Source organism: Oryza glaberrima, chromosome 9 (assembly GCF_000147395.1).
Source record: "Oryza glaberrima chromosome 9, OglaRS2, whole genome shotgun sequence".
Taxonomy (NCBI): domain Eukaryota; kingdom Viridiplantae; phylum Streptophyta; class Magnoliopsida; order Poales; family Poaceae; genus Oryza; species Oryza glaberrima.
In genome coordinates, this window is record NC_068334.1 from 8,158,347 (window position 1) to 8,230,435 (window position 72,089).

Sequence of the window (72,089 nt, forward strand, 5' to 3'; positions counted from 1 at the left end):
CAGCCGGTTCGTTTCGCGACTCGGCGAGCGGGGGATGCCCTTCTTCAAGCTATTGAAGAAAACAGACAATTTCCAGTGGGGACCCGAAGCCCAAAAAGCCTTTGAAAACTTCAAAAAACTCCTCACTACTCCACCAGTCCTAGCTTCACCGCATCCGCAAGAGCCGCTGTTGTTATATGTATCGGCAACTTCTCAGGTCGTAAGCACAGTCCTAGTCGTTGAGCGTGAGGAAGAAGGCTATGTTCAAAAAGTCCAACGACCAATCTACTTCGTTAGTGAGGTTTTGGCCGACTCCAAGACAAGATATCCTCAGGTTCAAAAGCTATTGTATGGCATCTTAATTACCGTTAGGAAGCTATCTCACTACTTCCAAGGTCACTTGGTTACGGTGGTCACGTCGTTCCCACTCAGCGATATACTTCATAATCGCGAAGCAAATGGGCGGATCGCAAAATGGGCCTTAGAATTGATGTCCTTGGATATATCGTTCAAGCCACGAACTTCGATCAAGTCCCAAGCCTTAGCTGACTTTGTCGCTGAGTGGACCGAGTGCCAAGAAGATATGCCCGAGGAGAAGATGGAGTATTGGACCATGCACTTTAACGGGTCGAAGAGACTTTCGGGCACTGGGGCTGGGGTTGTTTTAATTTCCCCGACTGGAGAAAGACTGAGCTACGCGTTGTGGATACATTTTTCTGCATCTCACAACGTGGCGGAATATGAGGTGCTTCTTCACGGACTAAGGATTGCAATCTCTTTGGGAATTAGGCGTCTGATAGTTTGTGGAGATTCTCAGTTGGTCGTTAATCAAGTTATGAAAGAGTGGTCTTGCCTTGATGATAACATGACCGCTTATCGACAAGAGGTACACTAGTTGGAGGATAAGTTCGATGGACTCGAACTCACCCATGTTCTTCGACACAATAACGAAGCAGCCGACAGACTAGCTAATTTTGGTTCAAAACACGAAGCAGCTCCTTCCGACGTGTTTGTTGAACATCTTTACGAACCAACCGTACCAAGGAAAGAAATAATCGAGGCCACGGACGCTTAAGACATAGCTATGATTGAAGCCGACTGGAGAGAGCCCCTTATAAGATTTCTGACCAAACAAGAACTCCCCCAAGATAAATATGAAGCCGAGCGGATCCCCAGGCACAGCAGGCTCTATATTATTCATGAGACCGAGTTGTACAAAAAAAAGTCCATCAGGAATCCTGCAACGCTGTGTGTCTTTGGAGGAGGGGAGACAGTTGTTAAAGGATATACATTCTCGCATCTGCGGCAATCATGCTGCCGCACAGACCATCGTTGGCAAGGCTTACCGATAAGGTTTTTTCTGGCCCACAGCTGCGTCCGATGCTGACAAGATTGTGCGGACATGTGAAGGTTGTCAATTTTTCGCCAGACAAACTCATCTACCAGCTCAAGAGTTACAGACTATCCCGTTGTCTTGGCCATTTGCGGTTTGGGGGCCTGACATGGTCGGCCCGTTTAAAAAGGCAGTCGGCGGTTATACTCACCTCTTTGTGGCTGTTGAGAAATTCTCCATGTGGATTGAAGCTAAACCGGTCATCACAATCACGGCAGACAAAACTAGAGATATTTTCATCAACATTGTGCACCGGTTTGGGGTACCCAATCGGATCATCACTGATAATGGCACTCAATTCACTGGCGGAGTATTTAAAGACTTTTGTGAAGACTTTGGCATTAAAATCTGTTATGCCTCCGTAGCGCACCCTATGAGCAATGGACAAGTCGAACGAGCCAATGGTATGGTGCTCCAAGGAATAAAGGCACGAGTTTTCGAGCGACTAAATCCCTGTGCCGGCAAGTGGGTAGAACAGCTGTCGTTTGTACTTTGGTCCTTGCGCACCACTCCCAGTCGGGCCACAGGCCAGTCGCCGTTCTTCCTAGTTTATGGAGCAGAAGCAATGTTGCCTAGTGAGGTGGAATTTGAATCTTTACGTTTTCACAACTTTCGCGAGGAGCGCTACGGAGAAGACCGAGTAGATGATCTGAACCGACTGGAAGAGGCCCACGAAGCAGCCTTAATTCAGTCGGCTCGATATTTGTAAGGGTTGCACCGTTATCATAATCGCAACGTTCGATCACGAGCCTTCTTAGTCGGCGACCTGGTTCTGAGAAAAATTCAAACTACACGAGATCGGCACAAGTTATCCCCCTTATGGGAAGGGCCATTCATAATCTCGGCCAAGTTCCTACCGACTCAAGCGTGAAGACGGTACTCCTATCGACAACTCCTGGAATATCGAACATCTTCATCGTTTTTATGCTTAAGCATTACTTTTGTATTTCCCTATTTTTACTGCTAACATCAAGCTTTCCCTTGAGTTATCAGTCGGGGGCTACTATAATAATAATGGAGTGTGATTTTTATCAATTCAATTTGCTTACTTGATTTATCATTGCCTTGCTTGATTTTTTGGCTTAGTCAATGAGGACTGAAAGTTTTTTAATAGCTTTTGCGGGTTTTAGGCTCAATAAGGTTTGACAAAAGCTTTTAAGAAATCAGAAGCTAAGTTTGAAATATTAAGCACAGCATAAATTCATCAGTATTGTACAAATTGTGCCTCCATCATCATCATCATCATCATTATCATCAGAATCATTGTTATGATATAACATCAATCGGTATCAGTTTTTTCATCATCGAAGTTATCAGATCCAGTCGGCCGAAGGTCATTGTCCTGGAATCTCTCAACTACATAACCTGCTATCTTATCGGCGGCTTTCTACGCATCGTTGATAAGGTCAAGAGCAGCTTCTTCGCTCGTCCCGTCTGCAAAGCCATCAATGGCGTCAATATCGATCTTCGGGTACAAAGACTTGGTCATTGCCAACGCCAGGCTTGCCCCAATACTTCCAGCCTCTTTGATATTCTTAAAATATGTATCCGGAGCAACTCTCAGCTTGTCGAAGATTTCAGAAGCATCGAATGTACTCGGACCATTGTTATTGAAGAACATGGCTTGGACGAGTGGGGTAGCAGCGTTGGCGACTTCATCCCTGGCCCCGTCAAGCCTCTTGATTTTGTTGACTAAGACATCGAATTGAGCCTGCGACTTGATTTTGCGGTCTGCATCAACAGATTCACATCAATGAGTAAGCATAAAGAAGATAATGGCTTTTGAAGTATTGATTGCCAGTACCTTCAACGTCTTTCAAAGCCGAGTCCCTCTGTCTTGCCAATTCAGCCTTGTCATTTTCCAGAGTCTGAATCTGCTTTTCCAGTTGAGATATCTTGGCGGCTTGCACTATATTGCCTCTGGTTAATTGATATTACAAAGATGGCAGCATAAGTAAGTTGGACAGAGATTGTGTGTACCTTTTGAGGAGCCACTCAGTTCGAAGTTGGAGTCTTGCAGCTCGGCGATCCGATCTCTCAAATCATGTTCAGTTTTCCTAGCAAGCTCCCTAGCTTCGTGCAGCTAGTTTCTGGTAGCTTCAAGGGTTCCAAGGTGGGGAACTAACCTCTCAAGAGTTGCAGTTTTCGCTTCGTTCCTAAGATGGATTCTCTGCAATACAATTTTATCGGCATTTAAGCTAAGTGGCAAACAGGATGGTTGAGGCCGTGCATGAGGGAACTTATGTTTACGATACGAGTAGCCTGGTTGAGTGCCTTTTTCAACAGGCATACTTTCTCATCTTCTTTTTGCTTGTTTATCACGATTCCCTGAGGTTGCATATCGTCATCTCACCACTTAACCAGAATGGGAGGGCGAGAATCTTCAGCTGCTCGTATCCGGAGGACCTCTTCTTCATCACCAATCATTGGCCCTTGTATATTCATAAAGGTGAAACAATCGAATAAAGTCTGTTAGACCAAAATGATTTCGGAGAATGTGTTTACCTGTGATGATTTCCGGTTGAGGACGAGTAGACTCTTGTGTTTTAACAGGAGAGCTGGACCCTAGGTCATTACTGGTATCCTTTCTAAGAGGGTTGTCCGCTTGGGTTTCAACTTCAGGGACATCTCGGTTTGGTTCTATGCCCGACTAGTTTCCAGTCAGGGGCTCCTGATTAACCCCGATTTCAGCTTCGGCCGCTGGTTTCCAGTCGGGGGCTCGTCGCTGGGTTTTACATTGTCGGTTGCCGGCTAATTGTCACTTGGGTGATCTTCTGCGGTCGGCTCGGTCTCTTTTGAAGGACCCGTCTCCATGTCAGTTGGTTCAGAATCTTTTCCAGAAGGATCTATGTCAGATGGCTTCCTACAAGTTTGAGTTACGCCATTATTATTACTTCAATAGTGGGTGCGCAGCGCTACGAGGGAGACAGTCAAACGATTCGTACCTGGAAGATTTCCTGATCTTCGGCATTGGACGATTGGATGTTTTCTTCTTAGGGTTGGTTTGCTTTGGCAGTTTTCCGGTCGCCTCTTTATTGCTGGATTTTCTAGCGTCATCGCCTTCGTCATCACTCAAGACCAATTTCCTCTTGCACGAGTCCGATTGGCTGGTTGATCTTGAGATGTTTGATTGAGTTTCAGACCTGATTTTTGGTCCTCCGCTTGCTTGACCAGTCTGTCGACGAGGTGATCGGCGTTGGGTAATTGGAGGGTCTGATTTCATCAAGGCGAATTCCTGGGTATGATGATTCAAGCTTTTTATCAACCTTGCAAATGATAAAAGAATGCTTAGAAACGAGCTGGGATTTTAAATACATACCGGTGGAGGGGGATTGAAGGCATTGTATGGCACCACAGGCAGCAAGTGCGAATAGCTGACTACAATTGCATTTGAGAAGATTTTATACATCCTCTCCTTCATGACCTTGAATTCAAGAGATTCAGGATCTTCACGGTTAGGGTCATGTTTGCCGTCGAATTCAAAGGCTGTGCGAGATCTTTCTTTGATCGGGGCTAACCGGCTCTTGATGAAGTGCCGGGTGATTTGTTCTCCCTGCAGACCTTCTCCTTCAGCTTCAGCATGCGATCCATCAGGGCGAGCGCTTGGGCGGCTTCTTCTCCCATTGGAAGTGAATTCCAGGTGCCTTGATAAACTAGAGGGAGACAGGAGTACTCGGGGAGTGCAGGCTCGGGGTTTTGTACATAAAACCAATTTGCATGCCAGCCTTTGTTTGAAGTTTTAAACAGCATGGAGAAGTACTTTTGGCTCAGAGTTCCCCTCAGTTGGAATCCAGCTCCCCCAACTACGCATGGCTTGCTTTTGTTTGGTTGGGGTTTGAGGAAGAAGATGCGACGGAATAGGGCAAAATGTGGCCTAATGCCCAAAAAAGCTTCACAGGCGTGTATGAAGTTGGCAATATGAACTATGGAGTTTGAGTTTAGATGATGTAAACTGATCCCATAGAAGTCCAGAATTCCCCGGAAGAACCTTGATGTTGGAAGAGAAAATCCGCCATAAGAGAAATGTGAAAATACCACGGCTTCATGAGTGTCGGGGGTCGGGAATGCCTCACCGAATGCCGGATGCCATCCAATGATCTCCTTCGCTGGAAGAACACCGTGCGCCACCATCTCCTTCAGGTTTTCCTCCGTTACATCGGAGGGCGCCCATTGGCTCTCGAAGCTTTCTCTCTCCTCCGCCATGGATGCGAATTGGGTGATGCGATTTGCTTTGGAAATGGCTGAAGAATGGATGGGGAATGGATGTGGTGGGTGCGTGGATGATTTTTTGTGGAATTTTGGAAGGTGAATTTGAGCAAATTGGAGAACCCTAGTTCCGCGGGAGTGGTTTTGTACTGTAGCGTGAAATGGGGAAAGTGGCGAGAGTCTCGGCGAGGAAGACGAAGCGACGCTTTGACTTCGGCGTTTATTTCACTAGGGTATCGGGAGTGCTAATGGGCCTGGGCTTATACAGTACTTCAGCCCAATTCTATTATCAGCGTGGCTAGTTGTGATCCTTAGGGACTTAGGCATTTTTGCTTTGGCAATTTTTGCTCACAACAGTATGGCCCGATGCTGTTAAAATCCTTTTTAATGCAGTTAGATGATTCTTTGGAATCACTACGATGCGAACAAAATGGTACCCAACAGAAAAGTGTTATACTAATTTTGTAAGTCTTCTTAGGTCGCAAAAGCTATTCAGGTTTGTTGAGATAACTGGTTTTTGATAAGTTATTTACTCGGCATGCTTATTCTTTTGGTGTGAGTCATAGCCTAGGCTATTTAGACTTATCACTAATTATGTTATCACATTTGATGGATCTTTTTGAGAATTTTTACTCGGATTCTTGTCAAATGTGTGAATTTATGGACCTTAGGAGTGTTTATCATTCGGGCCTTTCCATATTTTCATTTTTGGTATATTAAAACTAAAAGCAGTCGGCTAGATGTTTTATTGAACACCGCATATGCTTTGCTATATAATATTCGGTTGTAAAACCACTCGGTTCTTGACTATATGTTTAGTTTTTTAACTAACCACATAGTCGGGGGCTACACCTAATTAGGTGCATCTAGTCGATGCACTCGGTATTTTCTATTTTAGACCTTCACAGTCTTTGATATTGATACTCGGAGATCTATACAGAAGAAATTGAAGCACTCGGATTATTACTTTATATTCCAAGAGAAGGCCATTTCGTCGACTGTAAAGGTCTTGGGGGCTACTGTGGAGATTATGGATACCCCATATCTACACGGCATGTATAGTCCGACTAGGTACAGGGTACCATATATAGATAGAATATCTTTAAGAGGACTCGGGATAGGTCTAAACTTGTATGTCAAGGAAATATCCGAGATCCTAGTCGGTTACGATTGTATCCTATCTGTAATTACATATTCCGTTAGGGATATGGACTGTATTTGGAAATACGGACCTCTTCCCCTATATAAGGAGGGGTCCGGGTCCCTCTAGGGATACGTTTTTTCTCCTAGATCATACGATCAATTATACACTCGGCGGATCAATCCCCGGACAGGAGTAGGGTATTACTTCTTGATTAAGAAGGCCTGAACCTGTATAAAATTCCTTGTTTCTAAACCCATCCACTTTTCCAACTTGATAGCCACCCCCTTTTAGTATTGCCGAAATCTTGTTTCGACACTATGGCTTGATTTACACTATTTGATCTAGCTATCAGTTCAAGTGGATACAATCCTATTGTCATCCTTTCACCACAATCAGTAGTTTTCTGAGAAGTTAATTTCTTTGCATACACTGATGAACTCTGTAGTAGATTCTCTGCTGGTTCTTTCTTGCTCAATTAATTATTGCTCACTCTATAGCAGATCAACTCTGGATTTAGACTTCTTTGGCCAAGCACTATGGCTAAAATTGCATTCCAAGCTTCGAACAGAAAGGTCAAGCAATTTTTCCAACCACGGTGCAGCATGTGGCAATGGCACTAACACTAATTTCTATCATATGTAGGCAGATCCAAGTTGATGCTGGCACAGGCTTTGGTGAATCACTGATGGGTGAGAGACCTACAGAGTTCCTTGTCCAACAAAGCAATGGCTGAGTTCTTTCAGTTGTGGGATGAAATTCAAATGGTGCAGCTTCAACCAGGAATAGTCACGACTCCATTCGGTGGTAGCTAACAGGTGATGGCCAGTTTACTTTCTCATCAGCTTACAACCTCTTCTTCATGGCAAAGACCAAATGTTTATATGGTGAACTGCATAATTTTGATTCTTTCTGTTCATGATGATCTGTTGGTTAATCTGGAAAGACGGAACGCTTGGGTATTTGAGCAGAGGTCTAGACCTACAAAGCAATTATTTGGAGACATCAAGGAGATCACGATTTGGAAGTCGGCTAGCATTTTTTATCCTGCAGTGATTATTTATTAGTGTTAGTTGTTTATTGTGGTCTGAGGCTTTGCCTCATACCTTTGTTCGACAGCATAGTACTTTGTACTTTGTTTCTCCCTAAATCTTAATAAATTTGGTGGGCCTAATCCTTTGGCCAACCTGGCAAATCATTTCAGTAGTAAAAAAATGTGTTTTCCTGGTCAGATTGATACATATATGATTTCTACTAGGCTGAAACTCTTGGCTTGGAGAAACTTTGTTGCATACTATAGCAGGAGCTACAGCGGATTGAAAATTGATGGCATCAAAGGTTCTTACTAATACAAGCAATAAGTTGTCAAAGAATTATTGTTTGAATTTGTTGTACCAAAATTCCAATCACACTTAGTGGCTAATCTTTTTATTTTGACTAAACTAATGCCACATGTTAGCAGCAGTAGCAGAATTTTTTTATTTTGGTTTCAGGTTTTAGAACTGATGTTATCTGTTGCTCCAAATAATCCACCGATATTGTCAGGTGGGAGCTATTTGACTTGTGTGGCTAGAAGTATTCGAGTCAATCATCTGCTTGCCTCGGCCTACTTCAATAGACAACGGAGGATGCTCTACATCATAATCGTATGCAAAGACAGGTAATACACACCATATTTCCCTTCATTTGCAAAGTCGTAATAAACTGAATAAGAACAGGTGCCACATTCATATTTGTCTGATAGATCTCAAATCCATATATTGCTAATGATCTACTTCTCAAATTGGTTTTTACACCTCAATGCTTGTTCTGTATTCCGTTTGTCACACATTTTATCAATCAATTGCAGTTCTTTGAAATTGGATCATGACTTCCAACTTACAGCAGCTAATTGCATTGTATCACACGTTCATTACAAGATACTCAAAGCAAAAATGGCAATATGTTGGTTAGCTGCTTGCACTTGCAATGAGTAAGAGCATAGAGGTTCTGGACTTACAATCTGAGGTCAGGATCATGTTCCATATATTTTTACATAGAACACTATTGCATGAATTGCACTATTTGTAGATGTTCTATAGTTAATCAACTATGTTACCTTAAATATACATGGTGTGTTTTAGATTCTGAAATGTTTAGCAAACTTAGTCAACATGTAGATTAAATATCACAATTTATGTCACTTTTTCATATCTAGTGAACTTATCTAACTTTTTTTTCCAGGTTACAAAAAATGCAGGAAAAACGTTTAGGCTGTCGAAGCAAATCCATCAGGAGGACACCATGGCATCTGATGTTGTCTACTATGCATCAAAGAGATTACTGGTTGTTTCTACTCCTTCTTTTTGAATGAGATAATTTACGTTAATATAATGTTTTCATAAAAGTGAGCCAATCTTGATTTGTTTGGTTAACACGGGTTATGTGTTGAACGTATGATCCAATAGTATGGCTTTGTCATGTTCTCTTATCAGCTAATTGTAAGTCCTTAGCAGCTGGAATGCTGGATCATGACTAACAAGTGAAAAGGATCAGTGATAGTTTTATGCTGGTGCAGACATGCAATGCCAAATAAAACATGGATAATTCCTTCTTGTTTGTGCATAATTAATTGTTTGTGCAGGCTTCTTAGCACTCAACAATTTATCTTTTCGAAGTTTCTATAGTTGTTGCTCATATACAAGGGATAATTTTGTTGCTCAGTCTCATAAGGACAGCTCACTACCTATCCATCTAAAATATGATTACACATTTGCCCATTAAATTCTACTATGCACAACAAGAAGCCACGAATTCTACTATGCACAACAAGAAGCCACGATTGTGCTCTTAATTCAAATCTGAATTTGTTAGGACATATTATTGACGTATGTTGTCGAAACGACAACTGCATACGTCGAAAGACGTGGTTACCCAACAGTGGTTGGAAAAGAAGTAAAGTGTATTAAATTGAGAATTTTTCTTGGGATCCCCCTATTACATGGCCCTAGGAGACTATTTATAGCCTCATTACAGGTTCTTACTACTAGGGTTTAGGTTACACAGGGGAATTTACATGGTTGCCCTTACAAAAGGGACATTTATATGGGCATACAGTGTAATTGAGGTATATGGGCTGCCCTTACGAAAGGGACATTTATATGGGCATACAGTGTAATTGAGGTATATGGGCTCCTAATGGGCCGCCAGGCGATCGCTAGCCCAACGGCCACTGGGCTTGAGAAGCTAGGATGGTCTCATCTGCCTTACCGAGGCCAAACTTGTTATGGCGAAGTCGTCTCCCTTCGGCATACACGCTTCGCCTTATATCCTTCGCCCAAGAGGACTTTGGCTTCACGAGGTACCCGCGTGATTCTCCGTCCTTCGCCGTCCTTTCTCCATAGTCTTCGCCATGGGGGCTTCGCCCTGACTAATCTTGACGTCTCAGGCTTGAATCCCCGCTGGTCTCATGGTTTCGGTAGGTTTAGTCGAAGGTCCTCATGTCATACTGCCAACAACGTGTAACCACATAAATAAATCCATAGTATATATAATATTTTTGTTTCCCCATTTCAAGGTCTATATGATTTTACTTATTTGGTTTTGGTCTGCATACTGGAAGTATGCCTGAGAGTGGTTATGTTGATGACTGTTAAGAGAATGACAAGTCAATATCTTGCTTTGATACCTTTTTTTTTTTTGCATTTTTGCTTTAGCTAAAAATAACTATGTACTGGTAATGGTTATTTTTATTGTTACAAATTCCAATTACATGAGGATATGTTTTATAAATTTTGGGTAAATAGGTTGTGCTTCAGAAGGTGTAGTTTCTAAAATTTTTAGTGTAATTATGTACTCGGGTGATATATTTTGTCAAAAACGTACGTGCATTGCATGTGCACGATTATTAGTAAAGGCTAAGACAAGGAGATGTGCACGCAGTGATGATTAATGCCCGATCATTAATCGACTGGGCACAGAAAAAGCTAGCTTTCTTTCCGATCAAGCTTACTATAGGCTGACATAGTGATATCACCCTCTATTTTTCCTTGGTCGCTGAGGGCTTTATGTGGAAAAGGATATTAACTATTCCCTCAGTTTTTTTAATAGTTGACTCTATTAACTTTTGATACGACATTCCACCATTCTTTCTATAAAAATATATTAATCTCATTTATTTAAAAGTATATAATGTTATTTATTTTGCTGAGACATGTTTTATAACTAAATTTCGTAGAAAACCTATAAGCTGATGTCCATTACTGTACTTCAGAGTTCCGAATATTTACACTACTTTTTTTAATAAAATGATTAGTCAAATACTATTCTAAAGGTTAACAACGTCATCCATTAAAAGTAGAGGTAGCCATAGTTGAGTCCGATGCACGAACAGAGACTCATCTATGTGGTTGATCACCTCATCTATAATTTACACAGGTACCGCTGAATTTGCATCTTCTATTCAACACATTCTCAGATATGTCAAACATGCATGTTCTTTGTGTCTAATTCAAGACATCCATGAATTTGTTTTATTTTGATTGAAATAATAGATTATTTTACTATATACCTATTGAATATCTGTTTTGTCATAACTCATAAGTGCATTGTCAAAGCAATCAGGTCGATTAACATCCTAAATCTTATGCTCACTATAAAAATTTGGTTATTTGATCTTAGTCTTAAAACAAAGAATATTTTTTTCTAAATAAAAACTAACAATTAATAACTAATTTTCAGATGTGTTGACCATATTATCCATATGCATACTGTATACAGTCCATAGCATGCATATTGTTGATATTCATGTCGTTGGATTTTTATAAGATTTATTGCGACGGTATATTGTATTAAGAATTCATGTTAAACAGGACATGCCATAGCCAGAAGATACCGAGGACTATTCAGGATTTGTTTTTTTTTCTAAAACTCAGAATTAATAGATATAGAGTTGTATCCGTTTGGACTTTATCAATTTAATTTCTAAATACCAAACTGATAATTGTAAATTGCAACTGACATGTATGGAATCTTTTTTCATCCAAAACCCTATAATTTGTAAATAATTTTGAATTCATATATATGGAGTACCAATCTTGGATTCTCAATTTAGCTCCCTATTAATTTAAGAGTAAATTTCACGTAACGTCAGGTATTATGGTCTAAGTTGCACAAAACCTTAGGAGTTCTAGCACGTGGCACATAACCTCAGGTATTATGACCAAAAAGTTTCACAAAACCACGTTATTGCTCATTTCGACATTGATTTACAATATTTTTAGTTCTACCATCACATCTCAAATTTATAAGTTATTTATCTATCATATAAATGTTAGATCCATGCAAGTAAATCTTTTTAAAATTTTGTTATAGGAGTAAGTCAATTTGGTTAACAGTGTGATTTTGTGAAACTTTAGGACCATAATATGTGAGGTTATGTGCAACACGCCAACATCCATGTGGTTTTGTGTAACTTGGACCATAATAGGTTGTAAATGACATGGAATCTTTTTTTATTCTAAGCCACTATAAATAACCAATAACCAACATATGTAACATAAAAAAATTATATGTAATAATAGCAGTAATAACAACAACCGCTAGTTTTTTTAATTGCTGATGGCTAAATACCTTAATGACTTTTTGATAATTATTAGAGGGTAGAATAAATTAAATATAATAAATTCCAAAACATCGGCACCGCGACCCATGTGTTTGTGGGCAGCAGCCCGTCTGCAACAGAACCCACTAGGCCACTACCACGGCACCACAGCGCCACCACTGCACAACAACAAAGACAAAGGCCGATACCAACTAGGGTCCTGCGGGCCTAGGTTTGACGGAGATTATTCTGATCATATTAGAGGAGTCCCAATTCAAAAAAAATTTTATTCATAATTATATGACTATAATCAGTTTTTTTTAAAACACATTTCAAATCCAGACATTTATAATGCACGCCTACTCAACCTTATAAATACGTGCATGAATAACCTACTCATATGAGCATCTCTGAAAGATTACACCACCGTATTCCTATGAGCACGGTATAGGTTAAAATTGATGGAGTCACCATAGACATCTCGCTATCAGCGGGAAAAAAATAATTTGACGTAAATACAAGCGCGCATATCAAGTCTAGAACATAAATCCGGGGTGAGTTAGTTCCACCATAAGAAACATAACCAGTTAAGATAAGCTCACTACGTATAATCAATTTTTTTAGGGGATGATTATAATCAGCTCATCCTCAAGAAAACATGATTTCTTGCGGGACAGCCCTCTGATTGCCCGTTCCTTACTAGCAAGCGTGTATTTTTTTATCTTGAAGTACTTTTTCTCACACAAAATATGATACATGTTTTGCACCATGGAGGTATATATATTAAGCTTCAATAATGTCGTCAAAAGGGGGCCAAACGATATCCAATGCCTGAGTAAGATGCGAAGTCCTAAAATTATTTACAGCTCCTCCATATATATATCCTCACCCATATATGACAGCTACCTCTCTCATCCATATGCCTTCCTTTCTTTCCCTCTCATTTTTGTTTTCTCATTGTTAAACAATCAAGAATTTTTTTTTTATAACATAAACATGCCAGACAGCAAACTATTCATATTCCTAGACTGCTAGGTGCATATCAGTGTTTCATGAACATTGTTTTCTTAACATAATACATACATATCAGAAATATATGTTGGCTTGGGAGACATCGGAAAAGAAGTGGGTACATAGTAGAAACAGACATGGGCTCTGGAGCATGGACGGATCTGTGAAATAGAGCGAAGCCGTTCTAAGGGATTCATTCCATCCCAGTTATGAAATACTCAGCAGTATGGACTATCTGGAAAGCAAGAAATGCTGATTGCTTCAAGAACACCTTGTCTGATTATACCATAGACATAATTCTCAAGGTTTGTAATTGGATCACAATGTGGGCTGCTTTACATAGCTAATTGTTAAGGGATGTCTGCGGGGAGTCATGCTTCTAATTAAAACAGATGGTAAGTGGGATGGTAACTAGAGGAGAGAAGGGTAGCTTTTGTTTAGATGATCTGAGCCTGCGTGTTGCCGTGTTCCATGTGTTTTTTGGTCTTAAATGTTTCTTCCTGTCTGCAAACTTTGTGGAAACCTGTATGGCGTTAATGGAAATGGGGGAGGCCTCGTCCAATCATTCTCAGATAAGAAGAAGAACTCTGAACCAATGTACACTTTGATGATCGATGATCTCCCTGACTTGATCATGAACAAAGCTTTGTTTATCATGTACTTCCTGGCTATGTTTGCGCATATGTTTCATCAGACAAGTTGGGACAACTTCATTGAGCATGGCATTTTTCATGTTCCCATGTGTTCGATCTAATAAACTAGGATAAGTTTATTGAACGCCAAATCATCTATGTCATGAAAATAGCTAGGATGACTTCATTGAGCATGATCTCTTCATTTTCCTGTGTTTGATTTGATAAATTATGATTGAGTTTATCGAGCACAAAATAAGGCAATCCCATAGCCTGAGAAAAAACGCCCTCAAGCATGGTAGCAAGGATGTTGCCTGTAAAATTGTCACGTATCAGTGAGTACGGGTTGATGGCTATTTTCCACGTCATAGAATACGTCTTGTGGGAGGGTGTAAAAATACTTCCCAGAAGGTGTTCGGGGTATAGATATGTAAAACTCAAAAACGAAAATATATTGAATATTGTAAAAAGTAAATATAAAATAAAATAATTCCCTTGACCCTTGCAGGCAGCAGTTGTTTGCAGCAGAGCCCAGTAGAACATGGCGGCACAGCAACACTAGCGCATAACAACAAAGAGAAACACCCAAACCAACCAGCGTCCTGGGCCACTACCTACTCACATGAGCATCTCCAAAAGGTTGCACCGCCATATCTCTATGAGCACGGTATAGATTAAAATTGATGGAGTCACCATAGACATCTCGCTATCAGCATGTATACGTCGCATACCATAAAAAATAACTTGACATGAATACGAGCGCCATATCAAGTATAAAACATAAACAAGGGGTGAGTTAGTTCCACCATAAGAAACATAACCAGTTAAGGTATGCTCACTACGTATAATCAATTTTTTAGGGGATGATTATAATCAGTTATCCTCAAGAAAACATGATTTCTTGTGGGACAGCCCTCGGATTGCCCGTTCCTTACTAGCAAGCGTGTTTTTTTTTATCCTGAAGCACTTTTTCTCATACAAAATATGGTATAATGTCGTCAAAAGGGGGCCAAACATTATTCAATGCCTGAGTCAGATGCGAAGTCCTAAAATTTTTTACAGCTACTCCTCCTACCCTCCATATATATATCCTCGCCCATATATGACACCTGCAGCCTCTCTCATCCATACGCCTTCCTTTCTTTCCCTCTCGTTTTTGTTTTCTCATTCTTAAACAATCAAGAATTTTTTATAACATAAACATGCCAGACAGCAAACTATTTATATTCCTAGACTCCTAGGTTCATATCAGTGTTTCTTGAACATTGTTTTTTTTAACATAATACATACATATCAGTAATATATGTTGGCTTAGGAGACATCGGAAAAGAAGTGGGTACTAAGTTGAAACATACATGGGCTCTAAACCATGGATGGATCTCTGAAATAGTGCGAAGCCGTTCTAAGGGATTCATTTCATCCCAGTTATGAAATACTCAGGACTATGGACTATCTAGAAAGCAAGAAATGCTGATTGCTTCAAGAACACCTTGTCTGATTATACCATAGACATGATTCTCAAGGTTTGTAATTGGATCACAATGTGGGCTGCTTTACATAGCTAATTGTTAAGGGATGTTTGTGGGGAGTCAGGCTTCTAAAGCAGATGGTAAGTGGGATGGTAACTAGAGGAGATAATGGTAGCTTTTGTTTAGATGATTTGAGCCTGCGTGTTCCATGTGTTTTTTGGTCTTAAATGTTTCTTCCTGTCTGCAAACTTTGTGGAAACCTGTATGGCTATAATGGAAATGGGGGAGGCCTCGTCCAATCTTTCTCATCAAAAAAGAAGAATTCTGAACCAATGTACACTTTGATGATCGATGATGTCCCTGACTTGATCATGAACAAAGCTTTTTTTACCATGTACCTCCTAGCCATGTTTGCGCATATGTTTCATTTGACAAGTTGGGACAACTTCATTGAGCATGACATTTTTCATGTTCCCATGTGTTCGATCTAATAAACTAGGATAAGTTTATCGAATGCCAAATCATCCATGTCATGAAAAGAGCTGGGACGACTTCATTGAGCTTGATCTCTTCATTTTCCTATGCATTGGATTTGATAAATTATGATGAGTTTATCGAGCGCAAAATAAGGCAATCCCTTAGCCTGAGAAAAAATGCCCTCAAGCAAGGTAGCAAGGATGTCGCCTGTAAAATTATCGCGTGTGGGCTGATGGCTGTTTGCCACGTCATAGAATACGTCATGTGTAGGAGGGTGGAAAATAAACCTCAAAACTTGAAAACGAAAATGTACTGAATATTTAAAAAAGTAAATATAAAATAAAAGAATTTCCTTGACCCATGTGTTACAGGCAGCAGTTGTCTGCAGCAGAGAGCCCAGTAGAACATCACGGCAGCGACAGGACCACCAGCGCATAACAACAAAGACAAAGGCCCAAACCAACCAGCATCCTGGGCCACTACGTGGTTAGAGATCGGATCGATGGTCTGCTAGTGTGGGCAGAGGCCCAATTAACAAAATTCTGTAGATAATTATATATAGATTTTGCTATATCTCACTCGAAAGATTTTTTTTCTTTTCTCCCATTATATATTACTATAATCAGCTGACATCTGATTATTGCGCTGTCTTGCATACTGTATAGATCCCACAAATTAACTCTAGCAAGCGTGGTAAACTATCTGTTACATCGTGATAGTGAAGCTAAGTTGCATAGATATCAACTTGTTGAATGTTGAATAAGTAAAACAACGGAATAGAATGTTGTGCTCATTAAATTCCTATGAGATTTCAAAACACAGAGAAAGTTTCAAAATTTTCGCTTGATTGGCACAGCAGATAGGAAAAATGCATGAATTCGAGACACGGAAAAAAAAAAGGAGGCAAGACCTCATGTTCATTTTCCTCCACAATTTCTCGAGAAGAGCCTACCTATTGACGAAAAATCTTCCTAAAGATAAAAGGAAATTCCTAAATCTTATCTAATTAATAGATAGAATTAAGTCATCTGTCATATTTTTTATGAAATTCTTTCCTAAAGTCAGTCTCTTTTGGACAAGTTCTTATTGGCTGATTGTGTTCTTTCCTTAACCAAATCCAAATAATCATCCCATATTTTAGCGTTCATACCATCCCATAGGAATTTTAAGGAATGTGTAAAAAGGCTCCATAGGATTATTTTCCAAAGGGGTCATAATACTTTTAAAGTAATTTTCTTGCTCCAAATATGCCTACATGTTTCGCGCCGTGCAGATATTATTAGGCTTCAATAATATCGTCAAAATGGGGCTAAACATAATCCAAAGCCTGACAAAGATGTCAAGTCGTGACAATTTTTACAGCTAATAAGTTGATTTAATATTTTTTTACCTAACTTGTATTCCCTCTTTTTTCTATATCGAATATTTAGGGATGAACGTAGTACTGAAGTCGAATCAACGAGCATCCTTAATATATCTTTTCTTTACCAAGTGGGTAGTAAAATGTGACCCATAAAACTAGATAGTAGTTATTTTAGTTCACACTGTGTAGGTATTAGGTGGTAAACTGGATCCAATGTTTAAAAGAAATGGATACGTAAATAAGAGAAAGTGAATGAGAGAAGAGAGGAGAGAGTGTTTTCTATTTGCTTAATGTTTGTTGCGTGGTAATGGTGCTACTACCCAATGATACTAATACCCACTTTACTACCTGGCTTATAAATGGTGAACCAGATAGTAGGACTACTTACCACCCACTTCTTAACACATTATGGGTGCCCTAAGCATGGCTAGGATGGTAATGTGTCAAGACTTATGAGTCTTTTTAAGATCTTACCTAACTCTTATATATTTTTAGTTAAAAATAAATAAAAATTTTGTCGTCCCCATTATATACCTACTCCTTAAATTATGTAAGCTAAAATGTTGGACCCTTTCCCACTCCTAAGTAGGGGTGAGACTGGAACATGTATTTTCCGACCGTACCCCCAACCCGATGTCCATGGGAAGAATATAGGAGGGAAAATATAATGCCTGGTATCGTTTGATTTGGAACGTGAACCCGATACGAGAAGAGTTGTGTCCATCCGTATGTCCCATATTATTAAACATAAATGAAAATGTATTACAAATCCATCTATAAACATAATAAAAGATTGGTTAATCCCTATTTTACGAGCTCTAATATAATATTGTATAATTTTTCCTTGATGTATCTCTTTTAACACCTTAATTGCTTCCCTATATTTAACCTCTATGAATTAGAGATATAAATAATTATTCTTTGCCAAATCCCATTCGAATAAAATAGTATGAGATAGGATACATGATAAGTGATATGTCATACGGTATTACCTATATCTAGTTCAGCACTTAAAAGGAAAATATAGGTTATAATATATGGGAATGCCATGATCCAATCGTACCTGCCTGATTTTAGCCCTACCCCTAAGCATAGCCCATCCCCTGTTTCCCAAACATGCCAAAGTTCTATATATTGGTTCCTAATTTCTCAACTCTGGCTGCTTTCATTTCTCCAACCAGAGTTGGATGAAATTTTGGATACTCGTAGCACGCTTTTCAAACTGCTAAATAGTGTATTTTGTGCGAAAACTTTCTATATGAAAGTTGCTCTAAAATATCAGATTAATTCATTTTTTAAGTTTGTAATAATCAAAACTCAATTAATCACACGTTATTACCATCTCGTTTTGCGTGAAACACTTAATCTTTATCTTTAGCCTCACGAGATTCAAGCACCACCTCTCTTCTACCGCCCTCCATATATCCTTACCCATATTGCCAGCTGCAGCCCTTTCTCATCCATACGTATTCCTTTCTTTCCCTTCCATTTTTTGTTTTCTCATTCTTAAACATCCAGAATTTTTGTAACATAAACATGCCAGATAGGAAACAAGTCATATTCCTAGACTCCTAGTTCTATATCAGTGTTCCGTATAGGTTGAACTGAAGCACATCAGCAAGAACATTGCTTTTTTTTTTTTTTACATAGTATTACATGCATACCAGCAATATTGGCTTGGGAGGCCTCGGGAAAGAAGAGGGTACTGAGTAGAAGATGGGATGGGCTCCGGACCAATGATATTGGATCTTTGAAAGAACACCAGTTCGTTCTAACGGGTTCATGCCATCTCGGTTAAGAAGAAGTACTCAGGACCAATGTGCACTTTGACAATCGACGATTTCCTTGACTCGCTACTACGAAAACCATCTTTCGTGGCGGCCATTTTGGGTTTTTGCTGGCGGAAATCGCAGCCGCCACAAAGCAAAGGCCAGTGAAAATGTATATCTTCGCTAGCGGTTATCGACCGCCAGCGATAATTCATTTTCGCTGGCGGTCGTCTTAAGCCAGCGCCAGCAAAAATCCATTTTCGCTGGCGGTTGCCTTAAGACGGCCGCCAGCGAAAATGAATTATCGCTAGCGGGTTACAGGAACCAGCCGCCAGTGTTAATGCTGGCCAAGTTTAAAAATAAAACGACGGACGGAGCAACACCACTCCGTCCGCCTCCGTCAACGCTCCACCATTCGAAAATTTCACAGAAATTTACCCAAGCATTCAAAATTCCATAGAAATTTACATTAAAGAATTTTCATTCACTCAAGCATTCAAGCATCACAAAAATCAACGCAATAGCATCACAAAAATCAACAAAATAACAAAAAATTTGAAGTCCCCTCGCCACCGCCGCTGCATCTCCTCCTTGGCTACATCGGCGAGCGGGTTGCCTAGCCGGAGCTGGTCGTGCTACTTCCTAGGCTCGCACTGCCGCATCTTCTCGTTCTACCTCGCCCACAGCGCCTTCGTCACCTCTGCTCATCCACCACCACCACCACACACGGATTTCAGATTACCGCGTCAATAAAAATGGTGAATCGAAGCGCAAGAATGGATGGGTGCTGACCTTGGGAGGTGATGAGGCGGTAGACCTGGGAGGAGTAGCTCCACCGGCGGCAGCCTTGTCCCCCGCGTGGCGGCGGCCTTGTCCCCGCGGCGGATCCAGCCTCCTAGCGGCGCGGCGGCGGCGGATCCGGCCTCCCCGCGGCCCGGCGGCACAAGATCCGGCATCCCCGCCCGCACCCGAGCACCGCCAACCGCCGCGCCCGAGCTCCGCCGCCCGCGACCTAGCTCGCCACCGCCCGCGCCAGCCCTCTCCTCCGCCCGCGCCGAAGCATGCCGCCGGCCGCGCCCGAGCTCGCCGCTCACGCCTGTGGATGGAGGGAGAGATAGTTCAAGGGAGAGAGGGAGTGGAAGGAGGAGATAAGGTAGGTGGAGTGAAGGGAGGAGGAGATAAGGATGGGTAGGTGGAGCGACTTTTAATGCCGCGATTTTTTAAAGGGCCAAAGCGGCGCGGTCCCCCACCAGGATTTTCGCTGGCGGTAGGATAAGAGGTCCGTCAGCAAAAATTGGGATATTTTTGCAAGCGGACTTCTTAACCTACCACCAGTGAAAACGGATTTTCACTAGCGGTTCTAAACCCACTATCCCTCATTAGAATCTTGCAAGCGGATTTCTTATATAACCGACAGCGAAAAAATAGGATAACGCCATGAAAAATGTTTTTCTAGTAGTGACTTGATCATGAACAAATTAGCTTTGATGTGTGGAAGTTGATTAGATCAATGACTTAGACTGACTAAGATCTCTCGGTGAATAGCTATGGGTGACCAGTGATAAAAGATATCAAAGAGTTGTTGATGAAGATTTTTTATGTTTTTTTTGGGACGAAAAAGAAGATTTTAATGTTGATAGGCTGAGTAAAGCACTCGAGATATCACTTGCTTATCTTATTACTAGGAGTGATTAATTTCATGTTATTCGGCTACACCATCTGTGTTCGTTATCTTGAAATGGATTTACGGATTGCTCCATTTAATTTAGCTTCATATATATAAGAATGCTTTATAATAGGCTAATCACTGCAGAAATTAACCTGGATCGCTGTCTGACAGTACAAAATACAGCAGTGAAATGATGGAGATAGTATCACGGAAATGTACAAAATCAAATATGTTTCACCGTGGTGAAACTTCACTGCAGTATGTTGGTAAAACTTTAACGCGTATATATGGAAATTCGATCTTACTTATGCTCAAATTTGAGCTTATATAACTACATCCACTTGAGTTATTTGTCTGAAAATTCCAGTTTATGCATTATGGGTCCTTTTTATTTGAGGGCAAGATCATATAGGATATGTCCATTGATGATTTTAGGGATGGGACGATCTATATTCGGGATCGCTAACTAGTGATCGATCGCCTCGAGGCTCTTTTTTTTCACCACTTTTTGTTTGGCACCATATAGTTTTTTCTTTTCGGGGTAAATTTATATACCTAAAATTTATTCATCTAAACTTTACACACCTAAAATTTATAGTCCGAAAGTTTATATACACTATTTAAATTTAAATTTGGATTTAAATATTTTTTATATAGAATATTTCTATACGTAAAGTTTATACGTATGAAGTGTACTACGTGTATGTGTGTGTATATATATATAGTAAAGTCTATGCACATGAATATATTTTTGTGAGTATTAGATTTTTTTTTATTTTTTAACTTGTTTTTCTTTAAAAAAATTATGGTGTAGTAAGAAGAGGAGAAGGGGGAGGAGCGTGCACGTTAGGAGAGGGACGGGGGTGCCTGATCCTTGTGGACGATCACCCACCCATTAGTTCTCCCTATCCATTATCCATACTGGGTGTTTGGCTCAGTCCTCACGGATGAGCTATTTTTGTTTGTGGTTGAATGAATGTAACGAGAATAATAAGACATTAAGGCTATGTATAGTTTCTTCAAAATAGCAAAAGTTTTATTGTTTTAGAGCACTTTTTGTCAAATGTATCTAAACACTAGTAGCAAAAAAGTAAGTAGGTAAGTTGGCATTTGTCATTTGGGAGTCCATAGCAGCAAATTTGGCCAAAAAAGCATCGGGCCCCGTGTATGAGAGAGGCAGCAACAATTAATGGCAAAAAATTTTACCATGCATCTAAACAACAACCTGTAAAATTGCATGCCAAATTTTTTTTGCCACCAAAACTTTTGCAAAATAATTTGCCGCGGCAAATTGATCTAAACAGGCCCTATGCAATAATAAAACACATTAATTATCTTTAATCTAATTGTAACTAATTATCAACAAAGTAGATAAATTATCCCTTGTCAACTCTAATCTTGATATGGTAATTAGTAAATAAAAATTAAAAACAATTATCACTGATCAGTTACTAATGATGAAGACGGATCCATGAAAAAAATTTAGGGGGCTCAGTTACACAGTTTCTTCAATCTCCAGCCATTTAGGGACCTTTAGTTTATTATTAATGGTGAAAAAATCGAAGGGAGTGCTTCGGGGGTATCCATGGATCTTGTGGGTGTAGGGGGGACTATGAACGGTCTCCTCCCAACAAATTTGTGGACCCATCCACATCTTTATGTGTGATATTCCTTTGCCCGTCTATCGCATTCACTTTCATTCACAAACCAAACACATTCAAAACTTCGATTGCCATCTCCCATCCACGCGATATCCATCCAAACAAACTAATATTAAGTTTGCTAGATGGAGCTCGTGTTATTTTTCATTTTGCACACAACTGGGCTTCCGTTAAAATATCTGCTCAGCTTTCGGCCTGCAAAGTGAGAAAAGGAAGAAATCAAAGCAAAGACAAATGCAGTTGGATAGCAAAAGTTTTCTTCTATATACGTAGGCAGAAACAATCCAGCCCTTATCTCTGACCCTAAAATCGATCCGGGCAACTTTTATGAGCTGTTTGCATCATTTCAGACCGGGAATCTACTTTCTTCAACTTTGTTATTATCTCTCTTTACTTCCAGGAATCTACTTCATTTGCTTTTTCATGAATTCTCCAATGTGACAAGATCAGTTTGTTCTGTAATTTTAATTGTTCCATGGATCAAAAGTTTTCTTGTGCATAGATATGTGTATAACAAACATCAACAAGCTTTATATAGGTAATCAATTAATCAGAGGACCATAGTGTGCAAGTAAAGTAACAAACCGTTTGATAGTTTTGCCTTTTTATGTCCTTTTTGTATATGTAGATTAGCCCCCAAAACTGTAGTATGCTTATTAATTTAGGACAAATTGGCATGGAAGATCAATAACAAATGTTTGTGGCATGCAGTGAATATAGATAGAATTTATGGATTTTTAGTTGAGCTTCTTGATGTTACAAACTTAATTATTTACCTGTACTTTTTTATAAACTGCACGAGAAAAGTTAATTTGGGAGTATGTCTGCAGTGGAATGGGATCCTTGGCTACTGCATATTGAGCTACAGTTAATTGCACTTGAAGCCTTCTTCCACGTCCGATTGGAATTTGGAATGGGACATCCGGCATAATAAGCTACACTGCTACAGTAATCTGTACGGTATTTCCAAAAAAAACTGTACCGATAGTTGATCTATACGTACTGCATTCTTTTAAGGGTTTTGGAACTCTTCCCCCGTATGGTACGTAAAACAAAACGATAGATTGGTACATAATTAATTAAGTATTTATTATTTGATTGTGTTATAGTATAAATATTTTTAAGGTAGACACGGGTATTAAAAATGTAGGTGAAAATGATTAGATAAATATTGTGATTAGTTTAAAAGAAAAGGTAGATGAAGAAATTAAATAGAGTTGGTTGAAAGGAGGGATAGATGGAGAAATAAATTTATTTTGGGATAATTACTATGCTAGAAATAATTACATTTTCACGGAGGTAGAAAAAACTTGAAAATAAATTAATATGATTTTTAAGTAACTTTTCTATTTTTTTTATAAAATGCATGGTTTAAAAATTCAGGAAGCGTGTGTGCTGGAAATGAAGGAATAGAAGTTAGTAAAGTGGAGAAAAGAACACACTGCTAGGTTGTGTTCGAAACTATGGGTTCATCTTTAATAGACTACCGAGTCTTTAGTTTGTACAGGACATGAGGAGAAGGGTCACATTGCTTGGAGTGTTTTTTCTTCAAGAATGGGTTGTTCCCAGTTTGAGTTTATGCCTTTCCAGCTACAGAAACTTTTTCATGCTCATGAATCTCTCAGTTGTTTGGATCAGCCTTTTGGTATTTCTGAATTGGATAAAATTGTAAAGAATTTACCCATAGATAGAGCTCCTGGGCCTGATGGTTTTAATGGGCTGTTTGTGAAGAAGTGTTGGCCAATCATTTGTCAAGATTACTACAAACTTGCAGCTGAATTTTACTCTGGCACTTTGGACTTGGATCCCCTAAATCACTCTTTTATCATTTTGGTTCCAAAGAAACCTGTTCGTGAAGGAATAAATGACTATAGGCAAATATCACTCCTGAGAATTTCTCTTAAAATCCTGACAAAAATTCTGGCTGACAGACTACAAAAGGTGATATTAGAATTAATTAGTTAGAATCAATATGGCTTCATAAAAGGGAGAACTATACAAGATTGCCTAGCTTGGAATTTTGAATTTCTTCATCAGTGCCATCATTCCAAAAGAGAAATAGTTTTGTTAAAATTGGACTTTGAGAAGGCTTTTGATACTATTGAACATGAAGCCATTTTGCTAGGAATGGAAGCTATGAGTTTCAGTGTTACATGGCTTGGATGGATAAGGAAGATCTTTTCTTCTGCCTCCTCCTCAGTTCTGATAAATTGGGTTCCTGGAAAGAATTTTCATTGCAAGAGGGGGGTGAGGCAAGGTGACCCACTTTCACCTTTACTCTTTGTACTAGGAGCTGAGCTTATTCAGGCTATTGTTAACAGAGCTTATAGTATGGGGCTCCTTTCAAAGCTTCTTCCTTCAGATATTGATCCAAATTTCCCCATTGTCCAATATGCTGATGACACTCTCCTCTATTTGAAAGCTAGTGATAGAGAACTTTTTATTCTGAAGGCTTTATTACAAACTTTTCAGCTGGGGACTGATCTGAAGTTCAATTTCAATAAATCTTGTCTCATTCCAATAAATGTTGATGAGGGGAAAGCTCAGAACTTAGCTGCAGTTTTTGGATGTAAATTGGGGTATTTGCCTTTTACTTATTTGGGTTTACCTCTTGGTACCACTAAGCCAGAGGTAATTGATTTTGCACCTTTGGTGGATAGAATTGAGACGGCTTACTGCAAATGCTTCTTTCTTGTCTTATGGTGATAGGCTTACACTGGTTAATTCAGTTTTTTCTTCACTGCCCATCTACTACATGTGTACTATAATGTTGCCAAAGACAATGATTGACAGTATTGACAGAGCAAGGAGGCATTGTCTTTGGAGAGGCTATCATTGGCAGCCTGGAATAAGGTTTGTAAGCCTAAGTGCAAAGGGGGCCTTGGAGTTCTAAACCTTTCTATCCAAAACCAAGCTTTGCTTATCAAGTTTTTGGATAAGTTTTACAATAAGAAGAATTTGCCCTGGGTCAATCTTGTTTGGACTTCCTATTATGGTAATACTATCCCTCATTTATCAAATTTTAAAGGCTCTTTCTGGTGGAGAGATATTTGCAAATTGATGGATGTCTTCAGAGGTCTTGCAAGGTGTCATCTGAAAAGTGGAAATACCGGTTCGTTTTGGTATGATGTATGGAATGATCAATCTCCTCTTTTTTACTCTATGCCAAGGCTATGCTCTTTTGCTCAGGACCATAATGTATCAGTCTCCGATTTCCTATCCATCGAGGCAGAAGGCAATTTCACATTGCCACTATCTATCTAGGCCTTCCAGGAGTTTCAAGAACTTACTTCTTTCCTTGTGGATGTTGAGCTGGTCAATAAAAATGATGTTTGGTCTTACATTTGGGGGAATATGAAGTATTCCTCACACAAATTTTATGCTCTAAACTTCAGAGCTGTTAAGCCAACAGTTCATTACCTATGGCTTTGGAAGTATAAAGCAGTTTCTAAAATGAAGGTGTTTGGATGGCTACTCTTGATGAATAGATTGAACACCAAAATTATGCTTGATCATAAGAATTGTGCTCCTCCAAATTATGGCCTTTCTTGTGTTCTTTGTCAATCGACAGCTGTAAAAGACTTAATGCATCTGTTCTTTCTATGCCCCTTTGCTCAGAATTGTTGGAACCTTTTGGGCATTGCCTGGGATACAACCCTTTCTTTCGAAGGAATGTTTATAAGGGCTAAGTTGGATTATCAGGGGAACTGTTCATGGAGAAGTTTCTTTATGGTCCTTGGAATATCTGGAAGTAAAGGAATGGTTTCATTTTTAATCAAAAAATTCCTTCTTTGTCTTCTTGGAGGCAACTCTTAAAGGGTGACCTCTTTCTTTTGTTGTTTAGGATTAATGCGAGATATCACGATGTAATCATAAGCTGGATCAATCTGTTGTAATTTGTTCTCTTCTTTATTAATAAAATTATCTTAACAACTTAAAGTAGTTTTGCACGTAAATCGGGCGCTGACGTCATCGCCTAATTTCCCTCGCTCCCGTCGGACGACCGACGCGTAGTCGCGTCCCAATCATAATGTGTTTTTTCATTGTTTTCTTTTCCAGATTTAACATTTAAACTGCTAAGTGTATAAATATAATAACTTGACTCTAAAATTATTTTTCATTGTCTCGTTTATTTTCCTTCATACTATTAGCCGAAGCCAACCAATTTGACATTTCTATTTTAGGACACTTTGAAATTTTTTCGAGAAGAAGACTTTGATTTTAGGACTGATTTTACGTGGTTTGCTGGTCACTCTAGTTCCCTAGCTCTATTTTTATGATATTTAGAAACATAAAAAAACATATATATGTAGTTATTTTTTAAAAACCAAGGTCAAAATTTCAGAACCTTTAAAAAATATTTGACAAGCATGACATTAACGGAAGCTAATAAAATATAATCAAAATCTAAAACCGTGAATTGGAAATAGCCCATCCGGATTTCAATTCTACGCTTTATAACGGAACTATCCCATCTGGGTTTAAATTCTACACTTTAGTAATAGGTACTACCTCCCATATAAATTTTAATTCTAAGTTGTTTAACATATATTAAGGTTTGAGAAGGAAGACTATGATGTCCCTTATTAAATATTGTATAGGTAGGAGTAGAAGGGTAGTTGAGAGTAAAATAGAGAGAAATTTGAACGATTAGTGATTAATGAGACCATTATTACTCTATTGTGACAATTATTTTGAGGCGAATTCAAATTCTAGAAATACAATTGTTATGGAACAGAGGTAGTAACGTATTTGTCACTATGTACACATTAATAAGGGTGAATGAAACGGTCTTTAGAAGAAAATGAAAATCGAACTGGCGAAGATTCTCGGGAGATAAATGCCAGATGCTGAAAATATAAACGCAGGGCGACAATCCAACATTCCTTCCAGAGTTTTTCCACCCACCAGCATTTACCGCGCACGCATTCCGAGGCGGCCCCCCCTCATCTCATCAAGTCTCCATCTCCTTGTTTTCTTCTGACCAAGGAGGGCATTTTCGTCAGAGGATGAACATTTCCAACGGCCCAATTCTGCCCTCACATCCGTTTCTGAATTCTCATCAGATTCAGATCCCTTTCCTTCTGCTGTAACAACGTTTCCTAATAATATTTTTTGATTCCCCATCCAGAGAAAGAAGTAAATAATTAAGCCCAAATCTTGCATGGTGACCACGTGTCAGTGACACATTCTGTCAGAGAATGGGATTAGACGATTTGTTAACCACAAATCTCTGACAGAACTAGAGTGAGAAACAATCTCTGCCAAAATCTAGAGAGAGAAACAACCTCTGCAGAGAGAGAGAGAGAGAGAGAGAGAGAGAGAGAGAGGCCTTTGTATAGTACAGTTGCCCACTCATCTCTCGCACTCGCAATGCGCCTTTTGATGTCACTCATGGCTGCTCTCTTTTGATCTTTTCCTCTTTTTCTTCTTCTTCTTTGAAGCATCATCAACTAGGGCGGTAGGGCCTCTTTCCTTTGTTCGTTTTATCTTTATAGCTTCTCTCTCTCTCTCTCTCTCTGTGCCCTCTTCTTCCTAGCCGAATTCTGCTGGTCTCCATTGCGGCTACTGTTCTTGGGGTTGCCCTCTCTCTCTCCTTCCTTTGGTTTTGGGCGGTTTTCTTTTGCTGAAAAAAACTAGTTCTTGATTGGTTCTTGTCATCTTTTGGAGGACATTGCTCTGGGTGTGTGTCAAGATTGTGCTGGGAGCATAAAGCTGGGATCTTTGGCCAGGTTCTTGACTATCTAAATTGTTTGTTGTTGCTATGTACTAATTACCCTTGCATTTGGGAGCTCATAAGTCATAACATTACTTTTCTCTTTTGCAGATTGTAGAGGGCTTCTGGTTCTTGTCACTGGGGGTGCTTTAGAGCATTTCTTGGTGTCCATTACTATTCTGGGTCATAGAGTTTCCAATCTTTGGCAATTACTCGGAGGAATTCTTGAGCTGTGTGCTACTGTTTCCTTTCCCTGATAAATCAACCAAGGGAAGGGAAGGCTGTATATTTTCCCTTTCTTGTTCTTGATCTTTGCAATAATTTTGATCATCTTGAAGAAAAGAAGTATAAAGTGTTTGGCTGTGAAATGGCTGAGGTGAAGCCTGAGGACATGGTCCATCATCCACCCATGGACCAGCTTCAGGGATTTGAGTACTGCATAGACTCCAATCCATCCTGGGGTATGTAGTGTTACACTGCACTGAAGTGTTCTATGATTGGTTGATTTGTATTGTAGCATAGTATATGTTACTAACCCTGAGTGGTTCTGGTTGTTGCAGGTGAAGCAATTGCTTTGGGCTTTCAGCATTACATTCTTTCCCTGGGCACTGCTGTGATGATCCCAACAATGCTGGTTCCTCTTATGGGTGGAAATGATGTGAGAATTGCTTCATTTATTAACCCGTTTTTTATGTGCAGTAGAATTCCAGCTTCTGTATCAGTTGTCAAATGCTACAGCACATTAATATTGCAGGACCAACATATGACTATTCTTACTAAAATTTTTTGTTTCATTTGCTTCCAATAAAAGCATGACAAGGCAAGAGTTGTTCAAACACTGCTATTTGTTACTGGGATAAAAACACTGCTCCAGACATTATTCGGCACTCGACTTCCTACCATCATTGGGGGCTCATATGCATTTGTTGTTCCAATCCTCTCCATTATCCGTGACCCATCGCTTGCGCAAATTGCTGATGGCCATACTGTAAGTATGCAATGATCTTCAAGCTTATTTCAAATAGGCTATTGTTAATTATGGCCATTTTGGTACTGGAAAATTTTCGTTGTATTTACCTAAAGTATCTGTTTTGGTTCATTTGCAGAGATTTGTGCAGACAATGAGAGCAATACAAGGCTCCCTGATAGTCTCCTCGAGCATTCAGATAATTCTTGGCTATAGCCAATTGTGGGCAATTTGCTCCAGGTACCGCAGCTCCCGCAATATGCTTGAGTAGGACGTACGATGCCTTTATCCGTTTCTCCCCTAAAAAATATTCTTCTGCCATTATATGTCCAAATCTGTGCAAACATTTATACTGAGGGCATTTATTTGACAAACTTTGCTGGACCAATATGACATTGATGTGTGTAGATATTGCAGTTCAGATGATAAATATTTTAATCTTCATACTAGTATGACTAGCCGGCCACTTTATGTTGTTCTCAGTTTGAGTAGTGGGCATCATGACTTTAGAGAAAGTGAAAATATGCTAGTATACTAATCAAAGGGAGACCAAGATACTCAAAAGTGATGGGATATGTTTGCTACCTTCATGTCGACGATAAGAATAAGATGACAGTAGTTTGATACCATGATGTGCATGTTGCAGGTTCTTTAGCCCACTTGGGATGGTTCCGGTGGTCGCGCTTGTGGGGCTTGGCCTATTCGAGAGAGGATTCCCTGTGGTAAAAGCTCTAATAGCTACCGTTACTTCCACTCTGTATGACAGTACCAGTCAATTCAATGTTAGGTTCTTGCAATTCTAAAGTATGCCCACATAATCCAGAAAAAAAGAATATTATCTCAACATAACCTTTTTGAAGCATTTGCTTGCTTATTTTGTATTTTCTCTGTTTCATATTATAAGTTGATTGACTTTTTCCTTAGTTAAAGTTCTTTAGGTTTGACCAAGTTTAAAGAAAAAATTATTAACATCTACCACACCAAAGTAGTTTCATTAAATTTAATATTAAATATATTTTGTTAATATGTTTGTTTTATATTGAAAATATTAGTATATTTATCTCTAACTTGGTCAAACTTAAAAAAATTTGACTAAAAAAAGTCAAACTATTTATAATATAAAACGGAGGGAGTACCATATAATTTATCTGATAAGTTAAATATTAGCATTATTATTATTATTATTTAGTTTATTTGAAGCATAGAAGTTAGGATCCACTATTATTATTGGTTTATTTGCATCATACTCCTAGAATTCATGAAAATTACCCAACTTAGTCGTAAACATTCACCATGAAAAAAGGGGTTGATTGTTGCCTATGCTAAGCTGCTTCGATCATTAATTAATCCTATGAAACATGTTCACTTAAATATTTACTTCCAACTTGGCAAATTTGACTCCTGGAACAAATCAATTCTTTGCATGAATCATCTCTGTTATCACCTTTTTAAAGCTATTTATATTACAATAATTGTTAACCCATACTTAATTTGGTTGTTACACATTATATCAGGTTGGGAGATGTGTGGAGATCGGCCTTCCAATGCTCATCCTGTTTGTCGCGCTCTCCCAATATCTGAAGCATGTAAATGTCCGGCATGTTCCAGTTTTGGAGAGGTTTTCGCTGCTTATATGCGTTGCTCTTGTGTGGGTATATGCCCACATCCTCACAGCAAGTGGCGCCTACAAGCACACAGCCCTGCTCACCCAGTTCAGCTGCCGAACAGACCGTGCCAACCTCATCTCTTCTGCTCTATGGTTTGGAGTCTGCCACATTAGCTGATTAATTTTTACATCCACATTTTACAACAAACTCACATGTTCAATGTTTTCACTGTCTCGAAGGATAAGCATTCCGTTCCCGTTGCAATGGGGTGCACCAACATTCAGTGCAAATCATGCGTTTGGTATGATGGCTGCCGTCGTGGTGTCGTTAATTGAGGTACCTTGAAATACTTAGCAAATACATGGTTTATCAGAGCATTTTTCAGTGTTCTGAGAACATTTCAATACTGCAGACAACTGGAGCTTTCATGGCTGCTGCCCGGTTGGCAAGCGCAACACCACCACCTGCATATGTGCTGAGTAGAGGCATTGGATGGCAGGTTAGTGGTCTTCTCATAGGTTGATTCATGAATCTTAACTTGGAATACCCACTAAATTAGTTACATGTTCATAAACATTTAAGAACCAAATTTTGTTTCTGGTAAAGAAATGTAAATTTTTGGATGGATAATTCTGCTAGTGATAAACTCCCTTTTAACTTTTCTGCTCGAATATGTCAATTTTTCAGGGAATCGGTACCTTACTAGATGGTCTATTTGGCACTGGTACTGGATCTACTGTTTCTGTGTGAGTGCATCTGCTGTACTAATACTGAGTTTTCACCCTATGTTTGCTCTGTAAAAGCACCCCTAATCTTTTGGGTGTTATTCAGTGAGAATGTTGGTCTTCTTGGATCAACAAGGGTTGGTAGCAGGAGAGTGATACAGATTTCTGCAGGATTCATGATCTTCTTCTCCATGCTAGGTAGCATTTCTCCCTAGCATTCAACACACATTTTTGCTGTTTTTTTGGGAGTTCTGAATCTGTCATGGTTGTAGGAAAATTCGGTGCACTATTTGCCTCCATTCCATTCCCAATATTTGCGGCTATATACTGCGTAATGTTTGGCATTGTCGGTAAGCAGCCCAAACATACATGACAAAATGATTTTTTTTTCGCTTTTTAAATGTATTTAATGGACAGTACACTCATTTTATTGTGTCTTCAGCTGCTGTGGGACTATCCTTTTTGCAATTCACCAACATGAACTCAATGCGCAACCTCTTCATTGTTGGTGTCTCCCTCTTTCTTGGCTTATCAATACCAGAGTACTTTTCTCGGTATACCACGAGCGCACAACAAGGACCAGCGCACACTAAGGCTGGATGGGTTCGTACTTATATACTCTCTAACATTTCAATTTCCATTTGGAATGAACAGCGTACGAAAATGAATCTATATCTAGTACATTGCGGTAACACAATGCTAATTGACTGCAAAAAAAAATGTGATATTGCCTAATGTTATTCCTTATTTGTTGCAATAAAAATAAAACTTAGACAAGAAGTCAAGAACATTATCATGATTAATTTCAAGTCCAAAATAGAAAAGTATTGATATTGGTTTCATGATTTATATGCTATTCATTTTCTGACATTGGTTCTCCAATGTTCTTAGAATATTTGACATTTTCCTGCAAGTCTGTTCATTGTACATGTTTACACTGGAAACCAGAATTTGAATTGTGCGCTCTTGTGTGCAGTTCAATGACTACATCAACAGCGTCTTCTCGTCTCCACCGACTGTCGCCCTCATCGTGGCGGTTCTCCTTGACAACACACTCGATGTCAGAGAGGCGGCAAGGGACCGGGGAATGCCATGGTGGGCGCGATTCAGGACGTTCCGAGGCGACAGCAGGAATGAAGAGTTCTACACCCTGCCATTCAACCTCAATAGGTTCTTCCCACCATCTTGAGCAGAGCAGAGCAGAGCTGCCGAAATTCAGAGAATGCAAAGACAAAGTTCCAGATGCACCAAGCAGTGAAATGTAGTCTGCTTTTGATAGGGTAGAACAGAAAGTTGAGCTGACAAAATGAGCAATTTTACCAGCAGGCAAGGAGGAACTCTCTTCTAGCTGTCCACTTGTACATAGAAACGATTCGTTTTTCTTTTCATCAGCTTCAACACCGAGGATGTTTGATTTTGCTGTAAGCAATTAATTAATATCTTGTGAACAACTGGTCATATTAGTTTGAATAAGAACTGTTAGTTATAATTTTTTTATCCATTACATCCATCTGCAACTAGCCATATACAACTCTTTATTTTTCTTTTGTTGAAATTCAGATGTACATGAGCACATCCCTATGGTTATTGGTGGCGATGAGTGATCTTAAGTCAGGCGACCAATTTGCACCAAAGTTTGACAAAAAATTTTCATGTCGGTCATCACAGAAATAGCAACTCATTGAAGCAAAAATGTGTTCTGAGCCACAAATCACAAATGTAATGGACCAAGATGTAGCACGGAAAAAAGTTAAAACATTGTTGTGCTCATCTACGCACAGTAAAAACTTTGTTTGTAACATGGCAATTGTCAAGGTAAAAAATGTGTGGAAGTAGATCTGATAAATCATGTAGCCAATCTCTCATATGCCTCTGATTTTTGCTCACTCCCAGGCTCCCAGCCCTTTCATTGATAGCCCTTGGCTGAAAGCTAGTGTTGAATATATAAGCATATGCATATTGATTTAATTTATTCCATAAATAAATTATGACATTGCAGATGTAAATTAGCATAATCGCATCATACGATCTACACATATAAACAAATCGAATATGTGAAACATAGTGAATGCGTACCGAGGGTTTTGGAAGTTCGGCTGCATAGTAGGAAGGACTCGCGATACCGAGCGTTGACGACGGCGTGCATGTCACACCCCGATCTGGCACCGTCGTACAACGGCACCTGATAGGAGCGTGTCATAGGAAAAACGGCGCGAACCGCTTCCTACGAAACTGCGATCTCAGTACCAGTCCCAGGACATAGCGCTGGTACCCACGGTGACAAATATGAATCATTGCAATCCTTAAAATAAATAGAGGACTTATTTACCTTAACTTAGGTTTGCAGCTCAGAACAGCCCGAGAATGCAACCGACGACGTGGACGAGGAAAACACCAACAACAGCAGCAGCAGCGGAACCAACGGACTAACACCCAACACCACAAGCGATGGCTAGCAACCAGGACGAAACCCTAATCTTCACTTCACTCCGTCTTCACTTCAAGGCGGAGGAACTATATATATATTTATATAGAGCAAGGGTGAGTACTTTCGTACTCAACAAGTCACGGGAATTTAGGTGTTTGATGCAAGCTTGGAAGAGAGGCAAGGTTGTTTTGCAAATCTTTGTTTTGAAATCATTTTGAAATCACTAAGTGATTTATTTCTTTCTAAGTTTGGGCCGAAAAGAGACTTGCGTCTTGATTCGACTTTAGGAGATGTTTTTCAACAGCTCATTTGGTAATGTACCGACCTCTCAGGTCAGATCATTACCTCTCGGCTCCCTGAGTCATTCCACTTGATTAATCGGCTCCCAGAGCCTTTTCATTTTCTCGGACTCCCAGAGTCCAGCTGCCCAGCAGCACAACAATCCGCTTCCACTCGGGAAGCCTAGTCTATGATGCCTGTAGACATCCCGAATCACACAGATTCGTTTCTTGACCACTCAGGTCATCCATCTGCCACATAGGCTGATTCTAGTAACGATTCCCACACCACAACAACTTTTCACAAAGCATAGACAAACAAATCTACGCTATAGGAAACACCTCACATCCGCCCATGACCGTGGACATGGCTGTTCGAATAGTTAGTCAACCTCTACAGAGGGGGTACACTTAACCCACACGATATTACTAACCCGGATCATTCAACCCGTGGCGAACAGCCACGTCTGGTGACCTTAAGGCTTTCATGACAAGGCATTTCGAAAGCCGACACAGGGTCGCCATATGCCAACGAGAGGGGTCCCAGACCGACAACAGGTTAGGTCCCAGACCATACTGTGCCAGGAAGCCCGAGGGTTCTACCCGACACCACCCCGTTGAATCCACATGTCTCTTGGCATCAAGGCTTTCCTGGTTTGCTATTTACTCAGCCAGGGGCATCCCATTGCACCCGTGTGGTCGTATTTGTTATATGCTCGGATGAATTTCCCACAGGAATCGGTCCTTATATGCGAATACGGGACAGTGCCACACAGGCACAACCCCCGCATCGCGAGTTTTCACAATTTATTTTATTTTCAAACACGCCAACACCACATATCGGGTTTTAAAGGCTTCTCAAACCCATTTCCCAAGTTTTCGACAAACAATGGTGTATGTGGGATATTTGGTATACGCACTCAGAGAGCACGAATACCGAGGTACCACAAAGGTGGACCGACAAGGAGTCAGGGTAGTACAGCCTACAGGAATTAGTGCGACTACTGGGTAGGTCCATCGGTTTGACACGCAAACCGAGGCTAAGCAAGTTAAACATGAGTGATTCTAATAATGCAAGTTGCAAACAAAATAATAATGATTTTCCAATTATAGGAGCAATTGGTCAAAGGGTGATTTGCCTTGCTCAAGGTCTTCACGAAGCTTCACGAATCTTCGAGAAAACCCGCGATCGACGAAAATCCGGTAACTGCAACTATACGCAAACAATCAAAAACCTAAACAAAAGACCAAGAAAATATCCTATTTAGACTAAATAATAGTGCCATTAGATAGATCTCAATTTTACGGAATTACTGGAAATGGAACGGAGTCAATCGGAGGAACGGATGAAGAGATATGAATTTTGGAAGGTCAATGGATTTTTCTGGACAAGGAAATGATTTATCGGAATTTTCTGGAATACGAGAAATGATTTATGGAGTTTATAGAAATAATATTCTCAAGAATATTATTGACAGTCACTGACGTGCAGGACCAAGGGAAATGATTTATGGAATTTTGGGAATAAGGAATTGATTTATGGAACAAAGGAAAAAGGATTTATTAAATCCCTTGGAAAAGAAAAGGAAAGAGGGATGTCATTTAGACTTCCTTCGGGCGGCTAGGGCGCGGCCCGAAGGCTATTGCGGCTCAGCCGAACCAAATGGGCCGGCGCAGGTGCGAGGAGGTGGCCCATTAGGGGCGCAGGAGAGAGGGAGTGGTCCGGTGGACCGAGTGCACCTCGTGGGGTCCCGGGAGGGGCCCGCTTGTCGGTGACGCGGCTCACGGAGGGATGGGCGCACGCAAGGGCGGCGCTAGGGTTCGGGGGGGGGGGGATGGCGCACGGGCGGTGCGCCGATGTGGATGGGAGTGCGGCGGGCCCACTTGCAGTCGCTCGGCTTACTGTGGACTGCACGCACGGGAGGGAGGACGGAGGGAGGGGCCGACCGGGTCGGTTGACTCGGTCGTGCCGAGGTGGCGCCTTCGTGGCATGCCATGCAGGCCGGCGGGAGGAGGAAGAAGGGGGAGGCCGAGATGGACGGCGGACGGCGGCGGCATTCGCCGGGGCAGCACACGGAGATTCAAGGGAGGGGGAGGACACCGGAGTGATGGGAGGGACAGGAGGGAGCGAATCACCCGCCCGGATTCACCGGAGGGAGGCTGGCGGCGACGAATCGCGGCGGCGCACGCCGGCAGCGAGAAAAGGGGGAAACGGCGGAGGGGCGACGAGGATTCAATTCAAGGAGGTGGGAGCATCTCCGGGGTTTAAGGAGTCCATTTCCGGCGTCGGATGGGGCAGAGCGACGCCGTGGAGGTCCGGCGACGAGCGGCGGCCTTTGGGAGCGAGCGGCGACGGCGGCAAGCCTATGGCGGGCGGTGGCGAGGCTAGGGGCTTCGTCTACGCGCGTTCGGGAAGGCTACCGAGCTACCGCGTGAGCTAAAGGAGGGAGAGGGCAAGCGAGAAGGGAGAATGGAGGGAGGAACTACCGAGCCAAGACGGGTGCTGTGACGAGCGGCCGACGGCGCAGGAGCGAGCTCTCCGGCCTCGGGCTGGGGAAGGGGAGGAAGACGGGTGCCCGGAGTCCCGCGTCACGCGTCCTCGCATGCACCGGTCTCCCCGGTGCTCGGTGGCAGACGGCGACTGCAAGAGCAGAGGAAGGGCGACAATGGCGCGGTGGAGTAGGAGTGTGAAGCGGGAGGGATTGAGATGGGAAGGGGAGCTCGGCTTCGGTTTTATAGGCACGGGAAGTCGGTTTTGGGGGAGGAAACCGACTTAGGTGGTCAAGGGAGCTCGGCTGGCACGGCGCTTGCGGTCAAGGAGCGGCAGGAGGTGGTCACGGGCGGCCGTGCTGAGAGGGAAAAAGCAAAAAGGGGAGGGGAAAGGAGCTCGGCTCCTTGCCGATTTGGGCGAGCAGAGGGAGGAGGGAGAGCGCGTGAAAGAGGGGAGATGAGGCTCTGCCTCCACGTCTTGGACGCACGCGCGCACAGGTGGAGCGAGTGGCAGGGCGGCATGGACGGCTGTGCGGCGCAGGCGGCCAGGGCGGACGTGGCGGCGACCGGGCAGTCGGCCATGTGTGGGCGAGGGCGCGCGCGGCGCGAGGGCGCGGCGAAATTTGAAAAGGCGGCGGCGGGAATCGGCGCCGGTGGGGGAGCTTCAACGGGAGAGAGAAACGGAGAGAGAGGGGGCGAGCAAGAGAAGAGAGCGAGCGAGCAAGCGAGAGAGAGAGAGAGAGCCGCTCTCTCTCTCTCGGCTCGGCTAGGGCGCGTGCAACGCATGTGCGAAGAGGAGGGGGCACGGCTGAGAGGAGGGATGGGCCGAGGGAGAGGAATTCGGCCCACAAAAATAGAGGGAGGCAAAACGGACTTTGACAGCGAAGTTGAATTGGAGGGAATTTGAATTTGGAATTTGACTTGGACTTCGGATGAGAGGGAGGAGTCGACGAAGGGATTCAAAATGGGGATTTGGTATTCTCGGAACCGAGAGGAATATTGGCAAGGGATTCAAGGACAGAATTGGATTTTGGAGACTTGAATCGGAAGAGAAATTTTTGAGGTGAAGGATTTTGATTTCGATGAGAGGGAACAATGGGATTGAAGTGAGATCCTTGGCACAACTTAGACTCAACACTCAAAGAACGGAAATTTTCGCAAATAGTTTTTAACGACTCACGAAAAGCGGAGTGTTATAGTGCAGCACCCGAGCGAAGGGGAATATGAGTTTTTGTGGACGAACAACAAGCAGTCGCACAACGTGCTTCCTAAAAATATTATTGCCGGCTTCTCCTAGTATAGGACGTCACAAGCGAAGGTTCCGGGGACTTACTCTCCTGATCGCCGGTGCAATACAGAGTAGGAGGAAAACTTTAGATTGATTTCACGTGTTGCGAGGAGGCGTTGGCTCGGTTTATATGGAGATATCATGATGTTTGATCAGGACGCCTGCATGATCTCCACACCGTGTAACTGAACCGGATATAACTTATCCAGACTCCACGCTGCTCCACACACCGAATTATTCAGTGTGTATCCAAAACAAAACCAAATTTTATAGAAAAACAAAACTGCAAAAAAAAATAAACTGCGTTCGCGCAAGGGTGATGAACGAATTTTGACGGACTATTCAATTGCATGTCGCATATGCGCGCCGCCCAGCCATGCCAAGCCAGGCGAGCGAGTACATACATGTGTTGCTCTTGTTCTCCCCATCACACATGTTGGTTCAATTATGAGATAGACTGAGGTATGTGGAACTCAATGAAAGCGCAAAGGACGACATCATTTGGAAGTAGACAGAAAATGGTCAATACACGTACGGTAAGAAGTGATTATTTGGCGCAATTCAATGGCACTACTTCCACTGCAATTTTTTCCATGATTTGGAAATCCCAGGCTGAACCAAAACATCACTTCATTGTTTGGCTCTGCAGTCTTTGCAGGGACTCCTTTGAGGATGCAACACATCTTGCAAAAGAATGCGACTTCACAAAATCGGTCTGGAACCAAATCTGCACTCGGCAAGGTTACCGGCATATACACACGGACTCCCAATCAATTTCAGACTGGGTGGAAGCACTTTCTACCATCAGGCCAAAAAGTTAAAGAAAGAAAATCATAGGAACCTGTTAACCACTTGGTGGCATGTATGGTTGGAACGAAACCGACGGATCTTCCAGCAGAAATCGCAACCGGCGATCCAAGTAGCCTTCTCGATTTAGGAAAATATAGACCTTTTATAATTTATCTGACTTCCTTTTTTAGGAGGTCCTAGCTGTTCAGGGCTAATTCCCAGCTCTGCTTTGTTCTTGTACTTAACTCAATCTTCCCCTTCTAATATATCTGGCAATGCTCTTGTGCCGTCAAAGTTTTTCAGAAAAGCAGAGTATCCTAACCATGGAAGAAACTAGTGGCATAAATTAGGGCTAGAAACCTACTAACATGAAGCATGGATGAACTTAAAATTAGCAAAGTATTGTAAGAGAGATGTATCAAGTATGCATGTTACCCGATCGGGAAGACTCCGACGATCCCTCCCGGCGGAGTGCCGTCACCGAGAAATCCTCCGGGCGAGAAGCCAACGTCCCTGACTTTCTCCCGAAATCTCCCTCCATTCACAGACTGACCTACACAACTATTTCTGCAGCATGGTGCGTTCTTGTTCTGCTTCCCGAACTTGGTCTATTCCCAAATGGTAGGCATGCTTCCTCAATGGATCAATGTCGAGCTTGGTTATCTTCCTTGGATGCTCCCACATGTGCAGTCGAAGGTCGGTTGCCGTTCGGGCCAGGGCAACAAGGCCCAATGGGGCCGGTCAGCCTAGCTACTTGTTGTAGGCCGGTCGGTCCTCCAATAAATCGGGGAAAAAGTACATCGAAAGTCCCTCAACTTGTCATCGAATTATAAAATCGTCCTTAAACCGTAAAACCGGATATAACGCGTCCCCAACTTACAAAACTAGTGTATACTAGGTCTCTTGGCGGTTTTGACTCCGGTTTTGTCCGACATGGCAGCTGACTCAGCGTGGGACCCACGTGGGTCCCACATGTCGGCCTTTTCTTCCCCTCCTCTCTTCCTCTCTCATCCCTTTCCACGGCAACGGTTACGGAGAGCAGCTGGGCACGGTGCGGCGGGGTAGCAGCTGGGCGCAGCCGACGGCCGGCGGGGGAGGAGCTGGGCGCGGCCGGCGGTCAGCGGGGGAGGAGCGGGGCACGGCCAGCGAGGGTGGAGATGGGCACGGCTGGCAACCGCCGGGGAAGGAGCTGGGCGGCGGCGGCGGGGGAGAAGCTGGACACGGTGGTTGTCGTCATCGTCGGAGGCGGCGGGGACTAGAACGACAACGACAATGGTGGCGGCAATGGCTGTGAGGCGGCGCCGCGGCGCGAGGAGAAGCGCCCGAGAAGGAGGCCATGCGGCAGGCTGACCGCGACGTCGGCGCCATCGTCATCAATCCGCTCTTGCCACCGGGGCCAGTGGACGGGAGAGGAGACGGCGGCGGCTGAGGCGGGGGTGGGGGCGCCGTAGCGGCGGCGCGACAGTGCAGGGCGGGAGCTGGGTCGCGCAGGGCGGGGAGGAGAGCGAGGTGGTTCGGCGGCGAGGTGGGGAGAGCAAGGAGAGGACGTCATCGACGCTGTCGGGCGGGAGCAGGGTCACGCAGGGCGGGGAGGAGAGCGAGGTGGTTCGGCGGCGAGGTGGGGAGAGCAAGGAGAGGACGTCATCGACGCTGTCGGGCGGCAGCACAGGGAGGAGTGGCGCCGTGGTGGAGGGGTCGTGGGAGGCGGTGCGGAGGACAGATTCCACGGTGGGAGGACTGCACGGCCTCCCACGTCGGCCCTTCCCCGTCGCCGCCGCCCAGCTCCTCCTCCGGTGGCTGGCGCCCGCGCCCAGCTTCTCCCTCGGTGGCGGCGATGTGGGAGGCCGTGCGGCGCCGCCACCGGACTCCGGCCTCCCCCACCTGCCAGCTGCCCTGCCCACTGCCGAACTGAGGAGCAAAGGGAGAGAAAAAGAAGAGGAGGGAGGAAGAGAGGGAAGGGGAAGAAAGGGCTGACATGTGGGACCCACGTGGGTCCCACGCTGAGTCAGCTGCCACGTCGAATAAAACCGGAGTCAAAACCCCTGAGGGACCTAATTTGTACTGGTTTTATAAGTTGGGGAATGTGTTGTATCTGATTTTACGGTTTAAGGATGATTTTGTAATTCGATGACAAGTTGAGGGACCTTCGGAACTTTTTCCATAAATCGATTGGTCTCTTTTTTGATCCATGGGTGAGGGAAGCCGGCCTGCTGGCCATACTAGGCTAGCTGACCAGATCACCAGATGTGGCCGGTCTACAAGGCTAGTGGCTCTTTCCGTGCATTTTCGCATGAGTTCCATCTGTAACTGCAAGATATTCTGAAAAAAAAAACTCATGGAGTTCATGGCAAATAGGCGAACTGATCAGGATAACGTGCATGTATTTAATATTTTATTAAAACGTAGGTGGTATAATTTGGGTTTAATACCCACCTGAAAGGGCCTGTAAAATTTGACTTTCTCAGGAAGTTCTCTATAGGAACTGCCCATAATTTGGAGCTATACAATCTCAAGAGAAAAAATTCATAACTCATTCAATTTTTTCATTAAGACGAATAGTGAAACGTATTTTAAAAAGTCAACGGCATCGTATATTAAAAAAAGGAGGGAGTAAAAAGGAGAAAGTTTATATAACATCTATTGTATTAGGCTTAGTGTGCTTAACTGTCTATGATATAAAATCAAGCCCGTTTTTGTATATTCTGAAAATGGATTAATTAGATATCTCATGGCAAATAAAAATTAAAGTATAGCGCGCCGGGACAACCCGAATAAACTACTCCCTCCGTTTCAAAATGTTTGACACCGTTGACTTTTTAGCACATGTTTGACCGTTCGTTTTATTCAAAAACTTTTGTGAAATATGTAAAATTATATGCCTACATAAAAATATATTTAATAATGAATCAAATGATAGGAAAAGAATTAATAATTACTTAAATTTTTTAATAAGACGAACGATCAAACATATTTAAAAAAAGTCAACGGCGTCAAACATTTCGAAATGGAGGGAGTAGCAGTGGTTAACCCCACACGCAAAAAGTGCTTTGGCTGCAAAGGAGGAAGAGAAAGAGTGTTGACCGGGGGAGAAGAGAGGAGAAGCCGGGAAGAGGGCCGGGATGGCGTCGAGCAACGGAGAGCAACCTCCAGAATCGCCGAAGGAAGCAAATGCTGCACCTGTAGCAGCCAAGCTTGCCATGGCGTCAGGGCGCGATGGATGTGAGAGGCTCAAGGATCTGGTGAGTAGGGAAGACGATGCTACTACGATGGTTGTGGCCATGGCGACAAGCAAGAACGTGGACGACACAAGACGACCTCCCCCTCCCCGTGTAATTATGGATCCCCAGCTCCTCATGGCTGCACGGAATGGAGCTTGCCAGTCTCTTGAGAGCCTTCTCCTCGGCCATGAGGTGCGTTGTCAAACCTTGCCTGAATCCCATCTAATCATCTACTTGCCCGAACCAGATGAGGGAGCTCCGACTACAGATCCAATTGAAGATCAGGTTGAAGGAATCTCTGCGACTCATCAGCAAGCCTCTGGTGCTGTATATTCGCTCTCGCTCGTGGAGGCACTGACTCTTGACTCGGACGAGAACTCCGCGCTGCATGTGGTGGCAGCCTCTGGTGACAGCCAGGCGTATGTGGAGTGTGCGCGGATGGTGTACGACCAGGCGAGGCACCTACTCGGCGCGGCCAACAACAACGGCGACACGCCCCTGCACTGCGCCGCTGCAGCCGGGAACCACTCCATGGTATCCCATCTCCTCGCGCTGGCTGCTGCTGCGCCTGCGCGTGACAGCAGCGGTGCAGCGAGGGTGGTGGATGACCAGGAGCTCCTAGCAAGGAGGAAGAACAAGGTCGGTGAGACGGCTTTGCACGGGGCGGTCCGTGCTGGCCACAGCAAAGTGGTGGAGGTCCTCATGAAGGAGGATCCAGGACTGGCCGGCGTTGATCCGCACGACGGCACGTCACCTCTGTACCTTGCCGTTTCGTTGGGACGCTTTGAGATTGCGTGGGATCTGCTTGATATGAGCTCTAGGAAATTATCTTACTCCGGACCAGATGGTCAGAATGTCTTGCACGTCGCAGTACAACACCCCCAAGGTATGCGCCACATTAACGTACTCTCTTTGTTGCCCTTCCATTACATCAGTAATAACAAAATAATTATGTTTGTTTTAAAAGATCAATTAAATCCAACTCATTATATATTCAACAATGCACAGCACCGTTAAACAACCTGTAAATAAAGCTGTATCGAAAATTATGGTTTTGAGGATATCATCTAATTAAGATTGTTTGTATAAAAAGGAAGAGATTCGTGATCCCCGTATATATATACTGAGGCAAAGACTTTTTTTTTTAGTACAGATTAATTAATTTGGGTCTCTTACACCTTTTATGATAATAACTCTATTTTTATCTTGGATTTGTATATACTTTTGGATATAAAGAGCATAGGTAGGAAGTAGACCTAATCGACTATCTCGTCAACATGTTTGGGTATGGGTTTGTTGCGATCTCTGTCATGCTCATCTGATTAGCTTTTCGGGAGTTTGGCTTAGTTGCTTTAGAGCATGTTTAAAGGTACGTAGAACTCGGTATGAGCTCTTACACGGTACATGTTTATTTAGACCATGTCCTTACGATAGTTGAAACCATTAACCTAAAAATTAATTTATTTTTATTTTCTTTTTTTTCACCTACATCCAAGAAAGTTTCTATTATATATATAGAGGCTATAAGAATTGTTATTTAGCCATTGTTAACTGTAACAACAATATTTATCTTTTCTCTTCTCTTCTTATCTCTTCCATGTCAGCAAACATTTCTAATATTTTGCATGTCCTTACCCCTCCTAGCAGGCGCAGGACATTCTATTTATACCCATAACTCCATCCAATCCTTGTAGGGTTTGTGGAGATAAACTTGGTATGTTTGATTTTGTACAAGTAGATGATCATCTTATTAGACCTGTTTTGAAGATTATATCCCTTTCGTATACTCCCTCCTTCTCTAAATATTTGATGTCATTGACTTTTTTAAACATGTTTGACCGTTTGTCTTATTCAAAAACTTTTGTAAAATGTGTAAAACTACATGTATACATAAAAATATATTTAACAATAAATCAAATAATAGGAAAAGAATTAATAATTACTTAAATTTTTTGAATAAGACGAACGGTCAAACATTTTTAAAAAAATCAACGGCGTCAAACATTTAGGGAAGGAGGGAGTAGTTCCCACTCACGTGATTTGGTACCTTTCAATTCACCTTGGGATCCTGTCCGAAAGACAACGAAACAGCATCGCACCCCCCACCCCAGCTTTATCATTTGCGGGGAAGGAGGGATGTGTCACGGAGAGGGAGGGAGAAGAGGAGCAGGTAGCAGGTGGCTTGCCGCTCCTACCAGCCAACAACGGCATGCGCCCCCGCCCCAAGCCTTAATACCAAGACTTGGTACCTTCGTACCAAGGTTTATACATGTAGGTATCATCTATGTTACCCTAGGTATTAGGCTTGATGTTGTGGGTGCCATCCGTGGATGGCATGGCGCACGACATACCTATAGACACAAGCCACATTGAGATCACGCCAGGAGGAAGCCATACATCTAGTCACCTATAACCTGCCAGATTGCTTCATCGAAATTAGTCTGTTGGGCTAGAATAGCTAGCATGCTTTGCATTTATGCTCGGTATGCTACATCTCAAAGCTATACATATAAACTGGATTAGATTTATTATCTTTCTCGGGAATCTAAATCAATACTTGTCCCGTTTCCTCTTAATCCCATCTTGCATATATCTTGGTATATATCAACCATACCTATATCCATAAAATAGCAGTTAGACATAACTCGCCGATAAACCGCATACTCTCTCCCTTTTAAAGTACTTATCATTCTAGATTTATCCTAGGTCACCGTACATTTTAATACTTTATTATCCATTTCTTTAAACTCATATAGTATGCTTTCATAATACATAATTCACATTCTCTTATCATTTCAAATTAGAAAGAACGACAAATATTTTTTAACGAAGAGAGTACAACCGGCTATGATGAAAGCATATACTTCCTTTGACATCTCGCCATATTTTTTTAACGAAGAGAGTACAACCGTTCATTGAATTGAACTGCAATGGGTCAACGGGGAACTGCATGAAGTAATTGTTCAATTCCACGTGCTCTTCCAACTATCTGCCCATGGAAAGACATCGTACTTCAGTACTTGCTTACGCCATACGCGTAGTTTGACTGCCTCAACGTCAATGAGTAAGGCCTGGTTTACTCTCCAATTCTTTTTCCCAAAATGTCGCATCGAATTTTCGGACACATGCATGGAGTATTAAAAATAGACAAAAATAAAAACTAATTACACAGTTTGCATGACAATTGTGAGACAAATCTTTTAAGTCTAATTAGTCAATGATTAACCATAAGTGCTACAGTAACCCACATGCGCTAATGACGGCTTAATTAGGCTCAAAAGATTCGTCTCGTGGTTTCCAGGCGAGTCATGAAATTAGTATTTTCATTCGTATACAAAAACCCCTTCCAACATCCGGTCAAACATCAGATACGATAAAAAAATATTCTTTTCGTGAGCTAAACATACCCTAAACAGTGCAACTGGATCTAACCCGACAGCTTGATCGGTATAAATAAAATCTAAGGCAAAAATCAATGGTTGAAAAATTCGTGTGATACATGTACATAGTGAATTCGATTTAGGGGTAGTTTGGATATACATGACTAAACTTTAGTCCCTGTCACATCCGATGTTTGCACTAATTTAGTGTATCAAACATAGACTAATTACAAAACTAATTACACAGATTGAGGCTAATTTGCGAGACAAATCTATTAAGCCCAAGTAATCTATGATTAGCACATATTTACTGTAGCACTATACATTCTTAAATCATGTGTGTAATTAGTTTTGTAATTAGTATATGTTTAATACTCTAAATTAGTGTCTAAATATTCGATGTGATAGGGCCTTTAGCACGTGTATCCAAACTACACCTTGCCTTTTGGGCTTCCGTGGGCTTTGGTGTTTTCCTGCTGGCAATATCCCATCGCCAGTCACTGCCATCAGACACTATGAGCAGCACAGTCCGCCGCCAAAAGCTTAAGGAAGGGTGTGTTTAGATCTAGGCGCGCAAAAGTTTTCGCGTGTCACCTCGACTATTATATAGGATGTCGCATAGAGTGTATGAGCACTAATAAAAAAACTAATTACAGTATCCGTCAGCAAACAGTGAGACGAATTTACTAAGCCTAATTAATCTGTCATTAGCACACGTTTACTATAGCACCATATTGTCAAACCATGAAGTAATTAGGCTCAAAACATTCATCTCACAAAGTAGTCTCAATTTGTGCAATTAGTTATTTTTTAGCCTATATTCAATACTTCATGGAGGCGTTCAAACGTTTGATGTAACAGTGTAAAATTTTGTGGTGAGATCTAAACAAGCCCGAAATGGCAGGAGGGCAAAAAATGAACAGTCAGCACAGGAAAACAACCAAAATTTTGACAAATTGACCCTTTAAAAAAACTTATTTTGAGATTGATCCATGCTAAAAACCAATTGAAAAATAAGCCATCGGCTGAGTGCCATCGAGTTTGGCGCTGATATATAACATGTCAGCGCCGATAAAGTTGGCCCTAAGATCCAAAACTCTTTGCCGCTGACCCCACGTACTAGCATTTAACAATATAATTTTTGCCTCTTGGTTGGAAGTTTGGTAGTGGTTTAATGGTTTAGTTGCTTGCATGGTATATGCAGGTCTTGTGTTTGATTCCCGTCGGCCGCATGTATAAGCCATTTTTGTCACTTTTTTCTCTCTTCTTTTTAATCTCTCAGTAGTTTGCTTTTAAAACAAACAGATGATTTTTATCTCTTTTTATTCTCTCAGTTGGCTTTTTAAATTCCTTCTTTTTTATTCTCTCAGTTGTTTGCTTTAAAAAAACAAATACTTTTTTATCTCTTCTTTTTTTATTCTCTCAGTTGGATTTTAAACAAAATAAATGCGACATTGATTATTCTCAGTTGTTTGCTTTTAGTAAAAAATAAATGCGACGCTAGTTCAAGAAAGCAGAAAGAGAACATACACTAATGAAACAATAAAGGGAAAAAAATGCATAGCAGAGGATAGAACCCAAGATGTCTTGCATGCCTCTCACCACTAGGCTACACTTGCATCACAGATTACTAAGTGTTGCTTCCATTTTTAACCGGTACATGAGGTCAGCGCCAAAGACTGGCGTTGAACCTCTGCCGCGTGGAATACGGCGCTAGCTCATTTTGGATCTTAGCGCCAACATTTCCGACATTGAGACATTATATATCAGCGCCAAACTCGATGGCGCTGAGCCGACGGCTCATTTTTGCAATTAGTTCTTAGCATGGATCAATCTCAAAATAAGTTTTCTTAAAAGGTCAATTTGTCAAAATTTCAAGAAAAACAATAGGTAGAACTCCTGCTCCATCCGCCCCTAAAAGACGAATATAGAGTCGGATGTGACATATCCTAATACTATGAATCTGGACAGATATATATCCAGATTCGTAGTATTAGGATGTATCACATCCGGTAGTAGATTCGTTTTTTATGGGATGGAGTGAATACATGATTAGGAGGTCGAACTCACTTAAGATAGAAACAGGAAGATTCGATGGGAGGATGGGGAATAGAACAGAAAACTATTAAATTTCTGTTGTCAACTTTTAGACTAAAACCTAAAATGCCCTTGTTTATACCGGCAGTACATTACCACCATGTAATTTGTACCACAAAAGTCCTCTTTTTGAAATTGAAAAATCTGAAACGGGCCAAATTGAATGTGACGAAATATGAGCTGACGGCTAACTATATTAATTGTTGATTGGCTGACTGTTTGCTTCAGTAAAATGTCTATATATAAGCCCCAAACTGTTTGTGTTGCTTAGCCCCCAAAGTAATAAACCAAGTATTTTTTATCTCGATGTATTGAAACCCCGGTTTACTTAACCCCAGGGTGGTTTTGCACGCTGGTTTCACCATGCTGCCAGTCAAGCAACCTCCAAGTGGTTAATGTGCCAATCAGCAACATGAGCTGATTAATAATATTCCTTCGTCGTCCTTGGCAAACTCAAGTTGAGTGGAAGAAATTGGACGGGGCTTCGAAGGAGACCGGGAGATAAATTAAGGTAGAGGTCTGGGGCACTATGTACAAAGTGGTTCAAGTCCTACGTGTCTTGACTGCTAGCGTGGACTGCCAGCATGGTGAAATTAGCGTGCAAAACTACCACAAGAGTTATGTTTCCATATGTAGATTTACCATTTCCCCCCCTATTATAGCGACACGGTATTATCTCCTTAATGAACCAATGGAAGGAAGAGTAGAAACACAATTAAACTAATGGAGTAGAAGCCTAGGAGGAAGTAGAAGACAAGTGAAACAGGCAACAACCTGTGGCACTGCTCATGCTGACATGCATGCTGCAGGCCACACAGCTGATAGGTTGCTTAATCATTTTTAAAAGAAGATGATAGGCTTAGTTTGTTTTTGAAACATGTTTCAAAAATAAAGTGTAAATTAAAAGCAAGATGTTTTTCTTTCTATAATTGATTGTTTAGGGGCTTTATTTTTTATAACAAATCTTAAAAACCATTATTGTTTAATAGACGTGTTTATTTGTACAGCCTTTGCCCTCTAATTGGTTCGTGTATATTTACATGTAAGCATCTAAGCACTCAAATTAAAATTATGTATTGGTTATGGTAATGGGTATTCTAGTTTAAGTGAAATCTAAGAACTTATTTTCTAAGAATTTTCTAAGTTTTTCTATAGTTAGTTCACTTTGCTCCCTTTTATATTTTCTAGTTTCTTTATGCAATCTTATTTTAAGTTCATATTTTGTGAGATGACAAAATAGTGACAGCGCGTTACACCTTATATGTCAACCATTTTCGAAAAAAATGAATCAATTTTTGTATAAACATCTAAGACTAAAATATGTTCTCATTATTTATTGATTGATGGATTAGGATGATTCGAGACTATGTTAAATACACATACTTGTAGAATCCAATTGTATTGCACAGTGTAGGAGACAACCCATATAGGAAAATTTTTTGCAAGTATGCGAAGCTTCTCATAGCCTAGCAGGAACACGATTGGATGGTCAAATATAACTATGAAAGCATCAATTTTTTTGGAATATGATTTTTGATGATTGTTTCCATGATTTAATTAATATTACGAATTATGTACTCGAAGCCAACCTCTCTACAAATAATTTGTTTAGCTAGACTACACTGGGCAATAATTAAGTATAATGAGATTATATAATCATACATATAATGCTTATAATGCCTATCCACTTGCCATAATTATCATTGTTTTCATGCTATATTAGTTAGAAACCATAGTTTATGATAATCTTTTAAAATAAATGGCTAATTTTATCAGGTTATGTCATTCGATTATTTATAACTAATTTGCAGTTAAAGAACCATATTAACACAACTAAATTAAATTGTTTGTATTTTTACATATGTAGATTCAAATTAGTGTTGTATATTTGCTAAGTAATATTTGAAACTATAAAATATGATTTGATTTTTTAAATGTTGTTATGGAATTTATAATTACATGTCAAATGTCATCTGCCACATTGTAGCTTGCACTAAAATATAGCCAACATAATTCATCAAAGTAAAATCACACCAAAATAAGTGATAATTACATAATTTGTTTTAGTCAAACAAATGATGAAAACATAGATCAAAAGTCAATAGTGTAAAAAGTGGAGGTAATATAAATATTTTGTGGCAAAAAGAGCAGGGCCGGCTCTACATATTTTAGGGCCCTAGGCCAACTCCATGACATGGGCCCTTAGGCATACACTCTCTCTATATATACACATATGCACTTTGGATTTTTAAAGTATACTTTTAAAGCATTCATCCGCTAATCACGCTGAAAATAAATATTGATAATATCCTCTATATATGTTGCTAAAAATACCAAAAGAGCATTAAAATGGACTTACTATGGTTACCTTGAAATCTTGACTAAGGATCAAGCTCCAGGGACTTCATTAATAATACTTGACAAAAGATAAGATGACAGACATCCATTTGCTTCTCATGAAAAAATACTCCTTCGGACATTTCTTGATGCAAAATCATTAATGATGGTATCAAGATCAATATTGTCCAAGACATTTTTCTCAATGCAACACATAGCCAAGCCATTTAATCTTTCTTGTAACATGGTTGATCTCAAATAGTTTTTCAATAACTTTAATTTTGAGAAGCTTCTTTCAGCTGAGGCTACTATCACAGGCACAGTTAAAAGGATTCGATAGGCACAGATAAATGCTTTTTAGGTAACATTGCAAACCTAAACGTATAGATGAAACTGATCTTTAATTAGTATTTACTAGTTACTAATGACTGATTAATACTTCGCTAGTTCAATTCAATGGAGTATGGACAATATGGTTGCAGCACAGCAGTACGCAAGTACCTGTAAATTGAAACCTGCAGACACTTTGGAAGTAGGCAGATTCACGTTGTGTCAGCGGTCGCCGGTCGGACGGTGTCCAGCGCAAACAGTTGACAGACAAAGGCACAAAGCTGTGAAGGGCTGAATGCTGAAGGGATCGCCGGCGGCCCAGCGTGGGGTGAACTTGCAGAGGCGCCGTGGAGGGCGCAGGGCGATGGAGGCGGATTGGCGGAGACTGCCGCCGGTAGAGGAGAGGAGACGAGAAGACTGGAACTCGGACGGTCGCGTATGCCCGACGATTCGATCAGAAACTTGTATACATGTATATGGTATACCTAATACATACCTAGGTCTTCTGGGCCCCTACTTTTCCTGGGCCCTAGGCCATCGCACTTCTTGCCGTAGCCCAGAGCCAGCCCTGAAAAAGAGGAGATACAAGTGCACGTGAGGGAGAGAGGAGAGGGAGGGATTACATTCTGTTTATAATCTAATCTAATCTAATGGTCTAAAACAATGAGCCCACCAATTTAAATGAAAAAAATTGAGGGCTAGATGTTTCTAATCTATTAGAATGCCACTTGGCGGTTTAGAAGCGTTTACAGAAATGCCACATTGGCATGAGAACGCTTGTAGTATGTTTAATGGACTTGTTCAAGATAAAGTGGTATAATTCAAATATCATAAAATTTGGTGTTATATATGAAAAATGTCATGTTTAAGAGTGCCATATGTTAATTTTGGCAGTGCAGTTGGATGCTGAAAGCCGACAGAGAGAAAATTAAATCAAAGATGACCTTTTGTTAGGGATCGATGTGGAAGAACTTGACTGTATTACTGTAATAGAAGTTTATTAAATAATCTTAACATCTTAGAGATATTTCAGTCTAGAGATCTTATGTCTCCAGTTGGTTGTAGGTAGATTGGACGTCCAGTATTTCTATGCTAACATGGCCCTCCGCTATTGCAAGGAACCCTAGGAAGATTGATTAATTTAGTTTTCTAAATTTGATTTTGGTTCCATTTGCCCTTTGGGCTTGCTTAACTGATGGTATCACCTGCTGCAGCACTGTCTGTACTGTTAGAGAAGTGCAAGAATGTCGAGGTCAATGTACAGCAAGATGACCAACAAAGGAGTATTCCTCTTCTCTTGCACCTCACTAGTCAAAGTGACAAAAATGGGAGCACTCCTCTTCACTTTGCTGCATCGTTGAAAACTAGTATTGAAGGTTTCACATCGAGATTATGTGAACATTTTCGCCCGAAACAAAGCCCAACAACATTGCTTCTTGGACTCAATGAATCTGCTATATATCAGCCAGACAACAGAGGATCATATCCTATACATGTTGCTGCCTCCAATGGGATACTCAAGGTTGTCATAACCTTGCTCAAAAGGTATCCAGATTGTGCCACTTTGCGTGACATCCAAGGAAGAACTTTCCTCCGTGTTGCCGTGGAGAAGAAGCGGCGTAATATCGTTGCATATGTGTGTGAAAGGCCAGGATTTTCTCCTATCTTGAATATGCAGGACAGCCATGGGGATACTGCTCTACACCTTGCTGTCAAAGCCGGTGTTTTTTCAATTTTCAGCTCGTTGTTCCGGAATAGGCAGGTTTGCCTGAATTTATCAAATGAGGATGGTTTGACACCTCGTGATCTTTCGTGGATTATGATACCTGCGAGGTTGTACTCTAAAATGGTAATCGTTCTCTGCCTTTTCTGACCATAATTATCCCATATAATACACTACAGAGGCCGAGTTTAGTTCCAACTTATTCTTTAAACTTCCAGCTTTTCCATCACATCGAAATTTTCCTACATACACAAACTTTTAACTTTTCCATCACATCGTTCTAATTTCAATCAAACTTCCAATTTTAGCGTGAACTAAACACACCTAGAGTTGATGATACTATACCTATTTAACTAGGCTACCACATGTTAATCTTTCAGAACCCACGATATATGATAAGTCAACTATTAGCACTTTCTGGAGGTACTGTTGGTTACAGTCGCCAGGACCACTTCTTCGAAAAATACAGCAAGAAAAGAGACGAAGTAATCGATTCAAACGATATGACAAGTGCGGCACAGGTTCTCGGCATTTCTTCAGCGCTTATAGCAACCGTGACATTTGCAGCTGCATTCACGTTGCCTGGAGGTTATAGAGCAGATGACCACACTGATGGTGGTACACCAACACTTGCTGGGAGCTACCCTTTTGACGCGTTCATTATCTCGAACAGCCTAGCATTCATTTGCTCTTTGCTAGCTACCGTGAGTCTGCTCTACTCTGGGATACAATCGAGGGACATCTCCATCCGGCGCAGGTACTACGCGTTCTCTATGCTCTTGATGCAGAGTTCAACTACGAGCTTCAACTACGAGCCATGGGAATGTACCTGGTGCTAGCTCCTGTTACTCTTAATGCAGCAGTGTCTGTCTGCATCATAGCATTTGTTTCTCTGCTACCTGGAAATATGGAAATCGGGGTATCCCTAGCAAGGCCAAGCAATATCCCTAGATTGGGAATTTGGGCAGCGATGTCCCAAGCAAGGCCAGTTCTCCTGTTCACGTGGAAAAGAGTTTGGTCCTGCATAATTATCTTTGGATTGCCTGGATTGATGAAGATTCATAGAACCAAAATGGCTTGATTGGCGTGTCACCTTTTTTTCTGCATTGATGTACTTTCTTAATATATCCTTTATTCGGAGTGTTAGAAGTACATTTACACAACATCGTGTATGACAGCTTTGCTGTTACCCCTCTGCATTTTAACGTAGAATATACCTATAATCTTAGGCAGAAGATGAAAGAGGGGAATTCAGAGTGTGGCAAATAAGTTACAGTGTATTTACTACTCCATATATACTGTAAGTTTTCATAAATGTGTGACTGAAACTTTTTTATGTTCCACTGTTTTGAATGAAAAACAAGTGTTTATAATATTATCTAATCAAGATTTTTTTTTCATTTTATTGGCCAGCCAGCTAATTATTATTGATGTTCTTGATATCACGTTCCTCCAATCGTTTGATGATAGAAATTTGTTCCGATCTAACAAAAAGTACCAAATCATTTTCGATCGTTAGATCTAACAATGCCCATCCTGCCCAGCTAAATCCAACGATCTAGTATCGTGAGGTACTGGTACCTCGAGGTACTTTTTGCAAGACCAGAGCAAATCTCTTATTGCTAATCATGAGACCTGTATGTCCGGACTAATATAATTAAGGGTTAATTGGATACATGCCATTATAATTTTTGCGATATGCATGACAACACAATATATGATAGTTAAGGGCATGTACAACAATAACTATAATGAATTAATGATATGCATGACAATACAATATTTATTATTACTAGCTTGGATGAGAGAGGGGGAATAGAGAAGGATGGCTTAGTCACAACACATATATGAGAAAGTAGAGAAGAGTAGTGGTATGGAATGCATTTTGTCTCTTGGGCATATCCTTTTGTAAATAGGAAATTTTAAGTAGTTTGGTGCGAATAATATTCTAGTTAGTGCATTGTGTTAGAGTTGAACATGCCCTCAAGTCTTGTTTCAAATGGAATGATTTCTATTGCTGCACAATCAAAGTGTGTTTGATTGTTATTTTGCGATGAACAATTAGTATATGATATTATTGATTTTGATATTGGGAGATTATTGGCAAAGTGGTTTTGGAGATGATTGAATTTTTAGGTGATGAACAGGAGATTGCTGACAGTGTGGACTGGTCAAACCGGGCAGTGGTTGCCGGTCACACCGGCTGTACGTGTGTAGTCAGATCAGCCAGCCCGCGGTCTGACCGGGCGACATTGTGTTAATTTCGGTTTCAGGTTGTTTCTTTGGATATCTAGTGGATAAATCATGTTTATGACTTCTAGATGGATACTTTGCGCATGTAATACTGTTGTGTGCTAACAATGAGTTAAGTTGGAGAGAGCTTGTGCTTGGATATGGTTTCTTTGTTGATGCAAGTGTAGGTGAGTCTTGATGCCTTGGGAGAGCGTTGCCGGTGATGGATGATGAGTCAATTTGGGAGAAGATGACATCCGAATGATCAGGATACCATGCGGGATGCTTAGGCTAAAAATCAATAAATGTGGTTGGTGAAGATTTCATATGTCATAAGATGAAGTGTGCGTATGGGATGCAGAGTTGAATTTGGAGGGAGACCGAATTCGGTACAATTACAGTTTGTAAGTTTGTTTCTGGTACGGGAAGGTTTCCTTCGGGATTAGGAGTTATTGTATAAGGTTGGTTAATTCGTGGCTTTAGGCTACCTACCTAGGGTATGAATAGTGAGGGAGGCCTCCCGGTATCGTTTTTGAGAGAGTTGAGTTTAGAGAAAAGTTAGGGTTTAGAGTTTAGTTGAGATTTTTGTGAGGAGTGTTGTTGTTGCATTTTAAAAACACAGAGAGAAGTAATAAATTTTCAATCTATTTCGAGAGATCTTCGATTTGTATTTGCTCGGGTTCTGCGGTCCAACCGACGGGACACATGCCGTCAGACTGGCAAGAATACGATGGTCAGACCGGTGGCAACGACAGGCAACAGCGGTGTGTTGGGCGGTCAGACGGAAGCTAGTACACCGCTCAGACCGAAGGTCATCAAGCGGTCGGTTCGGCGCATCTACTCTAGTCGAACCGATCGCCATCGAATTGATACAACTTTTAATTCCGCCAAAAGTTTTGCTTTTTGGTACTACAACCATTCACCTCCTTTGGTTGGCTTGGTTCTTACTGTTCAATCCTACAAGTGGTATCGGAGCCTTGTTTTTTCCATTAGATTTTTATCGATCTAGAGTTTTAGCCATGGCTAACATGCTTACAACTAAGCCACATGTTTTCGATGGATTGGATTTTCCTTATTGGTGTGAAAAGACGATGGAATCTTACATTATGGCTCAAGATTACGATATTTGGAAAAATCTTGCTAATGCTGATGAGATTCCTGATCAAATTAATATTGTTGCTTTAAAGATTGAGTTTGAATATAATTGTAAAGCATGTAATATTTTTCTCAGTGGAATTTCTCGTTTTGACTTTGGTTGTGTTTCTCATCCTCAAACTACTCGTGAGATTTGGATTGTTTTACCTAACTTTCATCAAGGTACTTCAAATATCAAGGAACTTCATAAAGATCTTTTCAAAAATGATTACATAAAATTTGCGATGAAACCTGGTGAGACTTTGGATGATTATCTTGCTAGATTTAACAAAGTTTTGAGTAATCTTAAATCTGTTGATACATCTTATGATACTAATTTCTCACAATATGAGGTTTCTCGTTACTTTTTAAATGGCCTTGATATTTCTATTTGGTAGATGAAAGTTATATCTATTCAGGAGTCTATTGATATGTTTACTTTGATTTTAGATTGACTTTACACTAAACTTAAAACCCATGAGAGGAATATTCTTTCTCGTAAAGTTGACTTTAAATCTAGTGCTTTGGTTTCTCCTTCGACTTCCTTGGATATTGGTGCTTCTTCGTCAAATTCTACCGCTCTTGCTTCTATAAATGTCATATCCGATGATCAACACGAGCAACTCGAGGAGGACTTGGCTTTGGCTATTGTTGGTATTTATTACGAGCACAAAATAATCTACAAGCGCACATATACCGTTGTAGCTTTCACCCAACAGTATTCCAGGGTATTGTATCCACAGGAAATGTGTGTGAACAATCTAATAACAGAATTCATCCAATGACAACAATTAAATAGTAGGCCAAAGATAGAGATGATTCCTATGGGTTAATTATCTAAATTAAGTTTAGGTAAAACTCTATCAATCACTTTCGGCACAGGCTTACCCCTAGTCTACCAAGGAGACTCTGGCCTACAACTCTATGTTGTACTTGAACATGGAGGATTACAAAGGATGGACAGGGTTATCACCACCTGCTGTCTACCTCTACAACCCGTGTAGCACACCGCAAATAAAGGTAACCTCTAGCTTAGACATCACGTCCACGCTATTAATTACTACCCTAATCTCGGATCCACATAGAAGATTAAGGTACACTACCTAAGAGTGACGAACCCGTAATGATGAGAATATATCTTGCATAAATAATAAAGTAAATACCAAGGAGATCACAAATACTTATCATCTCCAGCCCTCCTCCGGAACACCCCTGGATGAATGTCGACATCTCCAGTGCTCCTCCGAACCCCCCTCCCCCGAGAGAACTTCGACATTTGAGACACTCCTTTCGGAGCTTCCCCACACTCCCTTCCAATATTCTAACTCTACTAGAGAGTAGCCTAAATGTATAAGTGAGTTGTACTCCACTTGTTGTGTTGTGCCTTGAGAGTGAAATGGAGAACTCATTTTATAAGACAACTATGACGGTTACTAGGGCGGTAACCACCCACAACCGTCATTGGGAGAGCATCCTAGTCCTCCACGTGGCAGCAGATGGCGAGGGGAGCCGATGTCAGTTCAGCTGAACTAGGAGTTCGATCGACCCTTGGATCTAACATCTTTAGCCGCGTAGACCTGAATGCACTCCTAGGGTCGGTGGGAACCTCCATGCCAAAGTTGGGCCTAAGAGGCCACAACGGTGGTTCGGTCGAACTCCTAGATAGGCTGTTTTCAGCCGCACTGGTCTAAATGGCCTCCTGGGGTCGGTGGGAACCTCCCTGCCAAGGTTGAGCCCGAAAGGCCACAACAGTGGTTTGGCTGAACCATTTTTGGCCCTTCTCGGCCACCCCTTTTGTCAGGTCACTGTCCAGTGGGCCCCCATGACAGAGCACGAGGGTTGTCATGAAATATATGGGTTTTGCTACGTTTTTTTGGCCCTCCAAATCCATGTACTCGCGTCTGATTAGCCGGAGGTTTGTTTTATTGCATGGTGGGTGGTTTTCGTCCATAATTCACCTACATACAAATATGCAGCAAGACTTGTGAAAATGGTTAGTAATAACCACTATCTCTAAGTTTGATATTCCATTTTATATTCTTTCATTTGTTTTTATGTGTGAATTGATTATTGGATTTGCTAGTTAAGGACCGTCAACAACACCTCACACTTATCCTTTACTCATCTTTGAGCAAAGCTCATGGATATAAAAATAGAGCAAGGACTTCCTGATCTCCTCTTTCCCGTACTCTCTCCTCTTTTTCTACGGTTTGTATGTTTGCTGCTGTGGGAGGAGATTCACTTCACACGCAGTGGGATGGATGCGTGCGTGCATGTGCAATGCATGTGAAAGAGCATGTAGCCCAGTGATTGCAGTGACCTGAGTATCGGTCCTGAGTTCAAATCTTCATAGGCTAAGTTTCTAATTTAAAAATGTTGTATATATCGGTCGTATTTGAACATAAAGACCGGTAAAAAAAATTACTCTTCTCTAAAAAAAATAAAAAAAGTAATGCTTAGGCAAGCGGAGTGGGGGGTGAGTGCCTGTTTGGTTGATGCCCTCGTTAGCATGCCTGAGAAATTTGCATGCCTGATAGACATATAAGATGCGGATGAAATTGCCTGGCCAGGCAGCCTGACACCCTGCTTGTTTGGTTGTGCACCTCTGCCTGGGAGGAAAAAAACATGATTAGGATCTAGATTGGATCTGCTAACTCACATACTAGTTGGATGACAAATCATGGCTTTTTACCGCCCCTCCAAAGAATTTAATGTAATACCCAGTTTTTTTTAACAACTTACATACATCAATAAGAAAAAAAAGAACAGAAAAACACATGAAAAAATTAATCCCCAAATCCACGCATCTATCATAACCTTCAACGATTCCTCCCAGCTAGTTGCCAATTGATTCAATGAAACAAACCGTTGAAGCCTTCAGTGTCTTGCATCCGGCGTGGGCGTGTGGCTTTAGCGCATGCTTCCTTCACATGCTTCATTCCGACGACGGCTACAGCAAGGAAGCAAAGCAGCAGGATGAAGGGATCTGGCGAAGGCAGATGATTCACATACAAAAATGATGGTGGCGAGATGGCGGCGGCTTCGACTTCTCGGGATGGCTACAGCGAGAACAACGGCAGTAGCTTCTCGAGACAGCTGCGGCGGCTGCTCGCGACGGCTGCGGCGACAACGCCTGCAGCAGCTTTGTCTGGCGACGGCTTCGTGCACGCGTGCAGTCGAATGGAATCCCCTCGTTCTTCCTGCGCGGAAGACGGATTACAGTAGCAAACTGAAATCGTGGATGCGCCTGGAGCTTAGGCGACCAATTATCTATCTATCTATCGATGTATACTTATACTTATACTAATTGGACACTTTCTACGAGCTCTCACGTTAATCAGAAAAAACTATCCGTCTATTAAAGGAGTCATGTAATCATAGCCGTACATCTTAAATCCAATCTGGTTTAACACTGTGGGCCACCTTTTAATGGCCATCTAATGTACGTAACGTCGTCGCCGATCGTATCTCTAACGAAAGAAGAGACGGGGATTCTATCGCGATCACACCTGCGACCATCTGGGAAAACTTTTATCAGCGATGGTACGTAGATGCTCCAGTCGTCCTTCATGGCTTCATCGTTATTGCTGTAATGGATGTAGAGATCACTGCAACGTTGTGAATTGTTGGTAGATCAATTAGGTTCGCACCCTTTTTTTCTTTCGTAGTAATTTTCTTCAACTCAATCTATCTGGTAAATCGATCTCCGTCACATGTGCAAACGAAAGCAAAATGATCAGAATCTAAAGAGGTGGCCTGATAGCAGGTTTGCAGGCCGCGGCAGGCAGTAATGACCCCAACGATGAGGCAGGCATGTACCTTCCGTTTTCTTATTCTGATACTAATTCGCTCTCCTTCCGTCAGCATCATTATTTCATTTGAAATTTTTTGGTAAGCATTATTTCATTTTATTTTATTATATCTAGAAAAATCAATTAATTGGTGAATGGTTATTGCACAAGTATGTTCATGATCTTTATTTTTTTATGATTTTTTTATCAATTTGCCACATTAAATTCTTTCACTATTATCGATCGTAATATACTATACTAGATTAGCTATATGTATATGCGCACATTCTTTTTCCTGGAACAACCTTGCACCATAGCCATTGTCAGTTGTGTTGTGAGATAATTTTTTTGAATACTACGGGTTAGGTGTTTAAATTATTAACTATTCGAGCAACACATGCAATTTTTTTCTGGTGTCTCTTTGGCTAAACTATCTATTTGTACATTTAACTAGGCTCCCTGAAAGTTAGCAAATATTGTTATAGCCTTCCGGTGACTATGGAGTTCAATTATAAAGATTTACATCCATAAAAAAGTTGATGCCATGTACAATTAAAAAAAATTCAAATCGATAAAAAATAATTAAATGCAATTGAATAGATTAAAACAAAATTACATATTAGGTACAACTTATCTATTACAATTTCTAGACTCATAATTTAATAATTATATAAAACACAAATAATGAAATTAGAAAAAGGACTCAGTTGGGTGTGTTTGCCATAGCTTTGGCTTCAGCTCCATCTCTCCTGAAATTGGAATCCAATCAAGCTTCACTAAAAAGGGATTGGAGCTGGTTGAAATAGTCTAACAAAATGAACTAGCGACATAAAGCTGGGTTTTGGTAACTCTACTTCTGACTTAACTCCTGAAGATAAATTTAGGAATTGAAGCCCTAGCAATAGGCCCTTATCAATTCTAAATCTAAATAATTCTTAAAACATGGGAATGCCATAATTTAGACTACACATTTTACAATTATTAATTTTTAATTTGGAGCTGTTAATCGAACCAACAGTTTTGTTCTTAAATACTTACAAAGTAGGTTCCATACATTTACTACCGACTCTTTAGTTCCTTTCCAAAATTTAATAGTTTCTAATTTCATAATTAAGAAATATGGTCCTATTTCATACTTTCAACTAAGTAATTTCATCGTAAATTAATATCAGCATGTAGCCATCAATGCAAAGTAACTTTTTTACCAAGTCTTTACAATTTTTAAGATATTTTATATATATGGTTAAAATTTAATATTTATGTCATGTCAACCATAGCCCGTGCAACAAACGGGTTGGCGACTAGTTCAGGCTAATGATACGCGGGAGGACATCTGGCCAGGCATGGGAGCAAGAGCTTCAGGAAGGTGTGACATCCCGGCCCAGGGCTCAATAGAATTATTAGAATACTCATATCAACAAGTTGCAACTTCTTTTTCGGAAGCCGATCTCCAAAAAACTCCAGGATTAAGCGCAATTTTCTCTTAGAGCACCAACCAAACAGACCCTAATGGCACGATATTATTTTCTCCCCCCGGCCGATCCGCAAAGAGTATTCTCCATGTTACGTGTATTAGTATTTTGTTCGTCAATTCCTATTTTATTCACGTGATGCATGATATTTGACTGTTTATCTACAGAGGCCCGCGATACAACGTACATACATACATATAATCAAATTCAACTTTCAACGTACGGACATTTCTGTTTGTCATAAAACGAAATTGCAATGTCATCGATAACCCGACCTTAGCTCAGTTGGTAGAGCGGAGGACTGTAGTTTGATGCGGATTAATCCTTAGGTCGCTGGTTCGAATCCGGCAGGTCGGAAGTTTAATTCTTTATTTTTTTTGTTGTGCGAATTATTTTATGTACCTCACGAAAAGAAAAAAGCAAGCTATTTTTGCAATATTTTTCCTGCACTTCTATTCGTGACATGACTTTTAAGAGCAAGCCCAGTGTGTTTGGCTGCTTCGCTGCTGTAGCAGATATTCGCAATTGCTTCGACACTCATTTTGGAAGAGCCGATTTGACTCTCCTCGATTGACTAGGATTTGCTTGCCCAAACCTCATTGCCAAATAAATACGCCTTTCTTTTTCTAACGAAACAAGATTAATGATTATCGTCACCATCTGATGATTAATTATTCTTGTACTTTAGTTACACCTATATAAAGCTCAATTCCCATGACAGTTTTTGTCTTATTTTGTTAACCTCCACTGATCCAATGCTTAATTAAAATAAGCTTTACCGGTCAAATAAATGATTCATAAATAGAAAGACATGACGATTGAAACCAGTGACACATCCTGAACCTTATTAGTTTTTTATTGGATACATGCCATCATAAATTTTACGGTTTAAAAATATGACATTACTATTCATATATTTAGAATTATGCCATTACAATTTTATATAAATTCAAGATATGCCACTACATACCTGTTCATCGTATTTTCTAATATTTTAGGACCAAATTGCCCCTATCCTCCTTCCACTACTTTCTTGTTCCTTCCTTCCTACTCTCTCCAGTGGGACCTGTCGTTCGTCTCGCTGACGATTGAGCTCAACGTCCCCCTCTTCAGTGCTACTTGTCGCTTTGTCCACATTCACCTCCCACTCTCCGGCACTAAGAGAACGACGAAATCTACGGCCACGAGGAGGCACAAGGGCAGCGAGCTCAGAGGCAGGGAGATCTAGGGCGATGGGATCGTGACAGGGAGACGCAGGGGCAGCACGTGTCCCTCTCGCTAGTGGTGGAGCTTGGTGTCCCTCTCACCGGTGGCGGAGCTTGGCTCTTGTTGTCCCTCTCACCGGTGGCGGAGCTAATTGGCGTCCCTCTCTCCGGTGCTCCTCATCGCTCTGCCCACATCCGCCTCCCTCTCTCCATCGTGAAGAGTACGACGTGGCCTACGGTGGTGTGGAGGCACAGTGGCAACGGAGAGACGGGGGGTGGTGGGCTCAGCGGCAAGACATGGTGGGGTGGTGTGCTCATCGAAGGAGAGATGCTGGGGCATGGGCTCCTCCTCCTCCCCTTGCCTACAGTTGCCATGACGATGGGGACCATGTTTTCCTTGAACCAGATCTTATATGTTGAGAACGACAGTTGTGCACTCAAGTTCCTGTGCCACTTATGTGATGGCAAGCGAGGGGAGGAGGAGGCCGGCGTAGGTCAAAGGTGGAGGTGGAAGAGGTGGTTATGGTGGCCAGAAAAAAAATGCACTGAAAAAGATATGGAAAGAAAAAAAAACAGAAAAAAGAAAAAAAAGAAAACCGTGCGCCAAAAAAAAAAACCGCGTGTCGCCTGCGTTTCCCGCTCCGCGCGCGACAAGTGTCTAGTGGCACGTGTCCTCTAAGTGCTTAACACTTGCAAGTTAAACATGAATTGTATTGATTTTGTGTTTGTTTGCTGATTACCAGTTGCAAGTTAAGGATTATTGTATTAAAAAATATGTGTTGCCACTGCTGAAAATGCCAATGAAAATGCACTTGTATGTTTTATGTACGAGAATTTACATCTTACTTTGCTTTTAAGCAACACACATTACTATGACAAAATTCTTCAATTAATCTTTTAAGCTTTGTAAAGATGTACATTTGTATATTGCACTATCACATCATAAAGGTACTGCATGCGCAGTTGCAGTGCAATTAGATATTTCACATTATTGAAATATTTACTTTGAAGACAAATAAATCTTATTGATGGTTCTATGTCCTTACGAGAAACTGGATACTATGCAAACAACTAGAATTGCAGGTCGCATGTACATTTTAACTGAGCACACCTTAGCTTTACATAGTGACTACAATCGTGTGGGATAATATTAGGACAATGCTGCTGGTAGCCTTATAACTGTCCTCAGTCAGGGTAAACTATATTGACAATTCACCCAGCAAGCCTAAACCCATAAGCTTTGTTGCTTATAAATTTTTTATCCTATTACGTCTTTATATTCTAAACTGACCACTTTTTTGCTGGTTTAGTATTCATAGAGTTACATCACGTCATTGTGTTTGCTAGTGATGATCTGAACGTTCCATGAAAACCATAGGGTACTCTTTGTGGCAATACTATTTTGGCCACAGGAGCACCTTCAAATGTTTGGGCGTCAATAATGTGCACCTGCAACATAGAAACATGAAAAAAACAAATTCAAATTCAAATTTGAATCTGTGTGTCATTCATACAGAAAATGGCGTGCCCATGTGATATGATGTAACAAGCACTTGCCTGTGATGTATTAGACCTCTCGTCATGTACAAAAGAAATTATCCACCCATCATCTTCGTGTGAGCCACCAACTCTTGGAACAAATGCTGCTCCAGAGAAGAACTGATCTTCTCCAAACCCGTGATATTCTGTCTTTATTAGATCTTCAGATGTCTGGTTCATGACATGAATGCAGTGAGTTAATAATATTAGATAAAGATTGGTTGGAGTACTGTAGCAAGTCCATTTCCAATGTACCTCTGCAATTACATTATCTGCCTCTTCAAGACAAAGTTTTGCAAGGCCTCCATATTTCAGGATTACTATAAAATACAGAAAGAACTATCAATCAAGGTGTGATGCACAATCATATTTCTTGTGAAATATACTTCTAATCCATGCCATGGACCTCCAGATTTGATAAATTACATAAAAACTGTTTTCTTTAACTAATACCTTTCTCATTAACGCCGTAAGAGCTTTCCAAAGAATCCACCACTTGTGCATAGGCATAACTATGATGCAAGCCTGTGTAGTGGTCATTGATCACAGGGAATTCCATGGAAAACTCAGTTCCACTTAAATATTGCCCTGAAACAGCCTTTGTCTTCGTGTTTAATCTCCACTGGTATAATCGAGAGAAAAATTCTTCATTAATTCCTTGTTTCACAGAACACTTAGAAGGATCAGAGAGCAAATCATTTTTGTTTAGGCTGATCCGAGGGCCTGGAATGATGGAGTCAGCCGCACGAAAGCCCCTGATAACAACCTATTTTACCAAGATAAAAAAATGAGATTCATACTGGATATGCTTGGTAATGATGGATAGTTGGGTAAAATCAGAATTACTATGCTAATGCAACTACAAGTATATGGAACAAGCTTTACAAAACTATAAAAATACTATACCTCATCACCCTCTTCAAAGCAGTTGATAAAATGGAACATGCAGAATGGTTCAACGTCAAACCACATAACTGATTCTGCATCACCATAACGGGGCATAACTCCTATTCTTGCATAGCTGTCCTTCTCAAACTTGATCAACCTGTTCCAGGGGATTGCGTTCTTATGGTTTGCAGGTTTAAGCCAAGAATCTCTTTAATAAAATAAGTTTGAGTGAAATACTTACTGATTGCCTCTGATAAGTCTACTGATGTCGATGGTAAGAGGTATGTCCATTATTATGTTGTACCTGCATTAGTAGAATAAAATGTGTAAATTGAACTTTTGCTTTACTGGAGACTGATAATTAAGTAGAATATGTTGAAATAGATTGTAGTTTAGTCATTAAACTACAGCGAAGAGGCTCTGATTGGTACCCGGACATACTTAACAGTAACTCCTATGTCATGGCAGAGTATACATCTGTCCAGTTTGAGGTCAACTTTATGTTTTAGTTGAGTTCCATCAGCTGCCATGAAATAAAACTTCAATTGGGGTCAAACTTTAAATTTAACCTTGATAGAGAGGACAGAAGTAAATTCTAACTATACAATTAAATACCTGAGACAACTCCGACCATTAGGAAAGGCCTCTTTGCATCTGAACCAAAAATGACTAGCTCTCCTGATCCAGGAGCTACCTACATCCATTTGAACCAAGTGATTTAAAGCGATTTAAATGATAAAACAAAATAGCACTAAAACATGATTTTACTCAGAATGTGAAGTCATGTGATGTATCATACTTTGCAGTTGTTCATAACTATATATCTATAGTGTATGATGTTCAAATAAAAAAAAATATTCTACATTATTTATTTATATGTATTTAGTTGTGGTGAGCTCCTCATATGTTTGTCTTTGCAGTTAAATGGCAAAGATGTGCGAAACCACTTGCTATTCTGCAATAGGCTTCCATCCTACGTGCTACACATCTCATTGCGTGACAATATAGTCCATAGGCAATAATGTGCCATATTTTTGGCTCGATAATCTTCTTATTGAATAAAATTTCCAGAGCACAGATGTAATTGAAACAATCTGATGATTCTATTTGAAGTGCCTGGGCACCTGACTTTGCACATGTGTTTTTCCAATAACCCTATATATATCTATAAAGTGTATCCCACTAAGTGTGTAGTTAATGTTAATTCTTTCTTCTCTTATAAAGCCACATCACCTTAATTATTTTTAGCCTTTAGATCATTCATTAAGGGTGCAAATTGCATCTCTTCTCTCTAAAAGACATCATATTTATAACCTTTAGATAATTGATCAATGTACAAAATATGTAAGCATATGAAATAAAATCGTATGATATGTAAGAAAATTTTACCATATCTCCTATTTTAACACACAATTCACCCGCAGCGTTGCTGCGGGGTACCCATCTAGTTATATCTTCTGCCTATAAATGCTTCAATTACTGATTCCTATTGCTCATGTAGTTTACAGAAAATGACCAGCCATACCTTTGGGTGAGCTGTGAAAGGCCTTTTCCATTCCCCATTAATGTCCCAGCTATCACCCGTGTCGAGATTCTGAATGCTGATTTCCTGAGGCAGGTGGTTCTCAGAAACAGCATACACCTTTCCAGCATGCTCAAATACATTGGTGTTGCTGATGTTCTTGTTCACTTTGCCAAACCTCATCTGCATTGCATATAATTTATCCATTTCAGATTGTCTGAAAAAAAATAACATATAGTTTATTAGGCTTGTGAAGTGTTATTTTTACATAGTTGAGAAAGTAGGCCGCGACGATGGCTGCAGAGTCGCCCATGATGGCAGGGAGGAAACATGGCTTCTGTCTGGTTTTCTCAATCTTTAATGTTTCAGATTGCACATATCGATTTGCATAGGAGACTGACCAAGTATCTGAACTGTTCTTTGTGAAGTAGATGGCATGGAGCATGCCCTCGCCTTCAACCCATATTTCGCTGGATTTTCCGAAGATTGAGACGGTCGAATGGAGGGCTCCAAACAGTGGATTGGAACCTGTTGAGATTTTCCACCATTAGCTTATTATTATGGTCAGCAATTCTCATGTACTGCACACAGTTATACTTATTTGTTGATACTGTAACAAGAAAAGAATGATGCCACCACCATTTCTGATGTATACACCCTCTGGGAAATCTTCAGGTATCTCTCCTTCAATCTGCAGAATCTCTATGGCTTCACTGATCTCATTGACTGGGGCAAAATTGCTCTGCAGAATTGTAAAACCATTTATTTTGGTATTGATGATGGACACAATGGGGAATGAAGCAATCCTTGGATCAAGTACCTCTGATGGGAGCATAGGTTGGTCAGAAAACTTGAAGGTTGAGTCGACCAACGTATCCAAAAGCCCCTGTTTTGCTGTCTCCAGCGCCTTTGAGGCTTCGTCAATCCTGAAAGAAAGTCGCCTCTGAAGCTCCTGAAACAAAGGTCTCTGGAGAAAGAAAGGATCTGAAGATCAGGTATCTATCATGCAGACTAAAAACAAGAGAAGATCTAACTACATTCTGCATGAGAAGAAAATACCTTTGGGTTTGTGGCTGTGGATTTTGGCTGGGTTCTTGCACCCAGAGAAGAGGCAGGTCTGAAGGCAGGAGAGGCCTTGCAGACACATGGATGCAGAGAAGCTGTCATCATTCTGCTAGTAAAAAAAGCCTAAATCCTTCTGAATTCATGAGTGGATTTCACTCCATTTTATTGCAAATCGTGATGAAATTCCATTTGTCATCTTGGAATATCCGTCACGGAACCATCTTGGTGGCTGCCTCTCGAGCAGTTTTGGACATAGTGGGCAAGTTCTTGTTAAGCATGCTGATGACACTAATGGACTAATTTCACCAGCGTTATTATCCAATAAAAATCTTGCCAAAGGATTGGAAGTTACATTGATGCCAAAAGCTGTGGGCAAAACTCTGAATTCATCCAAATTTTTTTATGGTTTGTAAGCTTTGTTGATGCAAGTTTCTGCTGGTTCCATCAACAACTATTTTAATGTTGGTGGAGTCCAATCAATTCTTGTTGATTGCCTAAGATAGTAGGGTCAGTGCTGAATGAATGAATAACTGAATGACTTGTGATAATTATTCGAGGGTACAAATGAACTAATTAAATAAATAGTACAAATTAGAAAAATGGATCAACAACATTTTTCTAAGAAATTCATATATATAAAGTTTTTGCAAAAAATTCGCACCCTTTATAATCTCAGGAAGCATGCTTATTCTTACTCCATTCCATTCGGAGTAAAAAACACAGAAAGGTTAGAATTTTCCAAGTTGACCTATTTTTTTTATGTTAGATAAGAGATCAGAACCTTCACCGAGCCAAGCCTCCACTTTTCTGCTAAACAAACTGATTGATCGATGAAACTTAGCGCCTCATCTTGTTGGCACCAATTGATTAGTTAAAGCTAATGAATGACAACTATCCCACAAAATATTGTTTAAACTAAAAAATGGCATCGGTGCTTGGAGATTCTCCTCACAGATCTGTTTTGGATGGTAATGCTAAGAACCAAGTATAAATAATTAGCTGTACTAACCACACACCAGATTTATGCTTTGACACACAAACTAATGAGATATGGAAAACATAAACAACAAAAACATCACATCTTCCAGTGAAGGGGCATGTCAAGTGTAGGCTTGGAATGTACAGGGAATATACTAGCAACGAGGCGACTGCTATTTGACAATGCTTTGGGAGTAACAATTTTGATTATTTTTAATTAAATTTCTTTATGGTCTAAGTTATATAAAACCATCGGGGTTTTGACACGTGATACATAACCTCATATATTATGGCCATAAAGTTCTATAAAATCATACTCCCTCCATTCCATAATATAAGGCACAACCATTTTTTAGATGTTCTATAATATAAAGTATGCATGCATGCAAGCAATTAACTATGACATCTTCATCATTAAATTATTACTTTTTTAAATCTTCCACTCTCATGTTCTCTAATTCTATTGGATGCATGCATTATATTTATTAGAATGATCCAAACTATAAGATGATAATAATTATTTCTTGGTCTTTGGGTTAGAGGTGGTTATGCCTTATATTTTGGAATGGAGGGAATACCATTTATCATTTTGAATTTGATCTATCACACTTTTGGCTTCTATAGTCACATCTCAAAATTATGAGGTTTTTCATCTACCATATAATGTTGTATTTATGTAAGTAAAGCTTTTTAAAATTTTGATACAGGAGTATGTCAAATTGGTTAACGGTGTGGTTTGTAAAATTTTACGACCATATTACATGGGGCTATATACCTCATACCAAAATTTTGGTTGTTTTTTGCAACTTTAACTATAACAGATAGGGTTTCATGAAATTTACTCATTATTTTTCACGAACAAGGACTAACATTTTGTTGCTTGGCTATTAGCATAATTGGCTTAACAAGTGGCTTGAGAGCTAGTAGGATCGATCCATTATGCTAACGGGCCAACACTGGTGGAGAAACCATCTTTGCTCGGTCGCTCAAAATCCACAATAGTCCCGGTTCGAATAAAAACCGGGACTAAAGATGATTTTTAGTCCCGGTTAAAAACTTTTTGACCTTTAGTCCCGGTTTAAAAAGTTATCGGGTCGAGTTAGGCCCAACTCATTTTTAGTCCCGGTTGGTATAAACAACCGGGATCTTTAGTCCCGGTTGTTTATACCAACCGGGATCAAAAATCAACCGAACCGTGCGCCAGTCCACTGTCCTCTCCTCTCTCATTAATTATCCCTTATCCCTTCGATCCCACCGTCCTCTCTATCCCTTTGCTATCAGCCTTATCCCTCTTAGCCTTAGCCTCCTCCATCCATTCTCCTCTCCCCTTCCTCCCCCTTCTCCTCTCTTCCTCCTCCTCCTCCTTCCACGTGAGGCCGGGCGGCGGCAGCAGGGAGGCGGGCGGCCGGGCAGGCGGCAACCGAGGCCGGCGAGGCCCGCGAGGCGGCGGGTGGCCAGGCAGGCGAGGCCGGCGAGGCCCGCGAAGCGGCGGGCGGCCGGGCAGGCGACCGGCGAGGCGGCGCTCCCCGAGCGGGCGGCGGTGCTCCCGAGGCGGCGGCACTCCCCAGGCGGCGGGCGGCGGTGCTCACGGGGCGGCGGCGCTCCCTAGGTGGCGGCGGAGCCCGAGGCGGTCGGGCGGGAGGCCGGTGAGGCGGCGGACGGCCGGCGCCCGATCTATGTGATGTTGTTTTTGTTCCTGATCTATGTGATATGTGTGGCCGATCTGTGCGATGTCAATTTTTTTTTCGATCTGTGTGATGTGTGATGTGTGAATGAATTTGTGGAGATGTTTTTGTGAATGATTTGCGATGTATTTGGGGATAAAAATGCAGCTTGATGTATTTAGGGATTTTGTGAATGATCTGTGATGTATTTGGGGATAAAAATGTAGCTTGATGTATTTGGGGATTTTGGGAAGGATCTGTGGTGTTAAAATGATTTGTGGATAATATGAATGGTGGTGCTCGAAATCATGAAAGCAGAAAAAAAAAGAAAAAAGAACGTTAGTCCCAGTTGTTAACTCTAACCGGAACAAAATCTTTAGTCCTGGTTTTTAACACTAACCGGAACTAAAGATCTATCTTTAGTCCCGGTTATTTTAACCGGGACTAAAAATAGACATCTTTAGTCCTAGATACGTAGTCCTGGTTGTATAACCGGGACTATAGGGGGGTTGCGAACCGGTATTAAAAAGGGTTTGTCCACTAGTGCAAGCTACCATCTCCTCTCGACTTATTATATATGAACGCAAGTTTGGAAAACATTTGTTTCGAAATGTACTTTCATAATTTCATCGGGCTATATAAAGCAACTGAAATTTGTGGTCAAAACTGCATTTTAAACATGATGTCAGTCTCGACAACTGGTATTTCTCAAGATCGAAGGGAGTTCCCTTTTGCAGTTTAAACTGTTATTTAATAACTTTAAAATACGTATGATTCAAGGTTGCATCAGTTTTAAACGTTTACATCACCCAAAAAAATAAGCCGTGGATTTTAGTTTGGTTTTTCTATTAGCATGCTTTTCAAACTGTTAAACACAATGTGTTCCTTGTAAACTCTTTTATGAAGTTATTTTAAAATATCAAATAAATATATTTTTCAACTTTATAATAATTTAAACATAACTAATTATACACTAATGGTTTTTGTGGTTTTTGTTTTACATGCGCTGACTTATCTTATATTATTAGTATATCTCAAACCATTTACGTTATCTAGAAACTAGTACTAGAACCAACTTCCTCAATACATACACCAATAATCCTTTAGGCATTGTTCGGTTTAAGGGTATTGAGGGGGAATAATTCCACACCACAATAGGTGTGGTAAATCCCCTCCAATTCCTCCCTCAGAGAGATTAACCAAACAAGGTCTTACGGAATCCACAAAATATTACTAGAACCAACTTCCTCAATACATACACCAATAATTCAATGTACTAATTTTATACCATCCCTCTGAAATTGAGATTAGCTCCCTCTCGGATTGAGATCAGACTTAGGACTGCACGTATTTTCAGCCGTTCCTTTTGATGATTAGCGGTCCAGATTGACATCTACAGTATCAACCATTGTAATATTTTATTCTATAAAACTTTTGGTACAGTGCTTTGACTAATCTGCGCTGTCCGATTCAGATCAAATGGTAGCTGCTATGATTGCATAAGTTACAGACAGTACCACGACTGCAACTCATCCAAGTCCATCTCTCTCGTATCATATCTTGAGTATTGTGTAGAGATGTACTCTATTGTATAAAAGGCAGAGAGATAGGAGATATAAATAATGGGAAAGAAAAGAGCAAAAAGATCGTTCTTTTTAGGGTTTGAGGGGGAACAAGCCAGTGAGAGATACGGTGCATTTGTATGCAATGCACTTTTGGAACATGATTTGATTCATGAAGTTTAGCAAATTCATCCTCAATTCCATTTCTCAATTCTGTCTTCATACCAAATGAGTTTTGGCATTTTTTTCAATGATGTTATATTGTTTTCAGATTTAAGTAAATTTCAAAAAACACCGGGTTTTTGGTCAAAGTTGAGGAAAAAATTGATATTATAACGTGTGGCACATAACCACATATTTTATGGTCTCAGTGTTTCATAAAACCCCACCTTAATTGAAATCTTGATAAATTTCAGCATATATCAAACAAAATTTTTAAAGTAGTAATGGATTACACTATCAATCTTAGTGATTTAACAATTAAATATTTCGAGATTTAAGTAATTTCATGCTCAAATTGCATAAGGGTGGGGTTTTGTGAAGCTTTAAGCATGTGGTTTTCTGCAATTCTGACCATAAAACTTGGGCTTTTTTAAAATTTACTCTTTAGATTTTGATCCAACGATCAGATTGAAGTTTTTTGCAGTTCTACAGGTTAGTTTCTTTTTTAAAAAAATTTAGTGCATGTCAGATTGAAATTTCGTTAGATTCCAACAATTTCATCTGTTACTTTTCGTGTTTCTTGGGAAAAAAAAATCGGGGCTACATCTAGAACCTCTGTTTCAAGGTGCACATCACAAGGATTTGAAATTGGGAAGTTCTAACGATTGTTGTTTGAAATGGTCCGCTGACTTTACTGTTCATGATACTATACTGTAGCACACTCTATTGCGGTAGTGTAGCAGCCTGCTTGCATGCTTGATGTGCATATTAGAATGATTTTCAATGTCATTTGTTTTCATTTTTTCTGCGTGTTTGTTCTCTTGTTTTGAAAAAAGAAAACAATCATTTAGATCTCCTATGATCGATGCCATCCCGATCCTACTGGTTTGAAAGAAAAACTGAAACTATGGCTGTGTTTCCCTTCGAACTTCCAAAAATTTTATAACATCAAATATTTGGACACATGCATGAAGCATTAAATATGAAAAAAAAAACCAATTACATAGTTTGCATGTAAATTACGAGATGAATCTTTTGAGCCTAATTACGCCATGATTTGATAATGTGGTGCTACAGTAAACATTTGCTAATGACAGATTAATTATGTTTAATAGATTCGTTTCGCTGTTTACAAGCGGAATCTGTAATTT

The 72,089-nt window shown here is 40.8% G+C and overlaps 2 protein-coding genes, 1 non-coding gene and 1 pseudogene across 3 annotated transcripts; 3 read left to right on the forward strand and 1 right to left on the reverse strand.

The window, feature by feature from the left end:
• The first annotated feature begins 27,839 nt into the window (after positions 1-27,839).
• LOC127785137 (nucleobase-ascorbate transporter 2-like) lies at positions 27,840-32,865 on the forward strand. Its single transcript, XM_052312557.1, has 14 exons — positions 27,840-28,083; positions 28,179-28,528; positions 28,628-28,725; positions 28,879-29,055; positions 29,174-29,274; positions 29,681-29,756; positions 30,549-30,793; positions 30,881-30,977; positions 31,054-31,140; positions 31,329-31,387; positions 31,473-31,564; positions 31,639-31,716; positions 31,809-31,969; positions 32,343-32,865. The coding sequence occupies exons 2-14, from the start codon at positions 28,435-28,437 to the stop codon at positions 32,553-32,555; spliced, it is 1,578 nt and encodes a 525-aa protein (XP_052168517.1). The 5' UTR covers positions 27,840-28,083; positions 28,179-28,434; the 3' UTR covers positions 32,556-32,865.
• An 8,893-nt stretch (positions 32,866-41,758) lies between these two features.
• On the forward strand, positions 41,759-52,805 carry LOC127783684 (protein ACCELERATED CELL DEATH 6-like; annotated as a pseudogene).
• A 7,818-nt stretch (positions 52,806-60,623) lies between these two features.
• Positions 60,624-60,710, forward strand: TRNAY-GUA (transfer RNA tyrosine (anticodon GUA)). The gene is given in 2 exon segments: positions 60,624-60,660; positions 60,675-60,710. It is a non-coding gene; the product is annotated as a tRNA-Tyr (tRNA).
• Positions 60,711-62,726: 2,016 nt separating this feature from the next.
• On the reverse strand, positions 62,727-66,805 carry LOC127785369 (carotenoid 9,10(9',10')-cleavage dioxygenase-like). The gene is made up of 13 exons (XM_052312799.1): positions 66,567-66,805; positions 66,328-66,474; positions 66,147-66,249; positions 65,776-66,035; positions 65,511-65,690; positions 64,601-64,679; positions 64,427-64,508; positions 64,227-64,289; positions 64,004-64,142; positions 63,551-63,863; positions 63,353-63,417; positions 63,116-63,268; positions 62,727-63,007 (listed from the first exon to the last, which is right to left on the reverse strand). The coding sequence occupies exons 1-13, from the start codon at positions 66,675-66,677 to the stop codon at positions 62,885-62,887; spliced, it is 1,818 nt and encodes a 605-aa protein (XP_052168759.1). The 5' UTR covers positions 66,678-66,805; the 3' UTR covers positions 62,727-62,884.
• Between the last annotated feature and the right edge of the window lie 5,284 nt (positions 66,806-72,089).

What these genes read in the sequence shown, in the direction of transcription:
- LOC127785137 (XM_052312557.1), top strand. Translation starts at nt 28,435, where the DNA reads ATGGCTGAGGTGAAGCCTGAGGACATGGTCCATCATCCACCCATGGAC. An exon ending in TCGTGGTGTCGTTAATTGAG is followed by an intron (nt 30,978 to 31,053) that starts GTACCTTGAAAT and finishes TCAATACTGCAG; the next exon opens with ACAACTGGAGCTTTCATGGC. An exon ending in CGCACACTAAGGCTGGATGG is followed by an intron (nt 31,970 to 32,342) that starts GTTCGTACTTAT and finishes TCTTGTGTGCAG; the next exon opens with TTCAATGACTACATCAACAG.
- LOC127785369 (XM_052312799.1), bottom strand. Translation starts at nt 66,677, where the DNA reads ATGATGACAGCTTCTCTGCATCCATGTGTCTGCAAGGCCTCTCCTGCC. An exon ending in AACCTATGCTCCCATCAGAG is followed by an intron (nt 66,250 to 66,327) that starts GTACTTGATCCA and finishes ACAATTCTGCAG; the next exon opens with AGCAATTTTGCCCCAGTCAA. An exon ending in AGAGGTCTAATACATCACAG is followed by an intron (nt 63,008 to 63,115) that starts GCAAGTGCTTGT and finishes TCTATGTTGCAG; the next exon opens with GTGCACATTATTGACGCCCA.